This window comes from Gastrolobium bilobum, unplaced genomic scaffold, assembly GCF_033153095.1.
Source record: "Gastrolobium bilobum isolate Gb01-03AN ecotype WA unplaced genomic scaffold, APGP_CSIRO_Gbil_v1 utg27758, whole genome shotgun sequence".
Lineage (NCBI taxonomy): Eukaryota > Viridiplantae > Streptophyta > Magnoliopsida > Fabales > Fabaceae > Gastrolobium > Gastrolobium bilobum.
The window spans coordinates 45,843-98,906 of record NW_026895348.1 but is presented as its reverse complement, the minus strand read 5'-3'; the positions used below and the strand labels follow the sequence as shown (position 1 = coordinate 98,906).

General features: G+C 32.1%; 6 protein-coding genes across 8 annotated transcripts; 2 read left to right on the top strand and 4 right to left on the bottom strand.

Annotated features, from left to right (window-relative positions):
• Positions 1–5,326: 5,326 nt before the first annotated feature.
• LOC133306596 (BEL1-like homeodomain protein 6) lies at positions 5,327–11,277 on the top strand. 2 transcript variants are annotated; one of them, XM_061506922.1, is made up of 6 exons: positions 5,327–5,704; positions 5,938–6,011; positions 6,217–7,470; positions 9,639–10,015; positions 10,127–10,187; positions 10,395–11,277. In XM_061506922.1, the coding sequence occupies exons 3-6, from the start codon at positions 6,574–6,576 to the stop codon at positions 11,085–11,087; spliced, it is 2,028 nt and encodes a 675-aa protein (XP_061362906.1). In that variant the 5' UTR covers positions 5,327–5,704; positions 5,938–6,011; positions 6,217–6,573; the 3' UTR covers positions 11,088–11,277. The 2 variants fall into 2 exon arrangements, with proteins under 2 accessions (XP_061362906.1, XP_061362899.1); XM_061506915.1 differs by lacking the exon at positions 5,938–6,011.
• A 6,402-nt stretch (positions 11,278–17,679) lies between these two features.
• Positions 17,680–20,698, top strand: LOC133306623 (26S proteasome regulatory subunit 10B homolog A-like). Its single transcript, XM_061506944.1, has 10 exons — positions 17,680–17,785; positions 17,968–18,087; positions 18,468–18,604; positions 18,707–18,868; positions 18,964–19,050; positions 19,129–19,215; positions 19,306–19,443; positions 19,647–19,838; positions 19,916–20,014; positions 20,596–20,698. Exons 1-10 carry the CDS (start codon positions 17,680–17,682, stop codon positions 20,668–20,670), a joined length of 1,203 nt encoding a protein of 400 aa, XP_061362928.1. The 3' UTR covers positions 20,671–20,698.
• A 201-nt stretch (positions 20,699–20,899) lies between these two features.
• On the bottom strand, positions 20,900–24,459 carry LOC133306685 (bifunctional phosphatase IMPL2, chloroplastic). Its single transcript, XM_061507026.1, has 9 exons — positions 24,213–24,459; positions 24,028–24,106; positions 23,447–23,541; positions 23,311–23,360; positions 22,807–22,931; positions 22,546–22,612; positions 21,909–21,998; positions 21,644–21,755; positions 20,900–21,267 (listed from the first exon to the last, which is right to left on the bottom strand). Exons 1-9 carry the CDS (start codon positions 24,427–24,429, stop codon positions 21,197–21,199), a joined length of 906 nt encoding a protein of 301 aa, XP_061363010.1. The 5' UTR covers positions 24,430–24,459; the 3' UTR covers positions 20,900–21,196.
• A 1,511-nt stretch (positions 24,460–25,970) lies between these two features.
• Positions 25,971–27,524, bottom strand: LOC133306690 (late embryogenesis abundant protein-like). Its single transcript, XM_061507041.1, has 2 exons — positions 27,111–27,524; positions 25,971–26,238 (listed from the first exon to the last, which is right to left on the bottom strand). The coding sequence occupies exons 1-2, from the start codon at positions 27,489–27,491 to the stop codon at positions 26,008–26,010; spliced, it is 612 nt and encodes a 203-aa protein (XP_061363025.1). The 5' UTR covers positions 27,492–27,524; the 3' UTR covers positions 25,971–26,007.
• Positions 27,525–29,555: 2,031 nt separating this feature from the next.
• LOC133306674 (uncharacterized) lies at positions 29,556–34,542 on the bottom strand. Of its 2 annotated transcripts, XM_061507018.1 has the most exons (6): positions 34,318–34,542; positions 34,081–34,138; positions 32,897–33,314; positions 31,381–31,427; positions 30,323–31,289; positions 29,556–30,040 (listed from the first exon to the last, which is right to left on the bottom strand). In XM_061507018.1, the coding sequence occupies exons 3-5, from the start codon at positions 33,210–33,212 to the stop codon at positions 30,345–30,347; spliced, it is 1,308 nt and encodes a 435-aa protein (XP_061363002.1). In that variant the 5' UTR covers positions 33,213–33,314; positions 34,081–34,138; positions 34,318–34,542; the 3' UTR covers positions 29,556–30,040; positions 30,323–30,344. The 2 variants fall into 2 exon arrangements, with proteins under 2 accessions (XP_061363002.1, XP_061362993.1); XM_061507009.1 differs by lacking the exon at positions 34,081–34,138.
• Positions 34,543–44,082: 9,540 nt separating this feature from the next.
• Positions 44,083–47,467, bottom strand: LOC133306693 (protein CASPARIAN STRIP INTEGRITY FACTOR 1-like). Its single transcript, XM_061507055.1, has 5 exons — positions 47,341–47,467; positions 46,181–46,262; positions 45,857–46,019; positions 45,383–45,444; positions 44,083–44,236 (listed from the first exon to the last, which is right to left on the bottom strand). The coding sequence occupies exons 3-5, from the start codon at positions 45,936–45,938 to the stop codon at positions 44,096–44,098; spliced, it is 285 nt and encodes a 94-aa protein (XP_061363039.1). The 5' UTR covers positions 45,939–46,019; positions 46,181–46,262; positions 47,341–47,467; the 3' UTR covers positions 44,083–44,095.
• Between the last annotated feature and the right edge of the window lie 5,597 nt (positions 47,468–53,064).

The window sequence follows — 53,064 nt, the reverse complement described above, 5'->3', positions numbered from 1 at the left end:
CCACACCCTTTCTCTCTCCTCCCCTTTCTGTCATCCTCTACCCTATACTTATTTTTTTTCCTTTATCTCTGATCTCTGCCAAGGTGAACACGCGCAGAAGCATTATGCGATTCATCGACCACAGCATTTGAAATCATCGTCCTTATCATGTTTATTTATAGCAGTAAGTTGCGCTTGATTGGCTATTCATTCAAGATAGAAAGGAAAAATCAAATCGGGCGAACTTGTTCTATACTAATTGGAGTCGTTGAAAATTAGGCTCTGATAAACTCATTTTCGTGGATCACTCATTGCTGACAAGACCAACATATCTTGTTTTTTTTTTATTGTGACAAGGAACTCAAGCAGTTGGCGAAACTGCTTAGTGTTTCATTTTCATCCCCTTCTTTTCTTATGAAAGTAGGGGAATTTTTCATGGTGTTGAAAAGGATAAAATATGATACGAGTGAGACTAAGCCGTTACAAAAAGTATTTATCAAAGATATTTGGTGTTACCAATTCAAGTGTCAAAATAATCAATTTCCCTTGTGTAAGAACTCGGGTTCAAGTGTTCTCTTGGTAGCAATGAAGCTTGCTGTGGGGGACTTTTTGAAATGACAAAGGTGGATTGGATAAAATATGAATCCTTAAGGACGATGATTTCAAATGCTGTGGTCGACGAATCGCATAATGCTTCCGCATGGGTAGAGGAAAAAGAATAGGTATAGGGTAGAGGATGAGAGAAAGGGGGAGGAGAGACAAAGGGTGTAGGAGGAAGTGAGGAGAAAGAAAAAAAAGAAGTTATTTTATTTCATAAATATGAACCGTTGGATTAGATTGTAATCCAACGGTATTAGAAAGAGGTAGGCAAGATGGGAGTAGGTAGAATAACCTATCCCATATATATATAGAGAAAAACATTTCTCAAGCAACTTGAGATAAGTTTATCTCCGGCTACCCCAAAACTACGTCGTTTTATTTATTTATTTTCTTATATTAATTGATTCACCTTTGAATGGTTATGATTCTCTTTTTCTCTCTCTTCCTTTATCACCATTGATCCATCTTTGTACGGTTATGATTTACTATCCAGAGATAAGATTATCTCAAGCAGCTTGAGAAATGATAAGCTCATATATATATATATATATATATATATATATTGATTGCTACTTACTAATTAGAATTGCTTGCATTTATAATTATAAAAAAATGCTTTTAGTGATACATGACTCAAAGAATCTTGATGAAACCAACATGTCAGCAGCTTGAACTGTATTTTTGGAAGGGAACCCTGGTTTTGTTACTGACAAATAAACAACTACCACATTTCCTGTGTTCCACATCCAGTGCACTGCCAATGTCTTAAGTTGGCATTCTGTTAGGTTAGATAAAAAACCATAATACAAGTCACGTTACAAGCTCCTGGCAATGCAGCTTGCAGCATATGATTATCTATCTGAGCCACCATGCGTTCAACAGGTATGAAACATTGAGCATTTTTTCTCCCAAGGCCCAACAAAATGAACACCAAAAATAGAAAGAAGGAAAGACGCAGTTCACTTTTCATTACCAATTTACCCTTCTGTGTGTGACCATGAAACAACGCCTGATAGGTTCCCTTTCTCACTGAACGTTGCCTCCACCTTTTTTTTCCAAAGAAAAAAATTAAACAACAGAGAAACAAAGACGAATTGAACACAATCATAACATCGAACAAAGAACGAGAGATTGTGAACATAATACGTTATTCGTTAAGTACATAGTTGTTCATAATTTACTTTAGAAAAATAAATACGTTTTAAGTAAGTTAATCTAAACATGCGTATTTCTTAGTAAGTAATGTTTAGATTCTTTTATATTTGATTAGAATCTTTTTTTTTTAACAAATATAGATAATTAAAATAGTATAAATAGTTGATATAGAGATAAATTATTTAAAAAAAAAATTAAGAATGACACATGTTATTTAAGAAATAGTATTAAGAACTAGCAAGCATAAATACATTACACATATATATTTTTTATAAAATAAAACTTAAAGAAAATATCTAAGAGGAAAACATGTTTAAATTATATAGGAGATAGATATAGTCGTTCAGATAAATCTAAATAAAATATATCAAAAGAAGAAAAAGTATTTAAGCAGATCATAAAAATATAATTATTCAAAAAAGTAAAAATAAAATATAGAATAATAATAAAATAATATGTTATTCTTAAAGAGAGAATATAATAAAAGATCAAATATATTTTGAAAATAGATATTTTGATTTAATAGGTAAGGAAATGGATGACGCATGTTATTTTTAATTATTATTATTAAATTATTCTTAAATAAAAAAACACTTTCTATAAAATATCGATTTACAGATGATAAGAACAAGGGTCACCAAGAAACAGTTTTAATAAATAAATTTTTTTACTGAATTTTTAAATTTAAATAATCTAGTTTAAAAAACATATTTTTTAAGAGCCTGTTTATTTGTCCTTTTAAAAAAAGCAACTTTTATACATTTATTTATTTGAAAAGAGTTTTTTTATAAAAGTTAAAGTTATTTAAATTTTTTAAAAAAATATTGAGTTTATGAAAAAAAAAATTTGCTTTTGACTTCTATTTTTTTAAAAACTAAAATTTTTAACTTTTAAAAAATAGATTTTTAATTTTTTTATGACTTATGTTTTTTTTTCAAACTAGACATTCAAACAAATTTACAGAAAAAAGTGTGTTTTTTTTTAAAAGAAAAGGTTCATCCAAACATGCCCGAGCAAATTTATTTAACTCGTTCATATTGTTACGAATTTTATTCCCATAAAGCTTAGGTAGATGAACTCAATATAACACGTGTATAACAAAAAATGTTAGAATATTACAATATATAATTTTATTTGAATATACATGAATTATTTTTAAATTTTGATATATGACACTATGCTTTAAACATACCAATATGAACTATGCTTTAATTCTTATTTAATTTATTTTGGTCTTTTACATCACAAAAATCTTAAATTTTATTAAGATCAAAAATAAAATCGATAAGTTCAGCTTGTTTTTCTTTTTGGTTAAAAATATAAAGAAATATTACTCTCATTTTACATGAAATGATTACATCATGTTATCTTACTTCGAGAATTTCACCCACTTTTTTTTTTTTTTTTATCTTTTAATGATGAGCTCCACATTACTTCTCTTTATAATATAGAGAACTACTCTCATGTAAAATGAGAATAACATTCCCAAAAAATATAAGATGATAAAGTATAGTTTCTTCTGTGTCTAATTTATTTAATATTTAATTTTAACCCGACTATTGTTGAATATGATTCCAAGTCAGTTTTTCAAATTTCTAGTAGAACAGGTTTGAAAACTTTAGTTGACTCTGATATCCCAGAGAGTGGTATAACTAAACTCTGGTTGGGCTGAAACCTGGGCCAAGGACGCCGAAGGCTTAAAGAAACGTAGCATTAGGAGATAGGTTCAAATAGATCTTTTAATAGTCCCAAGCCCAAGTAACCTAACTAAAAAAGGAGCCTCAAATAAGATGACACATAGGTATCGCTAACTAGTTGCTAATCGTGTTATGCGTCTTTATATCTTATATAAAAACGTTTTAGGTAAAAACTGAATAAAATGGAGAAAAAAAACAAACGTGCAAGACAAAATCAGAATATAAAACTTTTGGTAGGACTGAGAGACTCATAGATACCAGTAGAATATGCTTTTATGACGAATATAGCAGCAAAACTCTACCTTCCGTTATCCTTCCTCACCAAAAACTGGTTAACAAATGGTAAGAGAAAGCTTCAAGCAAAGTCACTGATACAAGTTGAAAAAATAAGGGGAAAAAAAAAAAAAAAAAACTAAGTAGGAGACGGTTTGGGGAGGTTTATGAAAGGGTTTAGGTCTGATCTACCAACTGGTGGTTAGGGATTGAGCTCCTTAACCAAACACTTTGCCATCCTATAGAAGAAACAAGATGAAGACCTAACAGTAATCACAATGATAACATGTGAAGCATAATCTGGAATTAATTACTGTTGAATTTTCAATGCATGTGTACCAAAACAAAAGCAAGAAGCAAAGCAACCTAAGTTTGAAAGATGGAGATTTTATTGTCAGACTGAAAGTTGATAAGTTTGTTATGGTCTTGACTCTTGGAAGGTTTTTTTTGTTTTCCTTAAATGTTGTTTATGTTAAGTACATTCGATTTTAAGCATTCTATGAATGCATTTTCATAAGGTTTTAGTTGTCACTTGGCTAAATGTCTAGAATTCAAGTCTTCATAATGAAAGAAAATAATATAAGGAGAGTCGCTACCAATACGAGTATGATAAGTGATAATGTTCAAATCAGATAAATTAACTCAGATACACAAAAAAAATATTTTTATGTTAAATTATTATTTATTTTTAACTTTTGAGAACATACTAAAATTATTTTTTTTATTTTGTTCAAAAAAATTCTAATGATCACAATTTTTTGTAATTAAAAAATAATTTTTTATAAAAACATCCATGTATAGCGCATAATTTTTTATTTTATTATCAGAATTTATTTTTTAACTTCCAAGAAAAAATTAATATTATTTTTTTAATTTTTTTCTAATTATCAAAAAAATTAGGCATATTTTTATTTAAAAAATTCTTTTATCTTAAAAAAAAAAGCATAAACAAATCCAAGTGCTTGTACTAATTCTAAAAAAAAGGAATAATATTTGCATATATCACAAATTCTTTAGATTTTATGTGAAAGCTGTTATACATTATATATATATATATAAACCTTTAATTAGAGTATCTAACTAATTATCTTTTCTAAAGTTTAAATTTAAATTTTATTCTTAAAAGTGTAACTTGCTTATCGTTATATCAAACCTACATTAGTAGTCATTGCAAATATTTATTCTCTACATAAATTTTTTTAATGGTACAAAAAAAATTATTTTAAAGTTGAATAACAAAATTATATGAATTACTCTCGTCGTTTTAAAATAATTTATGATTAAAATTTTGTACATGAATTGAAGAAGTCATTAAATAGTTTCAATCAGAATTTAAGAATTTAAAATAACGATTATTTAGAAAGCGAGGGAGGAAAAAGGGTGATGATTAATTGCCCTGTTATGAATCAGAGGAGTTACATTATTGATTCACACTTTGATCTTTAGTTTATTAAAATTTGGTACTTTGGTGTGAACATAGTCTGAGGAACATTTGAAGCTGCTCCCAACAGTGATTTTGCACCAATCCCAAAGCAGAAAAGACAGATAACATCACATAACATAACAATAACATAAATAGAGACTTATGTCAACTCCGCTACACTCTTCTGCGCCAATTCCTTTTCCCTCTTCCCTTTTTTTCTCTCTTATCTCTTCTCTCCATCTCTCTCTCTCTCTCCTATTTTGTACTCTAAAGTTCACTCCTTTTCTGATCGGAACTCCTTCGCTCACAAATTCTCCTTGCTGGAGATGAAGCTAGGCATGCCCCACTTTTTCTCTGGTTAAAGTGGTAATTTTGGCTTTTCTTCTATGCCCTCTTATCATTAACTTACTGAACACAAAGTGCTGCTCTTTGCTTTAACTGTTGCACTATATCTCTTTGGTTTTGGTTCCAAAGAACGAGAAACACACAGAGTGTGTTTTCCCTGGTCCTCTCTCTCAATCTTGTTATCATCAACTTGTGCTTCTTGTTCTTGGGTACTTATCCTCTGCAACCCGGAGTAAGTACTTCTCCCTGGAGTCTATTCCTTTATATCATTTTGATTTTTCTTCTGTGTGTCTCTTTGATGGGAAAGAAAAGACTTTTTTTTTTTACTCCGGGTAGTTGGTTCTTTTTTGTTTTTTATTTTTCTGGAATATAGTGTTGAGAAAGGAAAGTTTGGTCCTCAGTGCATCTTCCTCTTTCGAAATCATCACTTGTTTTTTTTTTTTTTGTTTTTTTTTATTTTGGCAGGGTAACTATGTATACCCAGATGATAAATTTGGTTAAGACAACCTTTACTTGAATGTGGGTTTATTTAGTGGTGGGTAAGTCTTCATTTGTACATCATTCACGTAAATGGGTTTGAGGGGTTCTTTTCCATATCCCTTCAATTTTACAGCATATGAGTGAAGCAAAAGTTCAATATAGGATTGGAGCTTTGTTTCCCTTTTTCATTTTATTGGCGTAAAAATGTCTGTTTTGATTTCTCTTTTCTTCTTTTTGATGTTTAATTCTTTTGTGTAATGCCAGGTACGCCTGAGATTGAAGATCTATAATTAAAGCTTGGTGTTGGTGGCAGGAAGTGGGAGAAAACTCCTATTGTAATTAAGAGATCATCTTTGACAAACTCCTAATAGTTCTATTACTACATAAAAATCTCTGATCAGGAGGCATTCGACTTCTGTTTCAACTTACAGTATTGGACAATCCAAACTCTGCACCAACCAGCAATTCTGTGACTTTTAGGAATCAGTAAAGTTCAGACAGCTTTTGTCTCATTATTGAACAAAATAGATTGTCTGTGTTAGTTTACTGCTTTTACTTATCAAAGCGGCACCTTAATCTGATTGAGAGTATCAAGCATTGGGATTCAACTGTCCTAAAATTATGGCAACTTATTACACAAGTTCAAGTAATCAAAGAGATGCCGTGCCTATGCTCTGTCTTAGGGAGCCTTTGCCTAGTTCGTATACTGAGACACCAGTTCTTCCAAGCAATATGACATTATATATGAGCTCTGGTTCATATTCAGAAGCATTGTCTGGTACTTCTCAGCAGCAAAATAATTGCTTTGTGATTCCATCAATAGGTGCTTCACATTCCACTCCTGAACGGCAAGAAATCTTAGCAAATATTGGGGGGTTCCAAACTGGGGTTCATGATTTCAGTGCATGGAGGGAGGGTAGAAATGACATGTTAGTCAGACAACAACCTATGGATGGACAGAACTTGCAGGGTCAGGGATTATCTCTCAGCCTTGGAACCCAAATACCCTCAGGAATACAAATGCCTTCTCTCCATGATAGGAATCATAATTTAAGTTTTGATTCGTTTTTGGGTACTAATCCATCAATTTCAGGTAATGAGGCCTATAAAAGTGGCTCATCTATGGATGAATGTATGAGACATTCTGAAAATTTTCCACCTGGTTTATCTGAAGCTAGTCAAGATTTGAACAGGGGGGATTTTTCCTTCCATGGAATGTCCAGTGCTGGAAGAACGGTTCCTAATTCCAAATACCTCAAGGCAGCACAACAACTGCTTGATGAAGTTGTTGACATCCGAAAAGCTATGAAACGACCTGATATGAAAAGTCATAGCACACATGAGGACTCTAAGAAGAATTCCAAGGAGGATGATGAACAACTAGAGAATGAAAGATCTTCTGCAAATGGAGTGCCTAATTCTCAAGGTTCAGCTTGTAACTCCTCTTCTGAGCTTTCACATGCTGAAAAGCAAGATCTGCACAACAAGTTAACAAAGCTTTTGTCAATGTTGGATGAGGTAAAACCTATGTTATGTAGACTTCCACTCTTTTATATCTGTGATTTCTTCAAACAGTTGACCATGACCACATGTATCTTTAAAATCACTGTAATGTATCTTAAAAGAAAAAATCTACATTTTCTTAAGAGTGTTATAAATGGTTGTAACCTTCCAAGTTGAATATAAAAAACACCATCTTAATGTGGTTGTGTTTCAGTGTCTTCATTTGTGAAATGAACGCAAGCTTGAGTATGATAAATAGGATTGGTTTTCTAAAAGAGAGTTATAAGTGGTTGTAACCTGCCAAGTTGAATGTTAAAAACTTCATCTCTCCTGTGTTTGTGTGTGTCAGTGTCATCATTTGTTAAATGAACGGGGGCATAAGTGTGATAAATGAGATTGATTTTCTTCCCTTGACAGTATATAATTTATGTACGTTCTATTCTGTGTATGGATCAGTATTTCAACAGTGGTAGTTCGTTAAGATCCTTAGTATGCAAGAGGAAGATATAGCTGCAAATTTTGGATCTATTTTGTGCTTTTGCATACTGACTTGGGATGTGCATGAAGGAATTTAAATTCCAGTAATATCTTTGCAACTGATAATATATTAATATCTCTTATGAACAATATCTATTTGATAACGAACCTCTCCTGGTATGTGATCTTGAGCAGGTGTCCATAATATCTCGTTCACTTTTTCTTTTAATGTCGAGTAATTTGACAGTTATTGTAAATTTCTTTGTGATCATGTAAAAGCATGTCAAAAACAGAGAGCAGCATAATCTGTGTAGATGACATCGAAGTCGAACTAATAGCACAGTACACTCTTTCATGTCTGCTCCTTTTTGTTGCTGCAACAAAGAAGGTAGGGGAGGCATGTGATTAATAAGTAATTAAAGGCAATGTTTTGTGGCAAAAAAAACTCTGAAGATGGTCTGGCATGGCCCAGGAAACCCGAGCTTCTTTGGAAATTGCATAATAATTTCTCTGATTTTTCATTCTTGTGTCTAATCACTTCTGCTAGAAAAATTCTTGTTGGGAAAAAGAGTGCGTCTTTATGATGCCGAAGCGAAGTAAAAACAAGAGATGGAACATAATAATTTTCAACATGAACAAACCTTCAAATGACGAAGTGAAAAACCACAAGACCATAGGTCCAAATCTTCCACTATAACAATAGTAGAATTACAAAAAAATGTTCTTCCCTAGTATACCACTAGAGGATTACACACAAATCTTTACCCTCTCAAAGGATGGAATACAAAGTTTATCTCTCATAAAGGAGGAATACTTTCTCTTCTTAGGAAGAGGAATTCTAACACTAACTAGTGTTCTTCTTTCTAGTTTGAGGGGATGACATCTCTCAAACTCTTCACTCGATGGTGACTATCTTTCTTTCATGGAGGATTGCTCCACCTCACCCTCATGGAGAATTGCACTGCCTCAACTTGTTGATGTCATCCCTTTCCCTATTTATAGATGGCTAGGAGGGCTATCTTCAATGCTCTAGATTCTTCTCCATTTAATGCGGAGGATTTGAATACAACCTTTCTTCCATGAAATCTTTTCATTTTTCCAAATGCATAGAAAGTTAGAAACTTGAGAAGACACAAACCTTTTATAGTTCATTGATGTATCTAATTAAGGAGAAATAACTAACAATTCTCAATGAAGGAAAGAGATATTATTTTTCTGTTGAGACTTAAGATGAGCAGCTATTCAATATTAATGAGGTTATACGGTCACACTTTCTTCTTTCAATTCTCTCTCCCACTCTCTTTTTTATTTTTTATTTTTGGGGGAGGTGGCGCAAAAGTTGGCTGTCACATATGATGTACATCCACCCTTGGGGCCATATTATTTTATTTACCTGATTGCATGTTATGAGTAAATCATGTGCTACCTCTTAAATTTTTGATTTAGTTAGAACTAATTATATGTCCTCTCTTTTTTATCTTTTATTGTTTGATGGATGGATTTCACTGGCACGTCAAAAGTAAATTCACATTCGTAGGTTCTTGTTTTTGTGTTATTTAGCACATAAGATGATGTACCAGATGCCAATTTTATAGTCATTATCCATAAAGTTGATTGAGTGACCAAGATTAACATGCATTATGCACTTCTTCATAGCAACAAACTTTTTTTGAGATGGTTTAATGGCCACCTGTCTATTGCTGCAGGTTGACAGTAGGTACAAACAATATTATCATCAGATGCAGATTGTGGCATCATCATTTGATGTGATAGCAGGCTGTGGGGCAGCTAAACCATACACAGCACTTGCTCTTCAAACCATTTCATGCCATTTTCGGTGTTTGCGTGATGCAATTACTGGCCAAATCAGTGCAACACAAAAAAACCTTGGGGAGCAAGATGCTTCTGGTAATAATAAAGGAGTTGGAATGTCAAGACTTAGGTATGTGGACCAACAGATCCGGCAACAGAGGGCTCTTCAGCAGCTTGGCATGATGCAACATACATGGAGGCCACAAAGGGGGCTCCCAGAAAGCTCTGTTTCAATTCTTCGTGCTTGGCTGTTTGAGCATTTCCTTCATCCGTAAACCCTCACATATCAACCTTGGTCTTCTTTTTTTATTTGTAGCTTTTTGAGTTCATTCCAAGACCTTTATGCTTATTTGATCTAATTGCCATTTTCTATTTTTGCTAGCTATCCAAAGGATTCTGATAAGATCATGCTAGCAAGACAGACAGGCTTGACCAGAAGTCAGGTAGAACAATAAAAATATGTTTTTAGCAACATGCTTAATAGATTGTGTTCATTTTAAGATGAAAAATAAATAGTAATTTTTTATTTGTTGCTAGAAATTACTGATTAAAGGAATTCTAGATGATGATGTTTTGATTTTTCTAGTGACAGCTGTGTCTGATGACTAAACATCACCAGCATTTGTAATGATAGCTTTTGCTTGAATTAGGTCTCAAATTGGTTCATAAATGCGCGGGTTCGTCTATGGAAGCCTATGATTGAGGAGATGTACAAGCAAGAGATTTGCGACGCTGACATAGACTCAAGTTCTTCATCTGAAAATGCATCCAAGGTAACAAAAAGTGATGTCAAGACCTCCAATGAGATGTGCGATGATTCGCAGCACTTTCAAAGTTCAATAGCCAATAAGAATTACAGTGGTGGACAAACTAAAGACCTCAGATCTTCATCTGATCGAGGTCTCGACACAGAAATCATGGCTTCCACTGGTTCAGCTAGTCTACAAAGCATAGGTCATGAGGCTGAAACTGAGCATAGGTTAGGAAAGCAGACCGAGGAGCAAAGGCCAAACTTCTATGATTGTGGTCTCTTCCCAGATGACACAGTTGTTCAGCCTGGTGGAACTAATGACAGGTTTATGACGTGCCAAATGTCGGAGTTTGGGAGGTTCAAGTCAGGAAGTGGAGTGTCTCTAACATTGGGTTTGCAGCATTGTGAAGGAGGTAACTATTTGGATGGTGAGACCCATCTTAGTTTGGTTTCCATGAAGGAGGATGACATCTACAATGCAGCTGCAGCTTCTAACATAGGAGCTGAGACAGCAGAACTTGAGTGCATCAGTGCTGGAAACCAACAACAAAGGTTCAGTTCTCCCCATATGTCACATGATTTTGTAGTATGAAAGAGACAATTTCATTTTACAATGCTTGACGGTGATAGTCATAGCCTTAAGGTCTAAGACGAAAACAGTGTTATGATATCAAGAAATTTATGAGAAGATATATACGTCTTATGGTTAATAATGTATAAGGAAACATGTATAATTAGGTCTATACCTGCATTGAAGAAACATACGGTAATGATTTTCTCAAATAAGGGAATTGCCATGGTAACAAGGTTTTTGTTTTTATTTTATTTAATTTTATTTATATTACTTAATGATTTTTTTTTTAAAAATACAATTAAGCAGCCCTCGTTCTACTTAACTATCTTAGCTTTAAAATAAATTTCCACATTTAAGTTACACGTGTTCAGTTTGAAATTATTGTTTGGTAAATATAATTAATTAATGAGTTTGATTTAAAAAATGATAACTGTTGATTCGCGAAAATCAACGGTTAAGATGTGTAGTAACATTATTTGGTTGTCACAATTACTTAAAAAGTTTAAATTTTATAATTTTTGTACACTAAGTTTTGTCTGACTAAATTTTGATATATTATGTTAGCGTGAGCTAAACCTAATTCAGGTTGATCCTCTCCATTTTTAACCAACCCAAGTTTGCTTACAACTTGAAATCATCTCATGTTAGTGATCATTACAATTTTAAGTTTGATTTTATGAAATAAAAATAAAAGCCACATGCTTCCCATTAACAAAAATTGAATTTAATTAATACATTATCAATATAAATTTTTTAACTTTATTATCTAATTAAAACTCAAAAAATTTCAATAGTATTTGTTAATAAAATAAAATAATTTACTTACTGAATGAATATTTTAGATGCCTAAGCAATGCAAATCTTTTTGTAAAATGACCAACAATTTTTGTCCTGCTTGATGGGAATTTAGACAGTTTTAAGGTTAAAAAAAAAAACCGCAAATGGACTGAAATCTGAATGAACTATTGCACTCCAATTTTGCATTTATTAGGAAATTTGGCTATTCTGTTTTTTTTTTGGGTACAAATTGGCTATACTTTTGGTTGCTGTAGTTATCATTAAATCATTAGTTTTCCCTTTTAGATAGAAATATTTGTTAATTATTATTTCAATCTCTATTTCAGAAGTTAATTGAAGAGAATAAGATTGTTTAACAGGATCATAAAATTATTAAATTGAAAGTAAGAATCATAAAAGTAATATGAGATCTTAATATATTTTTCTTATGTCAAGAATCATAAAATTTCCAAGACTAGGCATTAGATCATTGTTCAACAGGATCATACTCAATTCTGATATTATATTAGAATTAAGAACGGATTTGTTAAATATAAAATTATTCACATATATATTTTGCTCGAGACTTCAAGATTTTGAAATAGCTAATTCATGACATGTTATTAAAACTTCTCCGATAAAGTGATTACAAATTTAATCCTTGTCACCTAGATTTTTTTTGAATAAAAGTAAATTTCAACGCAATATAAAAACAAACATGTTCATGACAATTTAATCCCTTTTAGTGACTTATACACCGGTCATACTCTGTGTAATTCTGAAAAGTTATTTTTTTTTTCACTTTACATGTCAGTGATGTGACCAAGAAGAGAGTAAAAAAAACAATTTTTCAGATTTACACAAATTATGACGGGTCATACTTTGTGTAAATCATCTAAGAGGACACAAGACACAACTTGTGTCCTTTTAAATGATACTTCTTTTTTCCATTATTAAATTGGGATAACATGAAATATGTGAAGAATGTGTGTATTATAATTTCTCCAGTAGTATGGCAAGAAAATTAATGGGCAAAAGGAACAAAATTAAAGATAGATTTTGATTTCAATTTTCTCTACTGAATTTGTACAATGTATAGAAACGGCATAAAAACTTAAAATAATAATTGGGTTAGATATATGGGTATATGCAGATTGGATCATAGAGTTGGAATTAGGAAATTGAAAAACTAGGCATTGACGTAAGGGGTAGTGAATTGAGTGCAACTGGGTGCCCTTCGACACGGAGAGGGAGGAAGATTGCGCAATTCCTTCCTGTGGGAATGTTTCTTCCTTTTCTTCGCATCATGTTTTTTTGGTTTCTTCAAATCCTCCACGGAATGCACATCTGCTAGTATGCAAGCAAATGATCTTGATTTACCCGAGTAATACCTTGACAATCCTCTCCTGCTTACATCATGTACAAACCATAATTTAAAACCAAAAATAAATAATAAATAAATGAAAACTAAGATGGATTTATTATTATTATTATTTTCCTTCTTTTTATTGTAAATGAATGCTCTTACTTTTGTGGAAAACTGGTTCCAAGCGTACCCATGGTGAATATCAAGTTGTCAATTTCTTGCTCCATTGAACCGGGAGGGAGAGGAAGATTAAACAATTGCACTAGTTTAAAATGCTGATTGTGATTGTGAGATTCTATAGAGAGTGAATTATATAGGAGAAAATGTTAACTCCAACCATATATTAAATGGCATGAGAAGGTCATTTGTTAAGGATAGGGGTTGGTTTTGAATCTCTCAAATCTGCACCCTGGTGTATGTAGATACATGGTTACGACCACATCCTTGTCTACACTTCCTCTCAATCATTCAAGATGCTAGTATTTTAAGGGAAATGCATTTATATGAACCTATGCCCTCCTTTCACCTCATGCCTCATTATTCACCTCATGCCTCATTTTAGGATGTTGCTATACCAGCGCCAACATAAAAAATGTAGACCAATATAGAAGGGGGTAAGTAGAGGAGGGTCATACAACCATCCATTTTAGAGAGTATGAATATTGAAAAGAGATAAAGCAGACAAAATGACACATTTGGGCAATGGTCAATTGGTCATATACTCATATATATAGTCTTTCCAAAGGCATTATTAATTATTTGTATATTAGTGCCCTGCTCTGGTTTATGTCTAAACTTTAGACCTATCTTCACGCTCTAATAAAATTGGACAGCTATAAATTATGGATAACGATTTGCGTGGCCCTTCGGTGTCAGAATCAGAGAGATTATGCTAATTTTTTAAAAACTCCAATAATTACTTATTTAACGTTATTAATCCATGTTTCATCAAACATGTTAAAATTTTGTTTTGGTCAAAATAAAGAATTATGAGGGTTTAATGTGTGTCGTTTTAAAAGATACAAAATTATATTTTTTTAACAGTTATAACTATGTATTACGGATAATATATAATTATGATATAAAAATTATATTTTTTTTTATAAATAAAATATAATTTTAATATTATAATTATATATTACTCGTAATATATTATAACTGTTAAAAAGACATGGTATCATGTCCTTTTACAAAACTTTTTTCCAAATTCTAATACATATTATTCTATTATTAATTTGATTGTTTGATTCTCTCCGATGGCGTATCAAAAACATATTTTCTTTAATTGTTTGAGAAAGATGTGTATCATTTTAAAGGATATAAAATTATATCATTTTAAGTGAGAGAAAGAGATAGATAAAAGAGAAGAGAGAATGGACAAAAAAAATATAAAAGTATGGGGTTCCACCTCTTTGTGAGAGTAAAAAGATATAAATTGTATCATTTAAAAGTATAAATATTTTTTCCTAATTATTTTACCGCCACCTGACTTCAACAAAAGGAATCATTTTCAATATTCTTTTCTCAAACAATCTTGGAAATCTGTGCTATTGGGCGTTGGCATTGAATTAGTTCTCAATCAAACAATTCTAATGTGCACGACAATTATTCTGATTCTTGGCATTGTTTCTGAAAAGAAATGATTCTTTTCTATTTCTGTGTCTTGGAATAATTCTGAGAATCAGAATTACGTTTGTTAACATATTTTATTTGTATTCCGAGAATCAGAATTACGTTTGATAACATATTTTATTTTTATTCCGAAAATTAGAATTACGTTTGATAACACAATAACTATTTCTTTACTTTTGTTTATAGATTTCATCAACTGTGTAAAATAGCAAATGACAATAAATTGTAACCGAAATGCCAAATTTTATATTTAAAAAAATTATCTAAAAATTTATAATATTTTATTATATAGTTTTTTTAAAAAAATGTGTTATCATCAAGAAATTTATAAATCAGGCTTCCCGCAACTACCTTCTCCAAAATGCTTCCACAGTTCCACTGGTTGAACAACACTGGGAATTTTGTGCTGAAAAGCTAAATTGAAAATTGATGCGGTATCTAAATACCAAGTTGTAAACTGGTTTAAACTCCTCCTTTTAAGCCCCATTCGTAGCTTGAAATCATTCAGTAGAATTGGATTTTAAGAAATTTTACTTTTCTTACAAGTTTTTTGAAAATGCATGAATTTTTTAAGACTCCAATTTTTGTTTTTGTTTTATGATGATAATGGACTGGAATTGTGACTGCTGCTAATGATTCTACAATTGAATATGTGCAGGGTCTATGATTAAAATTTAAAAATATATAACCATAATTTTCCATTAATGTTGCTAGTATACAAATATGATTTCAGACTGGGGACAAATGCAAACCAGTTGGTAGCTGTGGCATTCTACAGACTACAAAGGGAGCTTGCTAAAGATGGTAGAGAACCAAACAAGGTAGCTGTGGCATTCTCGTGAAGGAATAGAAAAAGACGTTGAAGGAGACGAAGAACTTCAGCCGTGAAAACTGATTCTCGTGAAAACTGAAGGGAGGGGTGATATGGTTGAAGGCCTGTGATGTTTGGTGTTCGTGTGTGAGTGGGTACGAAGAAGTGAGAGATTGAGGGAAAACTTGGAATAGAGAAAACTGATTCTGTTTATGTGTCCTCGATCAAAGCAGAAATTTTTTGATTTTTTTTTATTCCCTAGCACAAAAAAATAAATCGATTTTACCAAACGAGTTTCTCATTCATTTTTTATTCCTGCGAATTGAAATTAAAAAAAAAACTCATTCCGGGAAGGTTGTCAATGCACACCCTTAGAATCGATTGCAAATGAAATTTTATGACAAATGCAAATAAAAAAAAGTTACATTAAATTTAGAGAGGAAAAGAAATAAATATAATCTCCACATTCAACTAGCTAATAGTTTGTATTTATTTATTTTTTTAAAAAATTATCATTAATATTTAAGTATTTTTTCCTGCCAAAGCTAATATGAAAAATATTATAAACTGAAGGCGTGTTATATTTCTTTTTGAAGAAGATTAAAAATTAAGTTATAAGTTACAAGTTTAATTTTTGAAAAACTATTTGAGAGAAAAATCTTATTGTTGAATCTGATTCAATATCTGCAATCATTATTCTCTCTAAAAAGGGTGCTGCAACCCGTGAACCTCATTTGGTAGTTCAGATATGGACTTGGTTACAAAAAGATTGGCGAGTCTGTTTAGTCTACACATAAAAAGAAGGCAACTATTGTGTTGACTGCCTGACAAACTATGCTCTTGATAATCCTAATGCCCCAAATATGTCTATTTTCTGTTATCTCCTTTTCAGATTCAGTCTGTTTTTATTACTGATTTAGCTTCTATTTTTAAGAGTTCGTACAGCGATTATTTTGTAGTTTTCTCTGCTGATTTTTATTACAGCATACCAAAAAAATTTTTTTGAAAGAGGAGAGTTATATTACAAATATTTTGTTTACAAACTCAACTATATATTTCAGATAATATATACTTAGGTGTTTGTATTTTTTAGAATACATAATTAAATTTATAATAAAAATTTTGTAAATATAATCTTTCCGTATTCGAAACTGATTTAAAGTCTCTGTTATATGGTTGAGTGAGGATGGTTTCTCTTTTATTTGTAAGATTATTAATATATGAATAATAATAAGGAAATTAATAAAAAAATAAAAGTAAAAATCAAAATATTCATGGAAGGAACAACAATATTATTACAAGATTTATCGTTAAAAAATAAATTTACACAACAAAAATCAAGATTTAATATATGAACAAAATCTTTTTAAAAAAATGATAATGCTGCCACTCTATGATGCCCCGACATTGACACGAGACACGGGACACGACACGATCTATGCTAAAAACTTTAATGCATTAATATAATATAATATATCATGATAAAAAAAACAAAAGAAATGAGTAAAAATATAGGGTTTTATAAGAGTTATGTTGTAGGAAAAGTGATTGTGTAACGTTATATAGATTCGTTTTGCGTACCGTAATTTCTTTTTTTCTTTTTTATTTAAAAAGTGTGGGTCCCACAAAATGTTATGTGTGTAAAAAAGTTTGTTGTGTCATATTAAATGACAAATGCAAAACCCCAAAAATATAATATATTTAACATTTTAATTTAGAGTAAGATTATACTTACTACCTATTTTTCTTATTACCTCTTATTACCAAATCTTAACCGTTGATTTCCGTCAATCTAACAGTTATAATTTATTACAAATTAATAATTAATCAATAAGTATAACACCATAAATTACGACCGTTAAGTTGACAGAAATCAACGGTTAAAGTTTTACATTAAGAGTAGTATAACCTCTCACTCTAATTTATTGTCCATTTAAAATGTAGGTTGGTTGCTTGGGCGGGAAGTGAAACTGTCCAATTGTGATTGGCGAAGAAGAAAGAGTAGCAGCGATCGCAGTTGAGAAATGTCGAGCATGAGACAAAGAGCTATACAACATCGTCTTGCATTGATGAAGCATCACAGAGAGCTCCTCTCCTCTCATAAGTTCTTTCACTACACACTCCGAGCAGGTCACCTCTTAATCCAACACCAAACCCTATTTCTTTTTCAATTACCACTTTTTTTATGAAAAATAAAATAAAATAAAAATGTATTCTTCATTTGGTTCGATAAACTTGCTATATCGATGTTAAATTTTTTTACAATGTGGTGTTTCAGTAAATTGATTTATTTGGAATTATATTGTTCTCAGAAAGAGAGAAATTGCAGACTGTAAAGAAGGATTTCGCGAAAACTGAAAATGAATTGAAGTTCCTCCAGAGTGTTGGCCAATTCGTTGGTGATGTTCTAATGCCTCTTGACAATGAACGCTGTAAGCATAGTTTGTTATTGCCGTTTTCCATGTTTCTAAGATCGAGTTACTATGAATGCAGCTGTGTTAAAATTTGGGAGGGAGAGCTTTGCCTTCTATGTGATCAAATCGGACTAGTTGAGTAATTGATGAACTGATTGATAATATAAAAAAGAAAAAGAAAATCAATATTATGTTGTAGCAAGCGAGTGCAAAGTGATTTTCGTTCTAGATTTTTCACCTTCCAATTTTCACTTAATCGATTAAGCAAGCAAAACCTAAATTTATGCTTTGTTGTATTATTTTTGTAAACTCTATTTCGTCTGTTCTCTTAGTCATAAGTTGGGAGATTGATTAGAGATGATAATTTAAGCAGCGCCATATTATTGGAATCCTTTCAGTTATAGTTAAAGTGTGTGGTAGACGAAGATGTGTTGTTGGCTGTAGTAATAAGGTGGTCAAGGAGAAGCTAACTGCAGGAACTCGGATTGTGCTGGAAATGACTACGCTAACCATTATGAGGATTCTTCCTCGCAAAGTATATATCCATCCCTCATCTACGCTTGGATAATTTGTTTTCTGACTGATTACCATTCTACGTTCCTGACATTATTTTTGTATTTTATTCACCATTTGACAGGTTGACCTGTTTGTGTATAATATGCTTCGTAAATATCCAGTACATGTTAGTTACTCTGTAGTTGGGGGGCTTTCAGATCAGATTCGAGAACTCAGGGAATCAATTGAGCTGCCTCTAATGAATCCTGAGCTTTTTCTTAGGGTTGGAATCAAACCCCCTAAGGCATGGCTGTTCTGTCAAACATTTGTATGACTTAAGATTAACGCTTCATTAAAGGAAAAAGAACTGGATTTTTTTTTTCTTTTCTTTTCTTACAGGGTGTTCTTCTTTATGGACCTCCTGGAACTGGGAAGACATTATTAGCAAGAGTAATTGCCAGCAATATAGATGTTAAATTCTTAAAGGTTCTATTCTGTTTTTTATGCTCTGCGTACTAAATGCTTGATGTGGCATTCTACTCATAATTTTACTTTTTTTTCCAGGTTGTAGCTAGTGCTATAAATGTTAAGTATGTTGGTGAAGGCGCAAGACTGATTAGGGAAATGTTTCGATATGCTCGCGATCATCAGGTAGTAAGAACTTCCATTGCATCCGAAAGGAACTTTTGTTTTCAATACCTATTTAGAATTGATTTTTACTGTTTCCATCCTTTTGTTTAGCCTTGCATCATATTCATGGATGAGATTGATGCTATTTGTGGACGGCGCTTGCGTAAGGGCACAGGTGTTGATCGTGAAATTCAAAGAACCCTCATGGAGCTGCTTAACCAGCTGGATGGATTTGATCAGCTTGGACAGGTGATTTCCCATTCTATGTTTATTGTTCATAACATGTAGGAGATCTGCACTTGGTTAGAAAATCGACTCCATGTATTTTTTTTTTCTAAATATGTCGGCTCAACTAGTTTGAGATAAAAGGTGATGTTCACGTTGATGTTGATATTTTATCTACATTGTTTCCATATATATATACTAGTGGTTATGTTGGATGTTGTGTCTAGGTTAAAATCATTATGGCTACAAATAGGCCAGATATTCTTGATCCAGCCCTTCTTCGCCGTAGTCGTCTTGATCGGAAAATTAAAATTCCATTACCAAATGAACAGTCAAGGATGGAAATCCTCAAAATCCATGCTGCTGGAGTTGCAAAACATGGTGAAATTGACTATGAAGCAGTTGTTAAGCTTGCTGAGGTAAATTAAGGATACCTATGCATGTCAAAAGTATTTCATATTCTTTTCCTTATGATTATGTAATGTATTGACTGCAGGGGTTCAATGGTGCTGATCTTCGTAATGTTTGCACTGAAGCTGGGATGGCTGCAATTCGTGCAGAACGTGATTATGTAATTCATGAAGATTTCATGAAGGTAAGGTGCTTCCATTTGATAACACTAAGTAGATCCTACAAATTGTTGTAAACTTATAAAAGGAATGGTTATGTTTCATTGGGTGCTTTTAGTAGGTTTTCATAGGTAAAATATAACGCAGTATCAGTAATTTCTGTCAGATCATATTGAAAGGTAGTTATTCACTTTGCAGTAAAAGTGTATTTAGGGAATCAAAACTCCCCTCAATACATTGAAAAGCTTAAGTAGTATTTGGCTAGCAATTTGATTGCAAACGATAGAGTTAGGGCTCTAATTAGCAATTTTTCAAGTGTCTGTCTATTTCAAATGCCTTGTGTTTAGTTTTAATGATTGAATTCCATCTATAAACTCTAAATGTCGACAAAGATCAGTAGTTTGTGTTCTTCAGTCCGAATATGATATACTATACAGGTTTGAGTTACTGTGTATTTTTTCAAAATGGAGTTGTGATAGAGTGCTGTAGCGGGAGGGCTGGGATTTATGTGTCCATGGGATTTTTCATGAGTAGAATCATTGCTTTGGGGAAGGACACCAATCCTAAATTCTTTATTGTCTTTGTTGTTGTCTTCCTTATCTTCCAGGGTGTCCGTAAATTGAACGAGGCAAAGAAACTGGAATCAAGCGCCCATTATAATGCAGATTTCGGGAAATATTAAAAGTCAATTTGTTGTTGGCACATCTGCTTATCTGTGACTGTCACTGCCCAAGATGTACATATTTCCATTGTTTGGTCTCTTCCAGCCACTAAACAATAAAGTCATGCAGCTTACTCTCTATTAGTTTTAGGTTACCATATTACTTGACATTTTCTGTTTCTTTTTTAAAGTTTGAAAGCAAAGAAAGCATTCTATTGTAAGGTGTACAGAGATCAATTGATCACATCCATCTTAAAAAGATGAGCAATTAGGAGGTCGTTGCAAGGTTGTAAATCAGCGTTTCCTCGTTACACAGTGTTTATAGTCGACTACTACCCTTCACCATCTGCTCAGTTTGTTTGCTACGTTATTGACCAGCTCAAATTTATTTGTTCGTAGTGCTAAAAACAATTCATAAAATACGTCCTTAATAAATAAAAACTGAACAATGGCATCATAATACACGTCCGCAGGAACGTCTGAACCAAGACACGGCTTACAGAGAAGATTACAAACATCAAATTGTACTCGGTTATTATCCATACTGTCACTTCCATTGTAATAAATCTAGAGCCTGTTGATGAATCTGTCTGTCACCAGCCGCCACCACATTAAAACCTGTCACATGCAATTCATTAACATATAATGGAACCTAATGAAGCAATAATGAGGGGGTGCACTGTAACCTCATAAAAATATTTTTTTCCTCTGCTTTTGATTGGGGGAACAGAAATGACTAAAAATCATATTTGATAAAATAAATCCGTGCTTCATATAATGAATCGGTAGCACAAAAATAAAAATTTAATAAAAAAAAAAAACAACTTTTTTTTTAGCTTCTTTTCTTGGCACAGTAAGGATGAAGTAAGCACAAAACATTCATGACATTTAGATTTCATTTATTTAAGGTGGCAATAAGATCAACAGAAAGCAATTCAGAATGAAACTGAAACTAGACACGGTTTCAAAGGGGCGATATTCAAATAGCACGTACTTGTAGCGATTGAAAGTGGAGAAGCCTGCCAAGAGAGTTGATGTCCTTTCCAATCAGTTATGATACCCCCAGCGCCTTCAATGACAGGTATCAATGCAAGAAAATCGTATGGCTGAAATACAAAGTTTACCCAAAGAAGATACTCAAATAATTATATTACAAACAAATCTTGTTTTAGTCATCTCAGGGTTTTGCTCTATATGGGTCCAAAGATTCTTAAGTTAAACATGCAACCAAAGGTGAGAAAATAGAGAGTAGAGCATACCTTCAGACCGGACTCAACAACAAGATCCACAAAGCCAGAAGACAAAAGAGCATATGCATAGCAGTCGCAGCCATATAATGGAGTTTTAACCTGAAGAGTGCAAGGAGTAATTGAACGGCAATAATAAATCTAGATATATCTCTTGAGGAAGAGAAAATTTCATTTTAGCAATTACTATCAGATGCAGTCTTCAACCTTCATTCTAAGATGAGTTCAGACACTAATGTAAAACAACGTCAATAAGTAGAAGAGAAACTGATGGTCAATATTGATAACTAATTGAGTCAGAAATGTACAAAGCCAAGTTAATTTTGTTCCTTGAATTCTCGTTCTCTGTGATACTTTAGTAGTTCTTCAAAAGGTGGAGTCAGCAATACAATAATAATTGATCGTGTTTATAACACAAGTGGATTCATGTGTGCGCAACCCTCCTTGTTTTGGAAATAAAACTAGAGTAATCAATGCTTTAGTAGAAATTAAAGCAGTACTCTAGTTAGGAAAAGGCACACCTTCACAAACTAAATATTTTGACAGCATATTCATAAAAGACACACCTTCACAAATGAAATTAACGCAGTTTTTGAGATATTATGTGCACTACCTATATGTAACAAATGAAGTAAAAATGCAACCCGACCTTGCTTCTAACACGGATGAATGCCTCTTCTGCATCTCCACTGAACAGGTGCGGGCTTGTGGTGTACCTAAACAGGGGAAAAAAATGAAATTAGATTTGTTACTAGTTAGACTAGTAAACCTATAGTAACCATGTCAAAAACTGCAGATGGTTTAAAATAAATGTCAACTACTTTTGTTTCCAGACCAGCCTTCTTTTCCGTCTTCCAATTCAGAAACCATTCATAATAAAGTTAGCTACGGAAAAAGAAGAAAAGCATACAAGTATGATTGAGAAAGGTCCGCACAAGTGCGTGTGGACACTTCTAGTCCATTCAGCGTAGTTCTCTTTCCAGTTATCCCAATCCATCTTTCTCTTAACACAGGTTGATCAATTATGCCAAGGATCTGATGAAAAGGAAACTAAACTTAACATAAAGTTTACTTCTCAATTAACTGAAAATGATGACAGCATTGATTACAATTTGACATTCATCTCGACAACATCCTCAGTTACACTACAATGTAATTATGCAGGTAATATACCAAGCATCACTTAATATATATGCATCAGTGTATCACTGGATAAAAAAATCAAACAAATTGATATTGACTTTGTCAAAGACTCGGATTTTTTTTTAAAATATTAAAGAAATGAGGATGATTGAATATCCTGTCTTTCTTTCTTTAGTAAGAATGTTGCAAAAAATTACCACGCAGTTGTAGGAAAATAAAATGTGAATGGATCTAATTCTATATAAGCATTCAAGTGGTAAGAAATCCTTACTGGTGAGCCGTTTTGTAGAAGAGCAATGAGAGTACCAAATAAGGGTTTCCCTGAAATGGATACAGAAAAAGCAGTGTCAAAGTGGAATTTTGGGACTCCGGCCCAATAATAATAATAAACCATAAAAGAAAATTACCAGTAATAAAGCTCTTTGTACCATCAATGGGATCTAATACCCAAACATAGTCAGCACTTTTTTCTTTACACTTCCATCCATTTTCCTCTCCGTAACTGCAATTTAGTGGAAAGTCCAGGCTCGTGCTTCAGTAATTTTAACTACATGATTAACCATCCCGTTGCAAGTTTTGTGTATTATTTCATGGGTTGTGCTGCTGATCGCACGAGCACACAAGTCCTCTAGGAACAGCAGTGTTGTACAGTTCTCTTTTATTTTATTTGTCAATTAAATAACAAATCTCCATACAAATATATCAATCTAAAGGTTAAAACACTCGAGTGTTTCACACCAAATCCCTTATTTTTATTAGGTTCAAGGGGAATAACAGTGAACGATGGATAATATTGTTATAATTGGATCTTCCATTTCCATTTCCACATCAGCACATGCAGCATATGAGTTTGTAATCTTTCATACTAGTTGTAGTACTACTTCGTTTCAATCATGTTGGCATTTCACCTAATGAAGGATAATCACAACCAATTTTTTTATTTTTAAATAAAAAAAATTAAATAATTAAAGTAGGGTTAAATAGTTACATGGCATGAGAAGGGAAATTGTCTTGTATGATTGAAACCATAGCTTCCTCAGCAGATTGATCCGCTATGGTTACTGGACCTGCAATATTTAGTAAAAGCAGAGGGAATACAAGGCATTAAACTCTAAATAAATAAATAAAAAGCATTTTAAATTTCAAAGGTCGAAAGCGAAGTGGAGGAGTTACTGAGATCATGTTTGTCAAGAATGTCTAATTTGTTCCTGAAATATTTGCGGATAACTTCACCGGCGGCATCGGCGACTCTGTTACCGACCTCGGCGAAGCGATTGAGTTCGAGAGTAGTGGTGTGGGCCCCCATTGCTCTCACCACTCTGGCTGATCCAAGACGCAAGGTTGGAGAGATTGCACGATTGGGAATTAGGGAGTGGGAGAGAAGATACATTCCACCTTAACCTATTCCCCAATTTTTGCTTTGGAGTAGCAGTGACAGTGAGCACGCATTTGAGTTTAACAACGGAATCCTTTTCTTTCTTTTTTTAAAATGATAAATTTTCAATTGTACCCTTTTCATTTAATGTTTTGTCTTGTCTTGGTTAATTATAGAAATTAATATTTCTCACTATACCTGTAAAAATGTGTGAAGCTAAAGAGATATAAATTTCACATAATTTTATATTTATATAGAAAATAAAATCATATTTTATTGATAAATATTAATCCCTTAATTATAATTAATAATTTACTGTATTATTTTATTAATATTACTTCATTCCATTTCGTTAATCCAAAATTCAACTCACATTAGGTTAATCCAGAAACGATTTATTTATTGAAGATATCGAATATAACTAAGCTTGCCTTAATTTCTTTATTTTAATATAACAAGAATTAGTGAATAAATTATTATTTTTTCTCCAAATAAATAAATAGAAAATGATGAATGCATTCATTCGTCACCACCACCAACTTCCATAAAAGAAGACGTATCAGACAAGCACTAATGGCTAATTCTATTCTCGTGTCCATTATTCTGGATGTGGGACAAGCAAATCGCTCTGCACAAAAGAAACCCCATGCAACAATATATTTATTGAGCTATTGGTAGGAGTGGCAATACGGGTCAACCCGACACGACACGACACGTTTTTAACCCGTACACTATTTGACACGACCCTGACACGACTCGTTTTGTAAACAGATCGTAAAACACAAACCCTGACACGACCCGTTTTGTAAACGGATCGTAAAACACCTGACACGACCCGTTGCGGGTCACGGGTCGACACGACATGACCCGTAAAATTTAAAATTTAAAAAAAAAGTGGGATTTTTTGAAAAATAAATAAATTAAAAACAATAAAAAAAAAAAAAAAAGATTAGCTTCTATTTTTTGAGATTTTTAGTTCCTTCTATTCTTTTCTATACTAAAAAATGACTATATATATCAATATATAAATGAATAAAAATAATAATATAATAAAATATTTAATTAAAAAATAAAAAAATGACACTGTGCAGGTTGACACGCAAACCCGCGGGTTGACACGTGACCCGACACGAAAATAAACGAGTCACATTTACACAACTCTGACACACGGGTTGACACGACACGTGATTTGGCGGGTCGAGTCACATGTCAACCCGTGAGTCAATACGGGTATTGACACCCCTAGCTATTGGCCAATTGCTAGATCCCCATAGCCATAGCCATAGCCATAGCCCATCTTCCTGAATCTCGTGCTATCACGTATCCATCAAAATTAAATATAGTTAGTGCAGCTTATACACCACTTGAACTAGATATTAAAAGTAATGTTGTGGGTACGATCGAGATATTCAAGGCGTTATGTACATATATATAGTACATACATATACATAATGCAGAAGATAGTCACACCATGTATTCTTACATATAATATAAAGCATAATTGCAACTAATTATTAATACATTGGTACGATAATACAAAATCGCATAGACTCAAACAAGACACGGACGGACAGAGGTCATAGAGAGAAAGGTTCAGTGGGTGTGGTGGCCAGGCAATTTTTCTTTGATCTTCTCCATAATACTCTTCTTCTCATGCTCAGGTTGGTGGTGAGCACCAGTAGTTGCAGCCGTTGTAGTAGTAGTGGTGGTGGTTGACTGTGAATGCTCCTTCCCCACTCCTCCAACCCCAGGTAGTTTCTCTTTTATTTTATACTTCAGTCCCTTCTTCTTCTTTCTCCTCCCACCTTGCCCGTCATCCTCAGACTATAAAAACGTTGAACCAAAACCCAATCAGAATTATCATAATAATAACTGCAGAATGACTATCAAAATCGTTGGATGAGTCTTTTGAGATTAATTGCTGACTTCAAAGCAATGATTGAATTTAAATACTAAACGCCATTGAATTGATAACTACGTCTTGTAAGTTATTAATTTACTATCCTTTTCTTATTCTTGAAAATTAAATTAAAGTTTTAAATTTTATGTGTAATTAGAATTTGATTTTGTTAACTACAGTACTAATAGTAAAACACTGTCTCTATTTTAATCCCTTACAAAAAAAAATTAGTCTAAGATCCCTAAGAAATTGAGAGTAGATCCATTTTAGTCTTTTGACTTTTGAGGAACTAATATAGGTTTTTTTTTTTAAGGATTAATATGGGTCTTTTTTGAATTTGTGAGGAACCACGATTTCAACTAAGTGGGTCCAGTGGGAACCGTGTAGGGTGGGAGTGCCTAAGGTCTTATACACTTCACATTAGTTGCTCGTACAACCAATGTGAGACTATATATCTCTAACACGCCCCCTCACATACCCAATTTTTTGTTTACCTTTTTTGTGCTTTTTATTTTTGTCCACTCTTGCACGAGGGGGCGTGTTGAGAGATATAGTCTCACATTGGTTGTATGAGCAACTAATGTGACTTTTATAAGGCCTTTAACACTTTCACCTTTTGAGTTAACTTTTGAAGTGGTGTATCCTATGGTTCTTTAGGACCCTACTTTTATTCTTTTTTTTAGAATTTCTATCTCTCTTTTTCTTTACGTACATATCTTTATATGTATATAAGGGATAATATGAAATACATTAAACCTTAAAATTATAAACGAAAAAAAGGTAACGATAAAAATACCGAGCTAGAGCTTGAACTGCTGGAGCGACGAAGCTCTCCAGTCTCTCTCTCATGGAGCCTAGTTGGGTCATGCACAGGCATCTCAGTCCTTCGCTCGGTAGCCAATAGATCAGCCACCGTGGTTTTGTCAGGCCCAAAAGTGCTAGCTGTGCCAGTGGTTGCACCACCACCGTATGCAACGCCACCGTAGGTTCCAAATATAGACCCAGTGGCAGTGGTATTGGTCCCTGCTGTGCCAGGGGAAGGAGTAGGAGTGGTGGTTGCAACACCTGTGAGGTGGACGGGTTGGCCGTTCTTGTCGGTTAACTTAACAGGGTTACCGTATTGGTCAATGAGTTGGATAGGGTTGCCATGTTCGTCTCGTAAGTGTGCTTCGGCCATTTCCTTCAACTTGAAGAAATTTAGACTGTGGCAGTAGATACTGTGATTCTGTGAACAAGTTTGGGTTTCTCTCAATTCTTAAACCAGAGGTTTTCGTGGCGGTGGAGATATGCATGTAACTTGGAGCCAAACAACCCAACACGTGGTTCCACAAGATATAAACACCCGTTGCCACGTAAGAGAAAAGAGGACAGTTGTCCTTTCCAAGGTCACATATGCTGCATTTCGTTTTGTTTTGCTCCACTTGTCTGAAAAAAAATGTGAGATTATATTATAGGGTAATATTACTCTCACTTAATATGAAAATATGAAAGTAGTTCTTTTATGTTACAGAGAGAATTTAAGTAGAGCTCGCTATTTAAAAAAAAAAAAGACACGATTTTTAAAGTGAGAGAAAAGAAGATAACTACTCATGTTATATGAGAATAGTATTTTCCTATATTATATTAGGATTTTATAAGAGTTATGTTGTAGGAAAAGTGATTGTGTTATGTTATAGAGATTCGTTTTGCGTGCCAGAGTTTTTTTTTTTTTTGCTGCGAGCCCCACAAAATGTTGTGTGTGTAGGAAAATTTTTGTGATCATGTTAAATGATAGATGATAAACCCATTATATTAACTCAGAATAACGATTTTAACTTGTTGAAGACATGATTTCATTTCTAATCAATGGAATTGTCGTACTTATCTTAAAATCTAGAATCATGAACAGCTTCGAAGAATATGACTTCTGTTGACATACTCCCTGGTCATTCATTCCATTGAGATAAGATCTGGAGTACTTGAGTGTATTTTTTTCTTTTTTAATTAATGTCGAGGGAATATAATAAATTAAATTATTTTCAGCGTCTTTTCATCATATGCTAAGGCCGGCACTGTACCTATTCGAACCAGTATTTTAAGTGCAAATAAAAATAGGGTTTTACAAGAGTTATGTTATAGGAAAAGTGATTGTGTAATGTTATAGAGATTCGTTTTGCGTGCTTTAATTTTTTATTTATTTTTTTGTTTTAAAAAATGTGAGCCCCACAAAATATTGTGAGAGTAGGAAAGTTTGTTGTGTTATGTTAAAGGATAAAACGAAAACCCATACAAATATTATAGTTACATTACAAGTGTCTAAATCCAAACAAAATAATTATTTAAATCAGTAAGTAAACATTCATAATGCACCACATGATCATAAATTAGTACGTTTGTATGAAAATAAAAAATTCGTAACTCATAAGAATTAGTACGTTAGATAATTCTAACACTTTAGTATCCTGTATATTTATTCTTTCCTAGTGGAAAGAGGAAGTTAGGTGGACTTAAGACACTTTTAAAGTGCTAAATACGCAAATACATGACTACAAAATTAGGGCATGTTTTTATCAAGTTATAATTATACCCATACAAGTATAATATGCACGTAATTAACGCTGTAAGCAAACAAAAATTTAAACTTCTTTGTACATGATCTCATTAAACATTTACTTAATGAAAATCAGTAAAAAGTATCTATCAATAAATGTTCTCTATTAATATCACTTGAGGTATTCACATGGCATCATAACATTAGTATGTATTAGTGATAAAAATTATAAAAATAAATTACATTTATTTCTTTGAGAAATGTTTAAATTTGTCTTTTATTTTTAAAAATTTAAAGTTCTCTCCGACGAAAATAAATGAACGAGTCTCCAGGTGACTTTTTTTTTTCTCTCTTTAAACTTTCAGGGTCACAGCAATTGATTTTGAATAACATATCATGAAGAAAGCCAGAAAAAGGGGAAAATGACCTTAAGAATTAGTTTACATTAAATCTCTGAAGTAAAAGGTGTAATTTTCTAAAACAGGGAAGTATAATTTACCAAATTTAAAAACACAACAAAAGAAACATGCACGGACCTCTATAGCCATAAGTAACATCAGTCAACATGCAATCAACAAGCAACATAAATCCTTGCCCAGCATAATAAAAGAAGCATGCAACCAACTGATGAAAAAGCATATAACAAAACTTGTTACGGACGAAAGCATTAATTTGATACAAGGCTATCCTGAAACCGTTCTTTCATTAAGAGCAACCCGTCCAGAAAAAAGTACATAGATCAATCTGCCACGTACAAAAAAACACTAAATTGATAAAAGGCTATTCCTGAAGCTGTTTTTTCATTAAAAGCAACCAACTAAAGTCAATCAAAATAATTGGTATTGCCTAACAATCTGTGGAGAAGACCATAGCCCAACACCAGAAACTCCCAAGGGCTAATGGCACGCATTACATAAAAGCAGAATCATGGTCAACAGAACATCATTTGGATATGAATTATATCCTTGCAATAATCAAATCGACCTGTACAAAACAAAAAGACTCTTGGTCTCAAAACACTATCTACTACGTCTCTATATTCATCTTCCACTTCTGTATGTGTTCTTTACAGAGTAACTTCAGCCTCTAATCTTGTTGAAATCACAGATTAGTGTGAACAGATGCTCAGAAATCATGCATTACATCTTGCCCTTTTCACAATCCTTTTAAGGATGCAGAGAAGATCAACATGGAACCTGCCATAAAGAAGGTGAAAAGAAACACGTGTTAAGTACAAAAGAATTACTGAGGATTTCCATCATGCTATAGTTTATAACCGGGGGATATCAAATGTTTGAAGTTCAAACTCTGTTCGCACAACCAAACCATAAAAAATCTGGAAGCACAATAACTTGCTAACTATAGAATGGGAAAGCAGAGAAACCTTATTTCTTTATGGCAATGCATGGCATAAGCCAAATTTAAGGATTCTACTGATAAACTGGCGCATGCAACAAAACTAAGATAATGCAACTAACCTCCCCACAACCAAAAAGGAGCTTATTCCTTGCTAGATTTGGCCCAAAAGAAGCCCTTCTTTCTTGTAGGGTGATTATCTAACATGGATCTGGAACCCTTTGATCCAAAGGAAAAGTGTCGCCTCAGAAAAGGTTTCCCAAAGGAGCTTCTCCCACTGGAATTGGAGTCCATCCTAGGACCTTTATCTTTAAGCCCTCTCCCTTTAAAGTGATCGAACACAACAGAATCATCATCGATATCGCTGTTCACAATCCGATTCTTTGATTTCTTGTTTCTAGCCTTCAAATCCATTTCAGCTTTCAGAGCTTTTTCGGACAGCTTCATAGTTTGTTTCTCACCAAAAGTGCAAACTGGGCAAGCTGGGTCATACTTATTGATATCAGGTGTCATAGTCTCCAAACATTCAGCATGATAGATGTGCCCACAGATAAGAACAGCAACTACAGAAAGGTCATTACTTGCAATTATCTTTTGGGTGCTCCAAGAAGACTTCTCCGTTAAAAGCTTTGAGCAAACACCACATGTTTGCAAATCAACTGGTGAAGCAGAAAACCAACTATTGGATCTAGCTAACCTTTCACGATTAAAACCAAAGGACTCACTATCAAATGACCAACTTTCTCTGACGGGAGTTCCCATCGACTCAGAAAGGCCAGGTATAGACCAACCATCTGAAGATCCACCATGGGAGCGGATACCTGATTCATTGCTCCATGAGGGAAACCCTGGCCTATCTTCAGACAGAGAGAAGCTGCCGGGTGACTTAAATGCTGGGGTTCGGCTGTAAGAAGCTTGCTGTAACAGCTGGTGTCCAGGAGAACGGCAAGGCAACCTTAATGGGGTTGAGCTGGATGGAGTCGTGTGACATTGGGATAATAGAGGAGATGCTGACAATGAAGTTGATGGCAATGATGGTTTTGTGGGAGATGGACTAGATACTATTGATGATTCTGCCAACCCCTTCACCTAGAAAATGATTCATAGGTAGGAAATCACATACCAACAACTGAGCAAAAATGCAAAACAACGAAAAAATAATTCACTATTATAACCTCACCTGTTCCACACTGACATCCATAGAGACGTTCCTTGAAATAGATTGATCTGCAATAAACATAAATAACCATTTCAGATCCTATAAAAGAACCAGTTGACAGAATAATAATTAGCGGCTGTATTAGTTAAAAAAAGTGTCATGCAACATATTTTAATAGGACGCAAAGCAAGCAATACAAAACCACCTTATCTATACCTATTTGCTTAACTGCCTAAATAATCTTCACAGGTTCTTTGGGAGGATGGATTCGAAAAAAATCATCTATCTAAATAATCAACAAAAACTTGCCATGAACGATCTTGTATTAAGAGTTAAATTGGCTAAGCCCTATGTCGAGAATTTTATCCTACTTTCTCTTTAGTAACAACTTTAAGATAAAAAATGCATGACAAAGGAACTTTTTAGTACCCAAAAAAAAAATTGATTCGTAAGAAATAAGAATATAGATAAATTTCAAGACATGATAATTCACTGATGCTCCAGTGTTTCCTTAACAAAGGAGATGGACCACAAATGATTGAAGACTGAAGAGAAAAACATATTATTTGATAGGGAGCATAAGTACAGATACTGTAAGACATTATTATATCAATGATTTGGTAAACCATTTGTTGGTGCTGAAAAAAATGTTGTAAACTATGTCTAAAAACGTCTAAGATAATTAGATAAGTTTTTTTTTTAAAAAAAAAACTAAAACTCATTATACAAAACAAGCAGTTTTAGCACAAGAGCTAGAAAGAGTATATTCTGAAAAAAAAACTATATCAAAAAGTGCTTTTATAAAAAAAGCTTGTCCAAATGCACCCTTAATTGCACCAGCTGAAATTAATATGTTCTCATTCATGTTTCAGTCTATTCCTTTCTTCTATAAACTGTCAAATGCAATACCTCCTGTCTGGTTGAAACTGGTATCTTAATCTCACTAGCTGAACTAATTGTTCTCATTCAAACAGAAATGGTGCTCTTACATTCATCAACTTTTTCGGTTTCTATTCCTTTCTGGTAGGTATGTCTATGGTTTGACTTTAAACACTGGTTAACACCATGAAAATTTTAAATTCCTAACAGCTCATTTCTCTTTGATTTGCAGTGCCATCATTTTTAAAATGATCAGCTGATTCCTCTAGGCTTGCTAGTACAACAATGTAGTAAATAAAGCAAAAACAGTTGATAGTTCTACAGCTTCTGCTCTTACTTCGTGATGCCAGCTTCTCTCCTCCACTCAGAACTTTGTGCACAACTATCATTTTAATTAACCACACTTGCTGCTAATTTTTCAGTTTTCTACCTCATGTCTGATAGCTTATGAGAAAGAAATATATGTGAGAAGACATCACCATGTTTCCAAATTTAATGTAATACCATGTACTAATTTCATATCTTCCACCTATCTTTGTGATTATAAGTGTAGAATGAACTACGAAGTAACTGATACAAAATCCAATTCTAAAAATAAGAAAGTCCAACCCAAGTAGGACCACAGTTAAAACCAGAAAGCTGATTTCAAGAAAGTTACCTGAAGGTGAATTTCTCATATGTGCAGCAGTTCCTTCAGAAATTGGGGATTTTTGGTATCTGTTCTGTTGATAGTTCTGCAATGGACTTCCATCCTCTGATACATATGCTGATTCATTTTTATTCTCTGATCCGTCATTCCGGCTAATACCATCAGAAAACCAATTTATAGAAGTATCTTCACCAGCTACACGCCCTCGATGATCCCACCGAAAGCTCCATGTTGGAGAACATCGAATATTCCGATGCAAAATGTCACTGGTTGAACCATTTTGTATAGTTTTATCTTTGGCAGCAACACAACAAGCAGCACCCATTGTGAGGTACACAACAGTTTTTATCTTGTTATACTAACACAACCACCTATTGCATCTGCAAATACAAATCTACACCATTCACTTGTGAATATAGCTCTTTACCTGGAATAGTGACGAAAAGGGCATACCATCAATTGCAATTATAAATACTATGACAGTCAAAAGCATAATCCAAAACAAATTATCATTGTCACTAAACCAGTTGTCATGCTGAATTTAAACATAATTCCAAATTAAAATACCCCACCAAAAAAAGATCAGAAGATAAAGACCAAATATAAGCTCAGAATCAAAAGGGTGTTGAAAAACGTGTAAAGAGCAATAAGTTTTTTAATAGAATTTCCCACGTAAAACTCATCCTTGAACTGTTAGCCTCTAATTTTTTTTATACAACGGGTGACACTGAAGTTTGAACCTATAACCTCATGGAAAATACTCTAGCCCCTCACCACAAGCCCACTTCTAGTGACTTTAGGATCTAATTTTTAAGGGGATACCAAACTGACCCACATGAAGACATGAAACAACTTCAAATGTGATCTAAGTCAATAAAACATTGATAGTGATGAACACACAACATTTCAATACAGTAGGATCTGCAGGAAGGGAGGAAAAAAGTGTCTGTTGTGTTGTAAAAATAAACAAATGAATCATATCCTATTTACTCTAATCATGGATATCAGTACCAACCTCAAATCACCGGCAAGACAAGGAAAATAAATAAATAAAACCAACAAAAAATGATACTCTATCCCCAAATAAATTGAAAAAGGTGGTCGGAGATGATCCAATCAATCTGATATATTAGTAAAGAAGAATACAAATCAGTGAAATCGAAAATCCTAAATACGGAAAATATTCAGCTCACTCGAAAAGTCAGAACGATCCGAAATCAATGCTGAAAAAACGGAATTCACAGTCAAGACCTACAAAGTTCCAATAGTAATTATTATTATAATTATTATTGCGGGAGAGAGAGAGAAAAATAAAAACTATTGATTTTGAAATTCGGTGCAGAAACATGGTATTTGGTACATATGATGAAAGCAAAATGAATCAGCGTATAGAGAGACACGAAATGACTATGACCCCAAGACGCGCGTACCTTTTAACGAAACAAAGCGTCACAGAGAAAGAGTGAGTGGAAGAGGCGAAGGAGATTCGAGAAAGAGAGAGAGAGAGAGAAAGAGAGAGAGAGAGTGGTGTTGTTGCAGAGAGGACGCAAACAAGAAAATGAGGAAAGAGGCGTTTCAGACAGTTCTTTTACGCCCTTACGGACTCTCCCTCTTCCCTAGCGCTACTGCACTCACACTTCTCTTATCAAACCCTTCCGAATCTCCAACAAACTAAAATTTACAATACATATACGAGTTTTATGTTTACAAACTTTTCTTTTACCATTTCTTATAAAATTTATTATATTTTTCGGGCAAGACACTTGAGTATTTATATTTAAAGGAAATCTAAAATGTCATTTTAAACGATGTAAAGTTATATCATCGTAAGAAAGAGAGAAAGATAATCTTAAACCCGTCTCGAATCGAATTAGTTGCGAAGCAATAAACCGATTGTAATATTTAAAAAAAAAATAGATAAAATAGAAGAGAGAGTTGACAAAAAATAAAATAAAAATATGGATCTCACTTTTTTTTAAAGTAAAATAAGATAAGTTATGTAAGATAAATACTTTTCCCTTTCTCAAAATATATAATTTAGAAACTCTTACAAAATTAACTATATATTGCTGGGGAAGAGAGTTTATATTTCCTGAAATATATAATTGAATTTGTAAAAATAAAATTGTAAATATAATCTAATTCTATTATGTTTGTTAAGTATCAAGCTTAAAAAAAAAGGTAAAGATTATATTTTAAAATAATTTAAAATATCTCGAATCATGTTTCAGGATTAATTTTTTATATTCCCTTATTTTAATTTTCTTATTTAATAAAATATTATTCAACCTTTAATATATTTTTTTCCTTCCCTCGTCAATCGCAACAATTTTAACAAAATTTTCATCTTCAAATTCAAACTTGTTTATAACTATTAACTATAAAATTGGCATTTTTTTAACACCAATTGGATTCCACACTCATTTACATGTTTTTAGTTTTAAAATGGTATACATAACTTTACAATTTTCAGTGATAAAAATTGTAGCTCGAAAGAAATTGTTAATCGAAAGTCATTATTAACTTTATTAATTTTCAATGATAAAAATAACATAATTTTATGTCATTTAAAATGACAAATATTTTTTTCTAATAATACAAAATGTAAAAATGTGTTTTGTTTTGTGTTTGATTTTGTGTGTTTTTATTTTTAATGTTAAAGGTCTTAAAAGTATGGAATTTGAGTGGGGTAAAAGGTTAACAGGCGGCACTCTCTTGTGCAGCACTCGGAGTAGGAAGTACGCATTCCATGCTTTTCATATTAGACAAAAGGTATCATGACCCTAATATTTAGAGAACATATTCTTCATAAAAGTCATTATTCTCGGTGATAATTCCTTTCTTCTAATTTTTTTATTCCCTTGTATAGTTTAAATTGAATAATCTCATAATTTACCGCATCAAACCGTTACAAGTCACAACCCAAAAAATGTCAATGTGATAATCAGATCAATGCACCGTATGAATCTGTTTCTTTCTTAATTCGTTTCTTTTCAATTTCTCTTTTTCTAAACTTGTTATACCATAATTTATTTTATTTTATTTTATTTTTAAAAAAAAGTCAATGAGAAACGGTGAGGCAAGCTAAATATAAATTTGCTTGTGTTTACAAGTAGGTGGGTTTTGTTGGATGGTCCCATATCAAACAAGATACGGACCATTTTAATGGTGGCTAATGCTGTTTATAAATGAATATAATAGATATAAATTGATCTAGAAAAAATATCATTCCCCAAATCAATAATTAAACTGATCAGCCTACTAAAAAATAATATATATATATATATTAAACTGATCACGGATTATAACTGCTATCGACTCAAAAACCAAATCAATTCCACATTATTGCTATGTGTGAAATATCACACACACATATATTACTTTATTTCTTTAACGTAAGTATTATGCATGTACAAATTAGGTAATCGGTAAATTTTAGATCAATTTAATTTTAATGTTTTATTAGTGTAAATTTTTACACACAATAAATTATCTCCTAAAAATAAAGAAAAAAATTTAGAATAAAATAAATTTATCATAATTTAATATATGTCACACTTTACCAAGGCTTTTGGTGCATGCATATTGTATTGTAAAAATATTCAAAAAAGGAATTAATATTTGATGACAAAAAAAGGAAAAATACGTGGAGAATAACCAAACCATCCAAATCCACAATGATTTTCGAATTAAAAAAATAAATAAAGTGAAAATGGTTAACCATAACAACTTACACTACTACTGGTCAGGATCAGATTGTCAAAGGTGCAACACTAACAAGTAACAAGTGAGACGCTTGAGTCGTGTACGCAACTGAAAACCAAAACTGTCTTTTTACTTTTGGGTAGAATGGAAGGAAAATGGAGTGAACCTTTTGTTAAACTGTGTTGCATTGCCAAATATACCCTCCCACGTGTCCCGTTTAATTCATTATTTGTTGAAAGATGAAGGTGATAAATGTCTATTCACTGTGGTTGAGTCACTGCCACGTATAGGTTGGTCGCTGTCAACTGTTAAGCGGTGGCGTGCGTTGGTGAGAGACGCCAAGTATTAATCCATCTTATAATTAGGTTTTCGTAAACCATATATTCACTTTTAATTCGGAATTAGGTAAAACATACCATTAAAGAGCCCATTAACTACAAAAGTTGAGACATAAGAGCTGATAATCTTATACCTAGCGGTGTAATTGAGCCGAGTAGCTTATTAAAGATTTAAAATTTAGCTTGTTTTAAATTTGATTTGACTTGATTTGTTTTTTTTTTTTTTGGTAAATAATTTCACCTGACTTGTTTGATAAATAGAATAAATTCAAGTTTTAAAAAAAAATTATTTAACAAAGAAGCTTAAGCCTAATTTAATGAGGCTTGACTTGAAAGCCGTAAGCTGATCTGATATATTATTATAATAAATAATATATTTTTATATCACTAAATCATTTTTGTAACCTTACTTTTTTTTACCTTTAACTCCACAACTAACTGACAAAACTCAGGTACTCTTTCTCTATTATTTTTTTGAAGATTATAATATAATAAGTTTTGACAGCTTATTCTATTAGTAGTGAAGTCGTCATAGGGTTTTTTTTTTTTTTCTTTTCTACATTGCAAGCGGCGCCGATCGCACATTCTCTTGATTTATTAAGTAATCAAATTTATACACTTCATACTCTTCATTAAGCAGTGGTTGCTTTCAATGTTGAAGAAGAAATTATGGAACTCATTATTCGATCTTAAAATACATATAGACTAAGTGATTTTTATGGTTATTTTTTCTATGACGAAGGAATATATAATTTGATGCATTTGTAGTCTCAACATTTAGACATATGTGAGTTTGAAAAAATACATTTTATAATTATAAATTAGTCAAGTCAAGCTCAAGCCAAGCCTTTAATCTTTTATAAACAAGCCAAGCAAGCCTAGAATTTAGCTCGTACTAAGCTAATGAGTAAAGCCAAACTAAATATTTTTTATAAGCTTGGCTTGTTTAAGTTAAATTTTGGCTGGGCTTAACTCATTTACACCCTTACAGTTATTCCAGGCCAAATTCATTGGAGATTCTATTTTAAATTCGTGGATTTCAGATATTTTATATGATTTTTTTACATAATTATATGTTATCATAAAAAAGAAGCACTACAAGATCCTTTTATATATATACATAGGGATAGGATCATTTGACACCGGTGTCAAACTTTGAAATTTAACATCAAATCTTATTCGTTGATTTCCGTCAATCAACGGTTATCATTTATTGAAAATTAATATTAATTAATAAGTTTGATTCTCAATAAATGATAACCGTTGATTGGCGAAAATCAACGGATAGGATTTGATGTCAAATTTTGAATTTTAACACCGATGTCAAAATCCTGCCCCATATATATATATATATATATATATATATATATATGGGCTTATCGTTTCTCAAGCTGATTGAGATAATCTTATCTCCGGCTACTAAATCATAACCGTACAAATATGGATCAATGGTGATAAAGGAAGAGAGAGAAAAAGGAAATCATAATCATTCAAAGGTGAATCAGTTAATATAAGGAAATAAAAAAATAAAATGACGTAATTTTGGGATAGCCAGAGATAAACTTATCTCAAGTTGCTTGAGAAATATTTTTCCCTAATATAATATATACATATATATAGGGGTTTACATTTCTGCAGTTGCTGTACGTGCAACAATCAAATTCTTGCCATATATATATATTTGAAAGCATTAAATATGAGGAATCATAACCATACAAAAAATGAAAGCAATGGGTCGAGGTACTGGGTTACTGGGTCACTGATTCAACCAGTGGGTCACTTGTTCAACCGCATGACCTGGTAAGTATATATAAATCTATAATTTATATTTAAAAACTATAAATATACTTAAATACTTGTAAAAAAATGATACCAATTTCAAATATTTTAACATGAAAATAATAAAGTATACATCATTGTCCAACAAAAGATCAATCAAACAAATAATATTTGTGATACTAGTGTTTTAGGTTTAGTAAACGACATCTCTAACTATAAATTAAATCAAAATTCCCTGCATGTTTCAAAATCAGGATAATATTAGTGTTGTTGGTACATAATCTATATAAGTTAATAAGCTACAAATTGTTATCAAAAAATAAAAAAAATAAAAAAAAATAAGCTACAAATCACTCCAATATTTCAAAAGAAAATAAACCATTTGTGTTTGAAGTAAAAAAAAGAAGATACTATTTGATGAAAATAAATTAGTTTTTTTATAGACCGAGCCGGGTCACCGGTTGAACCGACCGGGTCGCACCGGGTCACACCGATTCTGTAACATGATCGGTCCAATATGAAAACCAGACCGGTTACATGACCGGTTCACTGGTTTCCGGGTCGATCCGATTTTTATAACACTGGATGAAAGCATTAAATGTGAGGAATCATAACCATACACCTGTCGTTGTTGTATGTAAAGCGGCTGCAGAAATAATTTTACCATATATATATATATGAAAATATTTTTCTTACGTTGATGTAGATAAATTATCTTATGTGAGTGAAACAAAATAATAAGGGAGACCCACAAATGAATGGAAAGAGACAAAATAAAGATGTGATCCACTTTTGTTATGTGTGTGTAGGAAGATGAGTTATCTCATGTTGAATGAGATAAATATAATCCATATATATATATATATACGGGGCATGTTATATTTACAAACTTTTTTGTTTACAAACTCTTATAAACTATACTAAGTACGACCGGTCCTACTTTAATCATGCAGTGTACGACCGGTCGTACTTAGTGTAATTTGCAAAAAAAATTTGTAAACGGATCCTATCTATATATATATATATATATATATGGAAAAAAAATATTTATACAACTACTTAAGATAAGGTTATCTGTAGCTACCTCAAAAATTACGTCGTTTTGATTAATGAATGTTGTTTATGTAATTTTAGGTGAATTAATGAAAGGTGTTTCAGTAAAATGCATATGATAAAAAAATAAACAAAATTACGGAAATACCTTTCATTAATTCACCTAAAATTACATAAACACCCTTCATTAATCAAAACGACGTAGTTTTTGGATTGCTGTAGATGACCTTATCTAAAGTGGCTGTAGAAATATTTACCTATATATATATATATATTGGGGTAGGATCCTTTGACACCAGTGTCAAATTTTAAATTTAACACCTCATTTTATAGTTGTTAGATTAAAAAAGATCAATGACGTCACCTGCTTATAAATCAGAGTTGTTAATCTTTTTTGATCTAATGACTCTCAAATGAGGTGTCAAATTTAAAATTTGACACTAATATCAAAAGATCATACTTCATGTATATTAGTTAGCATCAAACATCAATGACACATTATATATATCGTGTTTCTAAGACAAAAAAGAAAAGAAAAAATAAGGGAAGTGCCAAGTTTGGGGCTAGTCCATAAGTTAAGTATCTGTTTGGATGAACTTAAAAAAAAAAGATTTTTTATTCTTGCTAAGTGCTTCTTATAAAAGTTAAAGTTGTTTACATTTAAAAAAATATTAATTTTTTTTAAAAAAAAATTTAACTTTTGACTTCTACATTTTTTAGAAGTTAAAATTTTTAGTTTTAAATTTTTTTTTGACTTTTTTATAACATATATTTTTTAAAACAAACTTCCAAACAGACTTTGTAGTAAAAATGTTTATTTTTATTTTTTTTAAAAAAAGCATCTTTTGCCCCAAAAAAAGCCCATCAGCCCTAAACCATGCCCTCCAAATAGCAAAATCTGCTAAAATTTTATCTCTGTGGAAAATAGGTATTATGTTACTGGTAAATTAATTAAAGACTTTATTTTTCTCATGTAATACGAGAGGTGTTACCTTATATTGTGAGACAAATAAAATAAGGTCTGCCAAGTTTTAATAAAAAAAAAATGCATTTTTTTATATGAGAGATAAATCTCATGTAACATGATAGTATAATTTTCCATTAATTAAACACAAACTAATGTGCAGATGCTTGTATATTATTGTTTGAAGAAGGCCCAACTTTGATTGAAGGATCATAGGGAAATGAGAGTGACACAATAATTGTGAATCTCATAACTTATGTGAGGCTTAAATAAGACCCGACGCGCTCTACCCTACATGATCCATCATTTCGGGCTACTGAATCATTTGCTAAAGCTTCATATATAGTAGGAACATGATGGCCTCCATGTTGTACTGTGTTTAAAAACAACCAGTGTCGGGAAACATATATATAAAAAGAAACTTTGAGATAAAGATAATGACTTAATTGGAATTTGAAAATTGATAAAATAAGAAACAGGATCATAATATGATTTATAAATTAGTATTTAACTAATCATCTAACGAATTATTAATAACCATACTAACCTATGCTAACAAGTGAGGTGTTTGAGTTTTTTTATTTGTAATAGAGTGATGCTCAAATTCATATTTTTTTTTACATATATATATATATATGGCTTTAATGTTTCTAAAGTGAATGTAGATAAGTTATCTACATTCGCTGCTAAAACGACGTCGTTTTGAGTTGAAAAATTAAAAAAATATAATGAAAAAGATCATTATAACCTTGAATAAATTATAATTACAAAAATACCTTGATTTCTGCCTCAAAAAGACGTCATTTTGGGCTCAATTTTTTTTGGTAAGCAGATAAGTTATCTACATTGACCGTAGAAAAAGCGAACCTTATATATATATATTTAGGCTTTAATGTTTTTAAAGTGAATGTAGATAAGTTATATACTTTCGTTTTCAAAACGACATTGTTTTGAGTTGAAAAATTAAAAACTTATAATGATAAAGACTATTACAACCCTGAAATAAATTATAATTATAAAAATACCTTGATTTCTGCTTTAAAATAATATCGTTTTGGGCTCAATATAGATAAATTATCTACATTAACTGTAAAAAGAATGAACACATATATTTATATATATTGTCAAAGGAAGGTAGACAAGAAATGGGTGTTTGGTTCAGGAGTTTTGAAAAGTTTTCTAGCTAAGTGATTCTGGCATTGTCAATTCTTCACGTTTGGTAGAAAGATATCATGAATTTTACTCATCACTCTCACTTGCCTAGCTATCGACCATTACTTGTTAAAAAGGATCAAAACCACGGTTGATAAAAGCAACTTGGAACGTGGAATTTCTTGAAAAAATCGAATAAGTTAATAAAGTGGTATAATACGGTGACAAGAATACCCCTCACACGTGAGCAAACAACTTTTCACAATACATCACACATCGGCCACAGCTTGCATATGTAGATCACAATCTTTATGTTCTAAAACCCAAAATGGTACTAAAGAAACAAACGGAAGTAAGATGAAAGAGCACAGCTACTTCAAGCCTTGTCTGATGCTAAGCTTGAGATGCATTTAAATTTTTAAATGCTAAATTAACTTCCTCTGCATAATTTTTATAACTTCACAGCCACAAAAAAACTTCTGCAACTGTCAAGGAAGAGCTTGAAGCCATATCATCAATACTTGAACAGTAAGGGCAACAAGACAAAGAAAGAAGGGAGTTCTCAGATTACAGTCACAGATCCAAAACATATGTGGAGAAATAGCTAGGAACGTGAACCTTATTGATGTTTCCCCTGCAGTTATAGAGTCATTTTTAAAAGGGTTTTTTTTTGTAATTTTAATATGTTTCCTCGTCAATATTTTATCACCAATCAAACACAGATTCAGGAATTTCACTCAATTTTTCTGGTAAAATTTGATCCAACTAAACAATTTTTTTTAAATTTATCTATCTAACTCACTTTTCTTGCACATCCCTGATAATTACATTTCTTTAGTAAAATAAAATTTCACCTGAACCAACATTTCCTAAAAGAATTGCAGGTATTGTACGAAAAATGGAACTCGTCCTACGCCCTTACGAGAAAATGCAGCACTACTTTTTATGGGCCTCAGAGCTAAAATAATTCAAAGAAGCCCAAAAGCGAAGGAACTAGGAGGCAGCGATCAGTCGTATTGCATGCGTTGTACACAAGCTCAAAAATTCACAACCTATTCATCCAAAAAAATAAAAAAAAAAATCACAACTTAAGGTCAACTTCTGAGTTTGTGGGCAACAAATTAATGGGGAGGGAAACTCTTTCGTTGACACAACTAGACAATCGGAGAAAAAGAAACGCAGTTTGAGTCGGGAGATATTTGTGTAAATTTTCAAAATAGATAAAATATTTGTATAATAGAAAATGCGAGAGGTAAGAATAGTTTGTCATTAAAAAGATTTGTGTGCAATTGACAAAATTTTATAGTTTTCCTTGTTTGTTTCCAAGAAAGAATCTGCCCCTGCCATATACAATTGGAAGTGGATATGGCTGAGTGCTTTTTTATTTTTTACATTTTCACTATCTCTTTCAGGTGTACATTCAAAATTTGAGTAGATTTAGTTTGAGATACATTTTTGAAGCTGTGATTGGTAGTAGACTACAAACGCAAACGAAAATATGGAAAGTGAAAAGAGGGGGCGGGGGTGTTATTATGGAAAAAAAAGGAAGGGATTAATAACAATTATGTTACAGGAACAAGATTCCTATCATGCAAGACTACCGACAAAATAAAATTTGTCTCTTTTAATTATTATTTTTATTATTTTACTTGTCGTTTTTTGTTGTAGGAAAAAAAAATTTGCTGCATCAGGACCAAACGAAAGCCCAATAAAAAATTGGTTACGAGATAGGATATTTATACTATCAAAATTTTCTACTATCACTTCACTACCACTCTAATCACTATTGGATTCAAAAGTTATTTTTCTTTTCTCTCTCTTCATTCAACTTTTCCTCTAATCCAATAGTGATTAGAGTAGTAGTAAAATGGTAGTAAAAAAATTTGGTAGTATGAATATCCTACCTCTTATGTTACACCGTGAAATTGATTAGAAAAGATTAAATATTTTTCTCTTTCTCTCTCTTTATATGAATATTGCTCTATGTATTAAGATAAAAAGTAGATATTTATGGTATTTATTCCAATAGTACATTTCCACTTCGCCGCCAACCTTTTAATATATATTTAAGGAGAAGATTATATTTATAAATTTTTTGTTTACAAACTCTTACAAATTACACTATATCTGACCGATCATACACTAATAAAAAATATATCATATTTAGTGTAATTTATAAAAAAATTTATAAACCTTCCCCTATATTTAAACATCAATTCAGTTGGGTATGAGCTTGGAAGGAGGCTTAGATAGAGTTGGCGATGGATCATATCTTCCATAGTCTTTTGCGTTAGCCCTTAGAAGCCTCTCGTGGATGATGGTTACTTCTTCCTCATTCAGTGGCTTTCTTGGCGTTCCCTAGCAAATTAAGCAAGCATATATATAAGCAACAATTTAATTAGAAACTTGAAATATATATGGGAAGCTAGAGAATGGAAAATGAAAAATCGAAAATAATAAATGTCACCTCAATCCAAAACCTTAAAGCATTGGATGAGGTTAAATTAATGATTTTATATTTCTTTAACAAATTCTCTCACTTAAGAATACTTTGAGCTTGAAGTGTGGATATGACACAAGTCTATTATTGGTCTGTCTTGTGCTGGACTTTTGGAGTCTGCCTTGTTTTTTTTTTTAATTCCACCTGAAAGTAGGGGCGAGGATCGTCACTGAAATTCTGATACTATGATAAGCGTCACTTTAGCCCAAAACTTAAGGCATTAGCTGTAGCTAAATTAATTATTTTATATCTTATATCTCTCTGACAGAAAGCTATATCGGCTTTCAGTTTTGTATTCTTAGCCCAAAAACTCAAGAATTCTTGGTACAATATTGAATTTAGGGGAAAGATTGTTTATAATTTTTTTTACAAATTTTTGCAAACTGCATTATGTTATCCCGGGAGAAGATAGTGTGACTAGTGTTCTCTCGAAAGAAGATAGTATAGTTTGTAAACAAAAAAGTTTGTAAATATAACTTGCCCATTGAATTTATGATCGAAATTTCCGTTTCACAAGTTCCATCAAATAGAAAGGCGCATTAGATGTGGTTAGCTCATGATTTCTGCACCATATTGTTAGGTACAAGGCTTAAAAAATAAGAGACAAAAGCGAGGAGGAAATACAAAGTAGAGTTAGATACATGAATTATATAGCAAATAGCTTGTTCTTAATTTCATAATTTATAGTTTTCTTTTTCCAATTGTGTGTTAAAGTGGGGTGAAGATCAATGTTGTTAAAAATGAGATTTTATGTAGAAATGGAAGAGGGACAAAAAATCATAAAATGTAAAATCGTAACACAAAAAAATAATAAAAACATAAAAACGTTTGAAATATTGGTACAAATATTTTGATGAAATTTTTTTATAAAAAGTATAGTAATAAATGGATATTTTAACTATCATCTTCAGAGAGCTCTTTCTTGCATATGCAAATAAGCATATATAAGCTAGAGCCTGATATGCTAAAAAGGAAAATGAATAAATGGTGGCTACGTCATGTACCTCCTCTTGGTTTGAATACACATCTGCAGCCAAGTCATTGATTAACTCTGATCGTCGACCTGCTAACTCATTAAACACAGACAAGGTAAAAAAAAATTACTGTCGTCCAACGATTTCAGGGCCTGTACTTAACGTGCACAAGAATGAATAAAGCTATCTAGCTTATGCCTTAACTTTAGAAGTGTTGAGATATATAAATTAAACCAAAATCATGGAATCAAACCAAAAGATTTAATAGTAATAAATTAAAGCATCATCAAATTTCATTCCCCAAGAAAATTCAGGTTAAGCCAAGCACTGCCATTGTTATTGACATACGTGAATAGAATATGAAGCGATATACGACAATGTCTAATATATCGAACTCTGTTCATATGCACTCAAGCTCGTTCGATTTTAATTTAGCCATGTTACAATGTAAGTAACCAGGTTTGGCACCAAAAGTGTAACACAAGACCTAATTAAAAGAACCACCTGCAAAAGAAGTAGTTGATAAAAGTGATCCAGAAATGAGGAGGAAGAGAAGGCTGAACTTCTTGAGAAGCATGAGACCCATGATATGCGCAGCTTGGTATCTTAATGCAAAATGCTTGCAGGGAACAATAAATTCCCTAGAGAGGAATCCCCAAAGAAAATACTGAAATAGACAGTTTCATTGCAAAAAAGCATACTCAGTGTTCCTTAGTTATAAATTCAAACCAAAAAGGTAAAGGGAGACCACTTTGCTTTTTGTTGGGGCATTCAGTCTAAAAAGTTAGTGCAATGACTTATAAAATAGGATAATAGTTGAAGGCTGACCTTTGTGGAAAGAGAGAAAGATGTCTAGCTCAACGGCGGCTAGTATTTTGCTTTTGGATCTTGACGTTCCTTTTTGAAGTATCTATGAGTTAGATATCTTTGATGAGTCAAGCAGATCACTGTACACGGAAGAAAAGTGGTGTGTGTATGCCGTGACGGTAAGAGAGAGAACAGAGAACGTGTGTATCTGCATATTTTACTTTTTATTTATAGAATTTACTCGTGAGTATTGAGTGCTGGACCTCCAGTACTATTGTGAATGACCCAAGCCCATATATTATACTGTCGTATTATGATTGGTATCTTTGATTGAATACATTTCTTTAACTGTAATTGATTTATATTTGGATTGTCTCTTGTTGAGCTTATCAATAGATGAGCCTCATATATGAGTCTATAACAATCCTTTAAATAAAAACTAAAATTTTCTAGAATACCCATATTTTATTTATAACAAAATGCTTTTTTTTTTTAATCAGATGAGAAATTCTATTGGAAATTTAGGTGAAGAATTGGACAATAAAGTATATGTCGATTAAAACTGATATTAAATACCACAATCTCTTAGAGTATGTTCGTAAACCTGTTAGAATACAACAACAAGACCTAAAGTTTTACTTTATATTTGGCGAGTATTAAATAAAAATAGAATAAAACATAAAACTAATAAAATTTATTATCATAGTTTTACTAAAAGAAATATAACTAAATAGAACATAATGAAACTTTTCCATCCCATTTCCTCATATTTTATTCAGTTATGTTTTATCTGCGTGTCAAACGCTATACAAATAATGTTAATTACTAGACTACAAATTCATGGATTTTGTAACATTATTTTTGCTGTAATTTATTAAACTCAAATACCTTTAAAGACAACTTGCTGCTTTTTCATTACTCAGAAAAAATATCCTTAGTAATGACTCAACTAATAATTCATATGACGCTAAAGCTCAAATTTAAAGGAGATGCAAAGGAAAATTAGAAAGCATGCCTAGGGATTATAGGGATATCAATCAATTGGTTTTGCTCAAAAGAAGATATTAGGTTGGCATAAAATAATATTTGTGGATGACAAAGTGCTCTCAATTATCCTTGACGACAAGGACAACACACCAAATACAAATGAAAAGACAATGGTGGAGAATAAAGAGAAGCACCTTAAGATTTAAAATACTCTTGTCTTCAAATTCAGTGGTTTGGGGATGCTGATGAACGCCCTTAATTCAAGCATTATCTTCTCCACCAACGCAAAGATTAGTCAACTCACAAGGACTTTGGTAGAACTTGCACTTCAATTTTAGATAAAAAGTGTGAGGCTCTGTATGTCTGTGAGGTTCTGCATGAAATAATCGAAAATGGGAGGAGGAAAAATGAACTAGTTAACAACTTAGGATGTATAAATAATTCTAGGGTTTTATAAGAGTTATGTTGTAGGAAAAGTGATTGTGTAATGTTATAGAGATTCGTTTTGCGTGTCTTAATTTTTTATTTATTGTTTTGTTTTAAAAAGTGTGGACCCTACAAAATGTTGTGAGTGTAGGAAAGTTTGTTGTGTTATGTTAAAGGATAAAATGAAAACCCATAATTTTATAGTTATTTAATATGAAAACTGAAAGAGATTAAAAATAACATTTGATTCTTTCTCTTAAGCTTGAAGGAATAAAAGTTTAAACATTTTCAACTTCTTTTTATTTCTATTTATTCTTTCCCTCTGTCTTACGCTCTTACCAATTACATATAATATACCAAGATCAGTGCAAATTTGGTATATACGGATGCTTTCTCATCACAGCATTATAAAGCATCCAGCTATTCATTGACAGTACTAAAAAATAAATCAAATCCTCTTGATTAAAATGCATATGCCACCTCATCTACTTTTGACTAGAATATCTAACAAAAGATTGAGATTATGGTATTGCTAAAGATTACTGTTATTGCAATTAGATTAGAAGAATTTGTTTTGGACGATGTGTGTGTGTATATATATGTTTCATACAAAAAAAATAAAAAATAAAAATCTTTATCAGATGTTTTTTTATTGTATTTTCTTATGAATAGCATTTATATTGAAAAATGGATAAGGATAAGATTAAGAAAATATTAAAAAAAATAAAGCAAATATTTAAGTTTGAAGAGGAGGAAAATTAATTTTAAAAAAACACATGTGTAACTTAAATGTAAAGAATAATATAATAAATTAACTCACATTTTTAAAAAAAATTATTTATATTAAAAATATCTAAAATTAAAATAAGGAGAGCAAAATAATAAAATATTTTACTCTTTTGAAAACTTAAAATTAATTGGGGAGGATCCACTTACCACCAAAAAAGTTTTCAACTTTTACAACCAATTTAATCACCGTTGATTTTCATCAATCTAACGGTTATAATTTATTGGAAATTAATAAATGTGACACAATAAATGTTATTAATTTTCAATAAATTATAACCGTTAGATTGATGGAAATCAACGGTAATTAAATTGGTTATAAGAGTTGTAAACTTTTTTTGGTGGTAAGTGGATCCGTTCCTAAATTAATATATGCATTTTTTTTTTGGATACATTGATTTGTTGCTACATACTGTGTCCAATAGTATCACTAATAAGTCAACTTGTTTGCTTTTCAGGGAATATTTGTAAGCCATCCATTAAGGCACAAACTCATTTTGAATGGTGAATCATTTACTACAAAAAAAAAAGTCGAAGAAATTCAATGATGAAATAATTATGGAACAGTTTTAGCAGACAGCATACCCTTGTCAGAAAAAAAAACAGAGCAAAGGCAAATTAAAGTAAGACGAAAACTAGCGCAAGCGTAAAACTCAAAAGCAGAGAAGCAAAGACCCCAAACATGGAGGAGGGTTTGGATAAAAGTATTTTGTTGAAAGTAGATTGATTTGTTATTTATCCATATTTATTGATAACTCTTTCATTCAGGCACAACGATTTCTCTTCCAACCTCAGCACCCTATCTCTTTTTCTATCTCGGCCTTAGTTAGAGTTTTTTTTTTTATATAACATAGAAGTTAGAGTTGTTAATAGACAATTCATTTGATTGGACCATAAGTTTCTTTAAAAGGAATTACATTGTGGAATTTGAACAATTTTATCGTTTAATATATCTCAATGATACAATACAAATAATTTTAATAGATGGAAAACATATCAAATAGTTATTGGGCCAATTAATGTAACAATGTAAAACTGAGCCTAAACCTTTTAGTTGATTTATGCGGCCCAGCATTACAGGCCATGTGGACCGGCTTTTTTTTCACAATTCTCTTTGATAGATTTTAAATGGCAATCAGCAATGTACTGGCATTACCTCCAATTAAGCTCGATTTTATGAGATAGCCATATTCCTTTTTTCTATTTTCCTCCCGAGAAGAAAAGAAAGAAAAGAAAAACAACTACTATACTTGCAATAATTTATAAATGTGATATTTTAGATAATTACCCAATCAAACCTGGAAGAGTGACCAGAATGCCACTATTGAGCCATTTTTTTACCAATATATCACGCCAACAGTGCTATTTTCTAATAAGCCACGCATCCAAGTTCGCAACAGTGGGCAGCGAACTTGGTTTACTGAGATGGTGTGCTTGTAGTGGCCACCAAGTTCGCTACAGGGTGTAGCGAATTCGGCGGCAATTAATGCCCCTCTGCTGCCCACCTACCAAGCCACGTGGCTGACTAGACGAAGTTCGCTACCAGAGATAGCGAACTTGGTGCACTATGTGACAAAATCTCATTGCCCGATTAAAATTAATCTATCATTCACAATAAAAAAGAAACGAAGGAAAATGTCTATTTAATTAATGTACAAATCATCAATCACAATTAATATACTAATCACCAATTACAATTAATGTCTTAATCACCAATCACAATTAATGTATCAATCACAATTAAATTTGATTGATACCTTAATTGTAATTGATGATTGGTACATTAATTATGATTGGTGCATTAATTGTTTGTGATACCATTGTTACAAATTTGAACGATGTTTGTGAGAGATAAAATATGTCAAATGAGGTGTCATTGCATAGATCTCGAAAAGTTATATGAAATGAAATAAAAAATCATCCAATTTGGATATCTGAATCAAAAGTTATGATCTTCCGGAGTGATTGGTGATTGGTACATTAATTGAGATTGATACAATCAAAAGTTAATCTTGGTACATTAATTGTGATTGATGATTGATACATCAATTGTGATTGCACATTAATTAAAGAGCCCTTTTTTCTTCTTCTTTTTATTGTGATTGGTACATTAATTCTGAGCATAGCACACCAAGTTCGCTACCTTGTTAGCGAACTTCGTCCAGTCAACTTTTTTTGTGAAAGTGTGCCACGTGTCACGAAATCATTGGCTACCAAGTTCGCTATCAGTCATAGCGAACTTGGGACACGTGGCAGTCAGCTTTTCCTGCAATAATGTTCTACGTGTCACGAAATCATTATTGGCTACCAAGTTCGCTACCAATCGTAGCGAACTTCAACACGTAACAGTTTGGTAAAAAATACTATTTGAGTGATAGATTGATAAAAAATTGCAAAAAATGTGACACTCTGGTCACTGTTCCGTACCTACTATTCAGCGTTTGAGGAAAAATGTATTCTTCATATAAAGCTGATTCCCATAATGTATTTGGACGGAGTATAATATCATAATTGTAAGAACATGCAATTTTTAATTCACTTTCGTGTTTCTTGTGATTTCATTTTCCTGAATTCCCTTATTAGTGAATGTAGACTGAAAAAATAATAATAAAGTGTTTTTTTATTAACTTGAAATTTCTTGATGGGAAAACAGAAGTTTTTTTTTTTAAGTATGATTCAGGTTGACCTGGCTTATCACTTGGGCTAGATTTGACTCAGTTGAGTATCTAAATTAACAATATTTTTATAAATGTTACAAAAAGGTAAACTAGTAACTTTTTCCACATATTGTAAAAAAGTGAACTAGTAGCATTTTTTAAATGTTGCAAAAAATAAATAAATAACATTTAAATGCAACATAAAAGTAAATAAAATCATTTTTTAAACTACTAATATTTTCTAAACTAATATGTTAAAGTGATATTAAAACCCTTTTTGCAACACATCCTTTATATCAAAATGTTATTAATTCAAATAGCAACATTTTTTTTTCATAATTTAACAATATTTTTCAATGTTGCTAAATGTCAATTATGTTCTATTAATTTGAATATGGAATAGGTTATTCTATCTACTATTTTTTCTGCCTACTTTTGTCTATCACTCTCCAATACTGGTAGATCGGAATCTCAAGAAGACAGAAAAAGATAAATGTTGGTTAAGATTCTGATGGTAGTGGAGAGTGGTAGACAAAGGTAGGTAGAATAACATATCCTTTTGAATATAAAAATAAAGATTTCATATGTAAAAAGGTTAAGCATTGAATCCCAAGGATAACTCAGTTGACAACTTAGCTCTCAAAAATTTGTTTTGGTCAAGGATTCAAACCTTATCTCTTGGCAACTGGGCCAAAGTTCAGCTCCAAGTAATACCAAAAACAAAAAAAAGGGTTAAGCATTGGCATCATCTGTTCGTACACGTTATTTGTAAACTCAACCTAACCATGAGTTCACCGCTTCAGCATGAAAGAGAGCATCATGTAGACCATATATTATAAATACATTCTCATTTCATTTCCCATTTTATCAAGCAGCCAAAGTGAATTAAACATGGCGAGGTTCCTTAGTCATATTCAAGTCTTTGCGGCCTTCTTCGCTATCATTATCTTTGTAACCTCAGGCAAGTGACATTAAATTACTTATCACATAATTTGGGGTATATGGTATGTGGTCATTTTTCAAATTAGCAAACATGAATTTGTAGCATTTTAAATATTTTGTTTATAAAAAATTATATACTTGATATTATGTATTAGTACATTTATCTCTGTGGCAGCTTCGGAAGGGAAGGAACCGGGACATAAATGTTGGCGCAACAGTAAAACTTGGCCCCATGCAAGATGCTTCCATTCCTCAATTTGCAGTCATCACTGCCAGAACCTAGAAGATGCAATCTCAGGGCAATGTGGTTTCTTTTTCAAGAAATGCCAATGCAAATTCTGCGATGACCCACTCTGAATTTATCCACATAATTGCTAGTACGACTGAATAAGATCGATTCCCAGTGATGTGTTTAGGGGATCAGATCAAAGAAAGAATTTGATAAAATGTTAAGTCTACGAGAACAAGAGAGAATTTGTACTCGTTTCTTTAGAATATGTTTTTTGATGTCTTGCCCTTCTTTTCATTTTAAATAAGCTGAATGCAAATCATCATCTCATTTTTTTTTTTGTATTTCCATTTCAACACGTGAATCATTGACTTGAGTTTTACCCGTAGAGATACTAATTGTTAAATTATGAAGTGAAATATTTAGCTTAATAAAATATCTAAGTTAAAATCTTTTGAGCATGAATATTGAATAAAGTCCTCCAGAGAATATGTGTAAATAAATGGTTCAATTATTTCGTTTGCATTTAACTATTTGAGTTGTGAAACCTTGCTGCATCAATCAATATTTGAAGGGAAACTAAGGTGAAACCGTCGATGAGTCATGGTGATTGGTGGCATCTAAAGCCATTTGACAAAAAAAAAATATATCGTCTATGTATTATCAGCCTATATAGTATTCCACTTTTCTTGAACATTAATTATTATCGTCAAGGAGGATATTCTTACTACCAAAATCTTTTACTATCAACTCACTTTATCTATCTAATCATTATTAGATCAACATTTTCTCTTTTTTTAAAAACTTTTTAGCATTCTCTCTATTTGATTCAATGGTAATTAGATAGGTAGTAAATTAGTAGTAGAAAATCTTGGTAG

Coding starts and splice junctions, on each gene's coding strand:
- LOC133306596 (XM_061506915.1), top strand. CDS start 6,574: ATGGCAACTTATTACACAAGTTCAAGTAATCAAAGAGATGCCGTGCCT. Junction 10,016..10,126: donor TTTGAGCATTTCCTTCATCC/GTAAACCCTCAC, acceptor TATTTTTGCTAG/CTATCCAAAGGATTCTGATA. Junction 10,188..10,394: donor CAGGCTTGACCAGAAGTCAG/GTAGAACAATAA, acceptor TGCTTGAATTAG/GTCTCAAATTGGTTCATAAA.
- LOC133306623 (XM_061506944.1), top strand. CDS start 17,680: ATGTCGAGCATGAGACAAAGAGCTATACAACATCGTCTTGCATTGATG. Junction 19,444..19,646: donor GATTTGATCAGCTTGGACAG/GTGATTTCCCAT, acceptor TGTTGTGTCTAG/GTTAAAATCATTATGGCTAC. Junction 19,839..19,915: donor CAGTTGTTAAGCTTGCTGAG/GTAAATTAAGGA, acceptor TATTGACTGCAG/GGGTTCAATGGTGCTGATCT.
- LOC133306685 (XM_061507026.1), bottom strand. CDS start 24,429: ATGTATCTTCTCTCCCACTCCCTAATTCCCAATCGTGCAATCTCTCCA. Junction 22,932..23,310: donor TTCTACAAAACGGCTCACCA/GTAAGGATTTCT, acceptor CCTTTTCATCAG/ATCCTTGGCATAATTGATCA. Junction 22,613..22,806: donor GACCTTTCTCAATCATACTT/GTATGCTTTTCT, acceptor TCCCCTGTTTAG/GTACACCACAAGCCCGCACC.
- LOC133306690 (XM_061507041.1), bottom strand. CDS start 27,491: ATGGCCGAAGCACACTTACGAGACGAACATGGCAACCCTATCCAACTC. Junction 26,239..27,110: donor GCAGTTCAAGCTCTAGCTCG/GTATTTTTATCG, acceptor ACGTTTTTATAG/TCTGAGGATGACGGGCAAGG.
- LOC133306674 (XM_061507018.1), bottom strand. CDS start 33,212: ATGGGTGCTGCTTGTTGTGTTGCTGCCAAAGATAAAACTATACAAAAT. Junction 31,428..32,896: donor TATGAGAAATTCACCTTCAG/GTAACTTTCTTG, acceptor TGTTTATTGCAG/ATCAATCTATTTCAAGGAAC. Junction 31,290..31,380: donor TGGATGTCAGTGTGGAACAG/GTGAGGTTATAA, acceptor ATCATTTTCTAG/GTGAAGGGGTTGGCAGAATC.
- LOC133306693 (XM_061507055.1), bottom strand. CDS start 45,938: ATGGGTCTCATGCTTCTCAAGAAGTTCAGCCTTCTCTTCCTCCTCATT. Junction 45,445..45,856: donor ATCAACTACTTCTTTTGCAG/GTGGTTCTTTTA, acceptor TTAATGAGTTAG/CAGGTCGACGATCAGAGTTA. Junction 44,237..45,382: donor TGTATTCAAACCAAGAGGAG/GTACATGACGTA, acceptor TTAATTTGCTAG/GGAACGCCAAGAAAGCCACT.